General features: G+C 53.8%; 1 protein-coding gene and 1 long non-coding RNA gene across 2 annotated transcripts; both read left to right on the top strand.

Moving 5' to 3' along the window:
• Positions 1–8,922: 8,922 nt before the first annotated feature.
• Positions 8,923–48,554, top strand: VAPB (VAMP associated protein B and C). The gene is made up of 6 exons (XM_058679475.1): positions 8,923–9,080; positions 28,802–28,954; positions 40,846–40,949; positions 44,281–44,361; positions 45,435–45,620; positions 47,948–48,554. The coding sequence occupies exons 1-6, from the start codon at positions 9,023–9,025 to the stop codon at positions 48,104–48,106; spliced, it is 741 nt and encodes a 246-aa protein (XP_058535458.1). The 5' UTR covers positions 8,923–9,022; the 3' UTR covers positions 48,107–48,554.
• Positions 42,335–42,955, top strand: LOC131482965 (uncharacterized). Its single transcript, XR_009247444.1, has 3 exons — positions 42,335–42,473; positions 42,659–42,710; positions 42,786–42,955. It is a non-coding gene; the product is annotated as an uncharacterized LOC131482965 (long non-coding RNA).
• Positions 48,555–69,659: the final 21,105 nt, after the last annotated feature.

The following is a 69,659-nucleotide window of genomic DNA, read 5'->3' as shown; positions in this document are numbered from 1 at the left end:
AAGAATGTGTTTGTGTGGCATGGAGCCTCTAGGTCTGGGCGACGGCAGGAACGGACTCTGCTGATGGAGCGGCAGTGGCCCCAGCACAGCTGGCCTTTCTGCACACAGACCCACGGACATCTGGCCCTTGCCTGCACCCTTCTGTACAGAAAACTGTGCTGGCGAGATCTCTCCCAGCCTTCCCTTCAGGAGGCTTCCCAAGCCTGGAAGTCCGCTCCACTGACCCTGGACTGGCTTGCATGGCCTCTGTTGGGGCTCAGGACCAATTGTAATTATCTTGGTGTTTTTCTTCAGACCCCTGACTAGACAGGGAGGGCCTTGCTGCCCGAGCCCCAACGCACCCACTGCAGAGTGCAAGGAAATGAGAACAATAAAGAACTCACTGTACAAATTTACATTCGCACGTTCAAGGAGTTGAGTGAGCATTTTATGAGAGGCTGGTGAGGTGACATAGTGAGGTGGCAGCAGGTTAAGCCTCCTCTGAAGTGAACATCCCCACACCTCATACCAGAATGCGGGTTCCAGTCCAGACTGCTCTATTTCCCACGCAGCTTTTGACTAAGGTCTCTGCAAACAAACTGGAAGATGACCCAAATGCTGTTTTTTTTTTTTTTTTTTTTAAGATTTATTTATTTTGGGGTCCGACACGGTAGCCTAGTGGCTAAAGTCCTCGCCTTGCACGCTCCAGGATCCCATATGGGCATCAGGTTGTGTCCCGGCTGCTCCACTTCCCTTCCAGCTCCATGCTTGTGGACTGGGAAAGCAGTCAAGGATGGCCTAAGGCTTTGGAACCCTGTATTCATGTTGGAGACTTAGAGAAATAAATCTAAAAATGTATTGATGTTTATTGGAAAGGCAGATTTACAGAAAGGAGAGACAGAGAGGAAGATCTTCCACCCACTGGCTCACTCCCCAAGTGGTCACAACAGTTGGAACTGAGCTGATCCGAAGCCAGGAGCCAGGAGCTTTCTCTCACTCAACACAACCCAGCATTGGCAGTTCTGGCCCCTCATACTCGGCTCTGGCAGCATTAGCACGGCAGTCACAGTTTGCCCTACAGAGAACTCTAATACAGAAAAGTGAAAATTCTATTAAGAAGAAGAAAATTAAGATGTATTAATTTGTCTGAAAGGCAGAGTTATAGAGACTGAGAAAGAGAAGCAGAGAGAGGTTTCACCTACTGGTTCATTTCCCAGATGGCTGTGACAGCGAAGGCCAGGCCAGGGGGCAGCCAGGATCCAGGAGCTTCTTCTGGGTCTCCCATGTGGGCACAGGGGCCCAAGCTCGTGAGCCATTCTCTGCTGCTTTCCCAGGAGCATTAGCAAGGAACTGGCCTGGGAGTGGAGCAGCTGGGACTCAAACTGGCGCCCCTTTGGGATGCCGGTGTGGCAGCCAGTGGTTTAGCCCATGGCAGCACGATGCCAGCCCCGAAAAAAAAGTTGAAGACTTTGAATTTTAGAATAGTTGCGGAGTTAGGGCAAAGCCACAAAGATAACAACGCATGCAGTGCAATTCCCCCTCGTGGTAGCTTGTTGCATGTGTGTGACACATTTGTCACCACTACTGAGCCGTGATCAGCACGATGCGCGTGTTACTGCTGCGTGCAGATGGCCCTCCCGTCCCTGGTCTCTCCGGGGATAGTCAGCTGTCTGTCTCCTGAGGACGTGAGCAGTTAGAAGAGCCCTGGGCAGGCGCTGCAGGGTGTCCTGCCGCGGAAGCTTTGCTGGTGCTTTCACCCACGAGCTTTGGGGGTGAATGCCACAAGCTCAGTGAGTGAGGATGCTGAGCCGCCACCTGGCTGGCAGATGGCTTCCTAGAGACCCCCCCACCCTAAAGTTACTGTTCTCCCACCTTCCACACTGTACTCCTTAAACATTTTTGTAAACGTTTTCATTATCATAAGAAGAACACATTTCAAGTAGTTCATAGATAAAAGTTCTAGAAGAATACGGTACTTACCTCCCTCCCTTCCTTCCTTTCTTCCATATTTCTATTTTTTTGTAGTAACATTTTAAATTATTTTATAACCACAGGCTTAACACGCCATTAAATAAAGAATTCAATAAGTGACAAGGAGAAAGTCCACCGAGCGACAAGGTATGGTGCTGCCCGAGCAGCGCAGCACAGCCCCACGGTGTCAATTCCATGCACACGTATTATGCATTTTTTTGTACTCTGTGTGTTACCCACCGCACGTCTCACACAGAGAAAACATGTGATGTCGTCTTTTTAGGTCTGGCTTATCTCACTCAGCATGATGGTCTCCAGTTGCATCCAATTTGCTGCAAAAGCAGAAGATTCCATCATGTATGTGTGGGCCATGTCTTCTTCAACCAGCCATTAGCTGCTGGACAGCTGGGTCACTCTGGATGAAAGACGTCATGCACAGACCTCCCGGAAGGAGTTGGGGATGCCATCCCAGCAGCTTTAGCGAAGCGCCACTAACAGGAGTGCTGTCCTCTGGGCCTGTGCAGTTGGTCGTGATGCGTAGTTGAGGGGTCCCGGGGCCTCGATTCCCTGGCAGCATCATGTGGCCGCTGCTCAGATTCTCCCAGTCTAGATCACCTGGAGCCCTCCTGGCTGGTCCTGTGCCTCTGTGGCACCTGCTATGGCTGTTTTCTTTGGAGATGTTTCTGACCCCAGAGATCGTTCCAGAGCCAGGCTGCATGTCTTTCCTTCCTCCTGGGTGGCACGTATGTGGACTGGTTGTGATCTGAAAGCTCTACTCAGGAGACTGGGCAAGTGGAGGATCTAGATATCCTGAGTGGCTCTCATGAGCAATGCAGCCTGCGGGCTGGACTCTGGGTGCTGAGCACTGCCGTGGGCCAGCACACAGAGCGCTGGTGAGGAGACGCCGCACAAGCTGGCTGCTGAGGTGGATTTTGTCCTGGGCAGCCATGGAAGCCTGCACTGAGCATCTCCGGTTGCTTGGCCTTCTGAGTTTCTCAGAACCCGAGACAAAAGTCAGCCCTCGCCAGAAAGTCTTACAGGATCTGCATGTGCATGGTGCCCTAGGAGTAGTGTAAGGTGCTCAGCTGAGGGCCCTCCAGGGCATTGCAGGCCAGGTGCTTGCTGAAGAGTTCAAGTTTATGTTAGGTTGGTGCTTTGAGAACTGACAGTTATAACCTGGCAGGTGCCCAGCCTCTGCCCCGCCTGACAGACATCAGCATTAACCCTAGGGATCACCATCTTCCAGCCAGACATTGCCGGCTGTGCACTCCACAGAGCTGTGATGCCAGCCCCACCCCCACCCTGTGCCAGTTCCATGTTATCGCCAGAGCTTTACCACATCCATGGCAGCGTGGAGAAGTCTCCACCCCATCCTCTGGGCTTCTCAGGCTTTCTAACTGTCCAAAAGCATAGAGAGTGGGGAACTAGTGACCCTGAATGACGACAGAGGCTCACTGAAAAACCCACATGGGTTCCATGAGGCTTCTGCCTGCCCTGCATGTGACACTGGCTTTCCAACCCTGAGCCACTGAGCAGAAAGTTTTGCTACTAGAAGCCTGCACCTGGAGAAAGCATGTGGCCAAAGCAGGCAAGTCACTGGCTCGTGGCCATGGCACCCCAGATGTTGTGGCGAACTGATCCCTTGCCTCTGAAGGCCAGGCCTGTGAGTGGGCAAACCTGGTGGTGACTGCAGCCGTGCCCAGAGAGTCAGCTTCCACTGCGTCATCTCCGGATTCTCAGGATATTGCTGGTGGTTTTGATTTTTTTTAAACTTGGTTTTATTAGAAAGACATGTGTGAGAGAGAAGCAGAAAGAGAGAGCCACTGGTTCAGTCCCAGCTGCCTGCCACAGCTGGGCCAGGCCAAAGTCAGGGTACCCAAGAACTCAGCTGACCACCTTCTGCTTCTCAGGAATTGTATCAGCAGGAAGCGAGTTTCAGAAGTGAAGGCATGACTTGACCTCAGACATCCCAGTAGAGTATGTGAGTACCCCAAGTGGGTTCTTACCCATTGTGCCAAATGCCCACCCCTTCAGCATGCATTGATTAATGAGAGTGTGTCCCTGATGGCCTTGCACCATATTGGATGGTCTTAACAATGCACTTTAGGGTTGGCAGTAGTCATACAGCAGGGCACTGGAATAATGGTGTAGCTTGGAGTGGAGGTTTTGAGCCATGTGATATCAGTTGACCTGGAGACTCAAATCAATCATATGAGCAGGTCAACCAACCAATCAATGCCTGCATGAGGGGGACCCTAGGAATACCTCTGCACACTGAGGCTTGCATATGCCTCTCTTGTGGGCAATGCCAGATGCATATGGTCACACATCAGCACTGAGGCGTGACCCTTCCGACCACACGAGGAGAAGGCAGCAGAAGCTTCATATTCACAACCCTCTGCCCTCTGCTCTTCTGTCAGGAGCCGTGCACTATAGCCACACTGAAGCCATTTTGAATATAGACCTATGGGACAGTGGAAACCCCCAGTTGGCTAGATGCTTGGAAAAGAAGTTATGAAACTAATCACACGCTTAGCTTCAATTGTTCCTAGCAACTGTTTCAGAATGTGATTGATGCTGTACTTACCAACATCTTGTTACTGATTACCTACGCTATTGTCGATATGTTGGTTACTATTGTTGATATGGTGGCTGCTCAAGAACAATCGGTCTTGAGACCATGGCTTGCGTCCCAGCTTCTCTTTCCCTGAGCCTTAGTTACTGAAGAATATAAAAACCCTCAGTTGAAATCAATAAACTGACAGCTTGATCAGACCTACTGTCTTGCTGTCCATTCTTTGTGTCTCTTGTCCCTTCATTCTCTCCTAGGTGGCTGCGACCCCGTTGACTGTTCTGCTGGACGGGACACTCTTCTTCCCTTACCTCATTTTTATTTTTTTTTGAGAGACAGAAAGAGTCCCCATGTGCTGGTTCACATCCCAGTCCACACACTTGGGCCAGGACTGGAGTCAGTAGCCAGGGATTCAGTCCAGGTCTCCCAGACACAGGATACGAACCCAGTGACTCGCCATCACTGATGCCTCCAAGAGTCTGCATCGGTGGGCAGCCGGAGTCAGGGGCCAGAGCCAGGAATCAAACAGAGGCACACCGATAGGGATCCGGTGTCTTCACTTCTAAGCCACTCCCCTCACCTGCCTCTAACCTGTGTTATTTCCTTGTAATGCTCATTGTTCAGTGGTGTTCACCAAGCTCCACGTCCTTCCCGTGCCTTCTCAAATCTGGGGCTTACAGTTGGAATCATGGTGCAGGAATGCTTTGAACTTTGCAGCTGGTCCTAAACTCGCTGAGAACCACCCAGCTGAGCCCAGCCAACACTCACAAGTTACAGACTTCATAAATAATACTATCAAGGCTGTTGATGTTTGAAGTCAGTAAGTTCTGGAGTGTTTAGCCATATGGTCAAGGGCAGTAGAAACGCCAAGCCTTCCGTAATTCTCATCAAGTCAGGTTGTAAATCACACGAAGCAACAGGCAATGAAGCAGCATATGGGTAATTTCTCTGTCACTCCACCTTTCAAATTAATAAATGAATCAAATCTTCAGAAAAAAAGAACCAGTAGCTTCTTGCAGGTAGGTTCTCCTTCTTGCAACACCTGAGCGTCTTCCCCCTCGGCTATTGCACTTCTCCGTTCCCGTGGAACTGTTTCCTTGTACTAGCTTATCCTTGTGTAGTCACTGCTGTGATTTCTGCCTTCCTGAGTGGACCCTAATTGGTCAAGGGCATGGGGCAGAAGAGTGGGCCCAGGAAACAGAGATAGGAGCCTGGGCCTGAGCTGGCCACATCCTCATATTTGATGGCAATGCCAGGGGAGTCTGGACCACAGCAGGTCGGAGATGCCTGCTGGCTCCCGCATGCTTGGGTCTGCCAATGTCACGTGTCTGGTTTTAACTCAGTAATAGCCCTCAACCCCCTCAGCTCAGCTTCAGGGACAGTGGCAAGGAAACCTGCAAGAAGTACAGATCAGGGTCTCGGCCTCACCCTGACCCACCAAAGCAAACTTTCCTGACGGTACTGGTTAGAAGGACCCCCCCACCCCACCATTACCGCAGGTTGCACGATCACTTGCATTTCAAGTGCCCTCTAGGGCAAGGGGTGCACGGCTGCTTCTCACCTCACTGCAGCTCGGACGGTAAGCGGGGGACACATTCTGCCCTTTTAAACTTACCGTCAATGAAGGCCTAAGAAGCAGGGAGACACTGTGTAGGGTTTTTTTTTAACATCTTGATGAGAAATCCCACTCAAGACTTAACTGGGTGGGCTGCAGGATTGTAATTAAATGGCAGTGGGTTTTCTTGGCTACCTTGCATGGCTGAGAACCTGGAGCACAGCAGGAAAGTGACTGGAGGACAGAGGGCGGGTAGATATCTCATCCTCGTTTCTTCTGTTTTACAACCCACCTTGAAGAAAACATTTTACTTGTGATTCACAGAATAGATAAGTGTAGAAGCATGTTAACAAATACAACTGAAGCAAAACTTTTTTCTGCTTTTTTTTTTTTTAAAAAAAAGATTTATTTTTACCTTAGAGAGCGAGCGAGCATCCATCCACTGGTTCATTCCCCAAATAGCTACAACAGCCAGAGCTGAGCCAGTCTGAACTTGGGAGCCAAGAGCTTCTTCCAGGTCTCCCCTCCCAAGGATTCGAGCCATTCTCTACTGCTTTCCCAGGCCCTTAGCAGGGAGTTGAATTGGAAATGGCATAGCCAGGACTTGAACCAGTGCCTACATGGGACGCTGACCCTAAAGTTAGAGGATTAGGCCACTAAACCACTGTACTGGCCCCTAAAACCAAACTTTTATGAAATATAATGTACTCTGACTTTTCTATTTTTTTCTCTCAAGGCTGGTAACAAGTTACTAAATTGGTTTCATGAACCACTGTTGGAAAACCACCTACATGGTTTGAAAAATACAAGTTAAATAAGCTACAAATTAAAACTCCATACAGAATAAGAAAACAGGGTTGCAGCAATGTTTAAAACCATTGTGTTCACATATGTTACAAAATGGGCAAACCCTTAAGGACGTTATGTAACACAAATCAATCCCACAAGGAGAACTGCAGTGTGAGTCCACGTCGGTGAGTTACTTAAGGAGTCGAACTCACAGAGCCCAAGAACGGAATGGCTGGAGGAGGAGCAGGTCGCACGGCAGTGAATGCACGTGGTACCACAGAGCTGCACACCTGGAAACCTCAGGTGCACAGCTTTATGTTACCACGATTTAAAAAAGGGAAGTTAAATTTTAAAAAGACATTGAGAATTCTTCAGGACGATGAAAAGCAACCATGAACAGATTCAGAAAGTCCAAAGAACTCAAGGCAGGCTGAATAAAAAGGTATGCAACCTTGAGAAGGCCAGGACGGAAGGGAAAGAGGTCGCCTTGCAGTAAGATCATCAGCTGACTCTGCAGTCTGACAATAGGAGCTGTAAAGCAGTGGGTGGCCTCCCGACCCAGAACTGCAAACCCAGCGAGCAAACCAGTGTCTTCCAGAAGCCACGGAACTACAGCACAAAGGATGTCCTGTGGGTGCAGGAGTGGGGTCCCAGCTGGAAATGGAGATGGAGGAAGGACGGAGCCCAGAGCCCAGAACCAGGACAGCTAAGTCTAGAAACAACCAAGCAGTATGGGCAATTGAGGACAACGAAATGGTGTCTCACAGGATAATACGGAAAAGATTGGAAACAAAAACAATATGCTGGAAATAAATTCAGATACATCATTCAACACAAAAAGTGTAAACCAACTGAAAGTTCCAATAAAAGACAAAGACCATTTGTTTAAAAAACACCTTTTTATTAGGAAACATTAAGTACACACAACAGTGGGAACAGAGTATGAAAAACATCCATTCAACTGGCAAGCAGAGTCAACGGTTGCTGATCACCACCTGGCTTATCTCAGTCTATAATTATGAGAGCGTCATAAGGTGGGTGGCAAGCTATGGGCCAGGTGTGAGGTCCAGTGTCCACTGCTGGGGCAGGCACACAGGTGTGAGGTCTGCTGGCCACGGTTGGGTCAGGCACGCAGGGTCGGTGTCCACTGCTGGGGCAGCAGGCGTGAGGGGCCATGTCCACTGCTGGGGCAGCAGGCGTGAGGGTCGGTGTCCACCGCTGGGGCAGCAGGCGTGAGGGTCGGTGTCCACTGCTGGGGCAGCAGGCGTGAAGGTCGGTGTCCACCGCTGGGGCAGCAGCCGCGAGGGTCCGTGTCCACTGCTGGGGCAGCAGGTGCTTTAGGGCCCCCAGCAGAGGTTCATCACACAGCTCGCGTGGTTCTCCCTCTGAGGGTTCTCTTTGTGGGTTCCAGGTAGAGGCTGAGGACTGGCTCGTCTTCTGAGAGGACTAAATTTCTCTGTAGGTAACGAGGTAGAGTTTACAAGGACCAGTTTCGGTCCTGCCGCCATTCCTGAACGCACCCCACGGAGTAACTGGCAGTTTCTTAGGCTCCCAGTGACTGTGGAGGACTCGCCACCAGTGGGCTCTTCAGAATACTCAGTACCTCTCATCAGTCAGAGCCTGGCACTGCCAACGTGGACGCTGAGATGCCTCCTCACCCTTACGACCCCAGCGAGCACCCAGGTCCCTTCAGGGAGCCCAAGCCCCGCCCCCGCCGCGCGGAAGCCCCGCCCCACACCAGGCCCCGCGCGCCTGCGCACTGGATCCCGAGGGCCTCGGCGCGCGCAGCCTGTTTCCCCGCCCCCGGAGCCGGCGCAGGGCGCAGCTTCCCGCGGCCGGAGCCAGCCAGCCAGCCTGCCGGCTGCGTGCGTGCGTGCGTGCGTCGCGGCGTGCGTGCGTGCGTGCGTGCCGGGAGCTCGCCGGGCACCGCGGCCTCGCCCTCGCCCTCCGCCCCGGCGCCAGCCCCGCGCAGGCCGCTCCCCGCCCCCCGCCCGGCCCTGCGCCCCCGCCCCCGGCCCGGCCCGGCCCGCCTGCCCGCCTGCCCGCCTCGCCCGCCTCGCCCGCCTGTGCCCTCCGCGGGGGGGCGCGGCCTGGGCGCTGCGGCGCCGGTGACCTGTCCTCCGGGGGCTGCTGGCCAAGGGTGCCCGCCGACGAACATGGCGAAGGTAGAGCAGGTCTTGAGCCTCGAGCCGCAGCACGAGCTCAAATTCCGAGGTAAGCCCCGGAGGCCACCGTCTGGCGGGCCCCGTGGCCCGAGTGGGGGACGGCAGGTGGAGGCGACCCTGGCTGCGCCCCAGGACTGTCCGGAGCCGCCTGGACAGCAAGCGGCCCCCGTACGGGCGTCCAGCGCCCACCCCTACCAGCCTCGCCTTCGAGGCGCTCCTCGTTGGGGCCCATTGCCGCAGGCCGAGGCTGGGGTCTTCTCGGTGGCTTGGAAGCCCCAGCAGCCTGATGTCCATGCCACGGTGGACACCTCTCGGCCTTCTTCCACACCTGGCACCGTTGGAAGGGAAGCGCCCTGCGGACAGCGACTTGTTCGCCGGTGGTTTAGCGCCCAGCATGTCCTGGGCGTCTCATCCGCACCTGCGGACCCAGCACTGTCCAGGGGCAGACAGTGTGAAATGACCCCCAAGTAGAAGCCTTGCCAAGGCTTGCTGGTTACAGTGGGGGGAAAAGGCCGTCAGAAAGCCCCGGTGGACCGCTGTGGCCTTTGTTGGTGGCAGTGTGGCGGCCCTTGGCCTGGGGTGCCTCGCTGTGGTGTGTCTGCTTGGATGGTGGAGCCGTGCCGGGCTCTGCAGGACGGTTCGGCAGAAGGTGAGAGGCAGTGAGCTGCAGCTCCCGGTCAGCCAGAAATAGGCGGGAGCAAAGTGACCAGTGTGGCCGGATGTGGAGTTGACAGAGCTTTCTGGATGGTGTGTGTGTGAGAGAGAGAGAGAGAGAGAGAGAGAGAGAGAGAGAGAGAGTGCACGAGCGCCCAACACTGGATCGAAAGCTCTGTGAAAGGTGGTTTTGTGTAAGTTTATATATACATGGAGTATGCTGAGCATGCTCAAGGTAGGCCAGGGAGGGGAAGTGGGTCCCATGTGTTTGACTGGATAAGATCTTCCCCTTACCACGGAGCTTTCTGGAAGTGTGGAGATGTGAGTGACTGGGCCTGTTACGGAGGAGGCCAGATAACTGAAGCGACCGTGCTGAGTGCTGGTTTTCACTGGACTTGTCCCAGTCTCTCCAGGATCTCTAGCGTGGCTACTCCTGTGAGCTGGCATATCCACCTGACTGGCCCACAGACATTGCCCGAGGCCTGGCTCAGGTGTGAGGTGACAGTGGGACTTCCCCGTTCTCTCTTATCTTCCTCTTGAGGAGGTGGGCAGACAGGGAAGCCAGCCGGGACAGTGGGGTGGCGTAAGGCGATCCACAAGCACCGGTGCCCTGGGCAGGCTTGCTCCTGAAAGAGTGTCATTTGAGCCGAGTTATAAATGTCGGATGGAAGCAGGCTAAAAGAGGACATGGGTGGGGAGCGTTCCGCCTAGAGGATTTTGTGCTTAGAGGCACCAGGGCTGAGGGGCCCCGCTTCTGGGGTGCACGGCCACTCTGAAGGCAGTGGCAGGAGGACATCTGTTGGGGTGACAGGGCGAGTGGGAGACAGGGCTGGCGGCGAGACAGCAGCCAGGTCTTCTGAGGATTCTGCGGGATGCTGCCAGGGCCCCGGGTGGCGTAACTCCCTTAGCCCCAACCCCTGCTGTTCGGTCCTCTGTGTGATGGCATGGGGAAGGGCCCCGATGGAGAAAGTTCAAGTTTTGTCCCAGTTTTCCTTTAAAGATGCAGAACTTGGAGCCGGCCATTCCACTGCCCAACGTCCAGTGTTACTCTGTGGTTATAGGGATGGCGCTCGGTCTGTTCTGCCTCCCGTGTTTTTTCGAAAGAGTGATATTTCGAAGGAGTGCTTTGTACGTGTGCGCTTCTCAACAGCAATTAGCAGTTGTGGGCACAGTGCGGGGTACCAGTACCTAGTACTATATGGAGATGTGTAGTTGTTCAGTACTATGCAGAGTACTGTGTGGATCGCCGGACGCACAGTGCTGTACAGAATACAGTACCACTGTTCTACCCGAAAGGCGTGGCAGAGAGAGGTGAGCACAGTGGCCGAAGGCTGGCTCACAGGATGCTGACCAAAGTTCCTGGATCCTTTTGCCAGGAAAGTGTCCAAGAGAGGGGCGGGGTCAGCACGTGGAGCCTGTTGGCTGACTTGGAGGAGCGTGGCTTGTATGAGCCACGCAGGAGGCATTTGGTTTGTTCCAAGCTGAATGTGAACACTGGAAGACCAGACTGAAGCCTTGAGGCCCTGGCACTGCGCAGAGGAGAGCTGCCCTGTAACTACTCAGGGTCATAGTTTGTGATTTCTTGGGTTTCACTCAGATGAATCCAACTTTAATGTTTTTTTACTTGAAAGGCATAGTGACAGAGGCAAGCAGAGACTGGTTCACCTCCCAAGCATCAGGGTTGGGCCAGGCCTGAGCTAGGAGCCCCGAGCTCCGTCTGGGTCTTCCGTGTGGATGGCAGAGGCCCAAGCACCCGAGACTTCAGTGCCGCCTCTAAGGCTGCATGAGCAGGGGACTGGATCAGAAGTGGGGCAGGACTGAAGTCTGTACTCCTGTGGGACGTCTGTCACAGCGCCAGCCCGGACCCAACTTCTAAGCTAACGTTGAATAAGAAGGCAGTAATTAAGATGTGCATTCATCTTTTTTTTTTTTAATTATTATTTACTTTTATTGGAAAGGCAAAGCTACAGAGGTGAGAGAAGGAGATCTTCTATCTGCTGGTTCACTCCTCAAATTACCACAATGGTTAGAGCTATGCTGATCCGAAGCCAGGAGCCTCCTCTGGGTCTCCCATGTGGATGCAGGGGCCCAAGCACCTGGGCCACCCTGCGCTGTTTTCTGGGGCTGTCAGCAGGAAGTTGGATTAGAAGTGGAGCAGCCTGCACTTGACCCGAAACCCCTGTGGGAAAGCTGCTGCCGGTGCTACTGTGCCATGGCACCAGCCCACACTCGACTTAAAGTGAGGTGCAGAATTATCTACTAGACATTGGGAATCTGTGTGCTTCAATTTACTGATATCCGGAAAGCAGAAGGGAGCGCAAGGTGCCGTGACTGTGTTGGCTTTGCTGGAAGGTAACGGTCTTATTGTTGACTCACGCTGGGGACTCCCTGAAGAAAGTGCTCGGTCTGTGCTTGCTTTTCATGACAGTCTGCGTGGCCAGCACCAGCGGATGCCCTTACACACAGCAAGGGGTTCCAGAAACCCGTGGCACGCATGTGTCCTGTGCTTTCCATCTGTCCTCAGGCCTCCTGTGTCCCTTGTCGCCCTCCAGGCACTGACCGTCTCTCCTTTTCTCTGTCACTCAGGTCCCATCTGCAGCAGACAGTACTCTAGAGGGTCTTTGGTCGTTGCCCAAGGCTCTTAGCCCTTGCCCACACGCTGGCATGCCCCCGCAGTCACTCAGTCGTCTAGGAGTGGTCTGCCCACCATCTAACTGGTGCGAGGTTGAAACTATTGTGGACCCAGTGCCCAGACTTGGCCCTGAGGCCGAACCATTGGCCTCCTGTGGGGGTGGGGAAGTGCTGCTGTTGGGCCTCCTGGCGCGGGGTAGTTGAGAACTAGTTTCAGAGAAAGCAAGAATTTGGTCACTGCTGGCGGGGGGGGGGGGGGGGGGGGGGTGGGGGGGGCACTCCTGCAGTGGGAAAACAGGCTTAGCATCCCTCCTTCAGCCTCTCAAGTTGACGTTTAATTTCAAATTGTTTGGGAAGGTTAAAAAAAAATTGAATGCCTGCGCATACCCTCCCTCCGATGCAGTAATTATCTTTCAGATGCTAAGTACACCATTAATTCCTTAGCTTCTGTGTAGCCTGATTCCCTTAACATTTCCTGATCACAGAGAGCAGGCTGTTTTACAGCACAGCCAAATGTCAGCCGGTGCGCTGCAGGCCTTTATGGTGCGGCTTCAAACCCGTCCTGAATAGATGACGCTTGGTGTTGAATTATTAACCAGCCTGCTCATCCAGGCAAGCTTCCGTCTTGGTTGCTGGTGTCGCGTAGTTCTGAAATGGCATTCCTGGAAGAGAGGTGAACGGGAAGGTAACTTCCTCTCCCCTACGTCAGGTCCTGCCTTGCCTTCCATGGGCTGCTTGGGCCCTGGTGGCTCGCATGGCCCCTCATGGCTACCTGGGGTCGTTTTTGTGGACACATGGCCTTATTAAAATAATGAGTCTGAATTGGTGCTTATTGAAGAGCTGAACTCTGAAACATTATCCCTGCCTTTTATTTATTAGAATTATGCAACATCTTTCCATCATACGCTGGAGGCAAAATCCTGGGCCTTTTGACCTTGCCGTATTAGCAGTAAGTAGTTGGAAATTAGGGAGGGGTCAGGGAAGTAAATTATGTTGGTTACCATCCATATGCTACCCCTGGCTTGATTTCTTGAACCTGAAGCTTGAATCTTTACAGTAAGAATTACCTCTCCAGATTGCTCTGTACGGTCCGCATTTATGGAGAAATTGGCCCTGCTGCGGGTGACCCTGAGCCTGGCTTCCGGTAGGATGACAAGAGAGATGGACAGGGTGCCTGGCTCCATTAGTCATCACAGGGTTGCCACTGAATGCCTTTAATGAAACAAAATACAGTAAAAGCCTTCCGCACCTGGGTTGCGTTCTGGTTTCCAGGCTGGCTTGCTCATTTCCTTTCACTTCCTGTCCCTTCCTGGAAGCGTCCATGTGGCAGAGCCAGAGCTGCCTTGGCCCCTGCAGGGGCAGGGGCTCGCCGGTGGATCTGCTGCTGGCTTTCTGAGAACAAGCTGTTAGCAGGGCTCTGTTCTCAAGGCAGACACAGTTACCACACTGGATAGTCATTTGTAAAGTTAGCGAAAATATCTCTAGAAATTTGTTTTGTTTGTCTTGTTATATGTGTTTGTAGGATGTATTTGTTTGAAAGGCAGTTACAGAAGAGAGAAAGGTAGAGACAGAGAGAGGCACTCTGGCTGCTTCTGCCAGGGCTGGTACCGGCCACAGCCTGGAGTCCAGAACCCCATCTGGGCTTCCAAGGGCGTGTTAGCTGGATGCTGGACTGGAAGTGGAGCTCCAGGGACCCTGGCCGGAGTTCTCATGTGATGCTGGGCGCCCTGGGTGCCAGTTAACCCACACGGCCGCAACACCCGCACCAGAGATTTGCTTTTTCTAATATTAGTGTTTGCTTTTTTGAAGATTTTTTTTTATTGGAAAGCCAGGTTTTCAGAGAGAAAGAGAGAAGGCTCTTCTGTCTACTGGTTTACTCCCTAAGTGGCCGCAGTGGGCAGAACTGAACTGATCTGAAGCCAGGAACTTCCTCTGGGTCTTCCACGCGGGTGCAGGGTCCCAAGGCTTTGGGCCATCTTTGATTGCTTTCCCAGGCCACAGGCAGGAGCTTGGGAAGCGGGGCCGCCAGGACGTGGAACTGGCACCCATATGGGATCCTGGCACCTATAGGTGAGGACTTTAGCCACCAGGGTACCATGCTGGGTCCTGTTGTGGTGTTCTAACAGAAGCTGTTGAAATCTTACATGGTGCCGTAGGGCACCCTAGGTTCCCCTTTAGGTGGAGTAGTCGGGGCAGTGGGGTGGGGTGCTAGCCTCAGGGAACAGCTGATGCTGATTGCACAAAACTGTGAAGCTGTGCAAATCCTCTCCTGCAACTTTCTTTCATCCTTTAGATTCCAAGTCCTGCAGAGGGGGTTTCTTTCTTTCTTTCTTTTTTTTTTTTTTAAAGATTTACTTATTTTTATTGGAAAGTCAGATATATAGAGAGAAGAGGAGAGACAGAGAGGAAGATCTTCCGTCCACTGGCTCACTCCCCAAGTGGCCGCAATGGCTGGAGCTGTGCCAGTCCGAAGCCAGGAGCCAGGAGCTTCTTCCAGGTCTCGCATACGGGTGCAGTGTCCCAAAGCCTTGGGCCGTCCTTGACTGATCTCCCAGGCCACAAGCAGGGAGCTGGATGGGAAGCGGGGCTGCCAGGATTAGAACCGGTGCCCATATGGGATCCCAGTGCATTCAAGGCAAGGACTTTAGCTGCTAGGCCACTGTGCTCAGCCCCAGAGGGGGTTTCATTTAAAGTGAGAGAGTGTGGGAAGTTCTCTGAGTAAGCTGCCCAAGGAGAGCAAGGGAGAGGGCAAGAGGAGGCCCACAGGTAGGCTAGACGGGACCCAGGCTTCCTGCGGGCCAGCCCTGGCCTGGCTGGGCCACTGGGCAGGACATCCTGGCCACTAGGTGTTGGGGGCAGGAGGGAAAGGGCAGCTGCTGTTCAGGACGTGTCCCCCCACACTCTCCGTCAGCTGGCTTGGTTCTGCTTGGGGCTTTGCTCTTAAAGGGGTAATGGCTTTGAGGCGTGAAAGGGACTGTGGAAGATGACCAGAGTGCCTGGACCCTACCACCCACCTGGGAGACCCCGAGGAGTCTCCTGGCTCTGACCAGGCCCAGTATTGGCCGTTGCAGCCATCTGGGAATGAGCCAGTGGATGGGAGATCTCTCTCTTTCAAAATGAATACATCTTTCTTTCAAAAAAAAAAGATGCTGTGCTGATGCTGTCATGTGAGCCTTCCTCTGTCGCCTTACTCCCTACCCTGCGCCTGCTGAGTGATGTGCTTCGGGGCTGATTGGGCGCTATTTTATATTTAGCTTTTTAGTTGCATCATTCAACATTTATAGCTGAGTAGGAAGAGCGAAGGCATGAATGGGACCTGCCTGGGAGGTTGTTATCATTGTGTCCACTGTGGACAAGCGAGACGCTGACCTAGGACTTGGTCCCCCAGTTTTAGGCCCCCAGAGCTAAGAGGTGCTCTCAGGCCAGCTTTGCTTTCCTCTCTGTAATAGGAGGAACTTGAATGGAACACCTCTCTGTGTTCCTTCTGGGCCTTAGCTTGAGAACCTGACCTGTGAAGTTTAATTTGGCCTAAGCCAGCAAGGCCTGTGAGGGTGGAGGCTGGAGCTGGAGTCCCCACAGCACTCCCTGCCGTCTGTATGGTAGAGCAGGTTGGGGCCCCGGGGGGCTCCCCAACACTGGAGTCACAGGCCCTGCCGTGCCTGCTGAGATGCTCCCAACTTGTCCCAACTCCTCTTGAGTGTTTCTGGAGCTGCTTGGAGCCAGTTTTTCTTGTGTTGCCTCAGCCTGCGCCGTTGTGTACTGTGTGCGTGCTGGGTCTCGTCCTCAGCGTGGTTCATCTCCGGGGCTGGGACACACACTCCAAGCTCCCGGATGGACCGGTGGACCGAGTCCTTCCTTGTGCTTGTTTTCCGCTGGTGCTGGAATACTGGGTGTGGGCACCTCGCTCAGTGTTCATCGGGCCCTTCAGAATAGAGGCATTCATGGGAGGAAAAAAGCGATGTATGGTCCTGGTGGAGGCGTATCTGAAGTCTCTTTCTGCTGGTGTGGCACACAGCCTCGTCTCTGGCCTCTCTGGGAGCCTGTGCGTCTCTGCTGTGCTGATGGGTTGAGGGGAGCCATGGCTCGCTCTGAAGGGAACCTCCCACCCAGGACTTTTGCTGGGGAGCCCTGTCTGTCCCTGCAGCCCTGCTTGGAAGACCAGTCAGTGATCAGTCTTAGTGTCACTATTTTTGAGTGAGAGCTTTTGTTGTCTTTCCCTTTGAACCAAGGTGGATTCTTTTTCCTTCTAAGCCCAGCTCTAAGCGCTGATGAAGCCTGTGGTAATCGAAGCACACTGTCTGCTTATAGCTAGAAACTGTCCGAAAAATTTGTTGGTTTTTATTTGAAAGGCAGAGTTACAACCGAGAGGGGAAGGAGAGAGAGAGAGAGAGGTCTTCCATCAGTTGATTCGCTCTCTAAATGACCCCAGGGCTGGGCCAGTCCAAAGCTAGGAGCCCAGAACTCCACCTTGAGCTTGCACCTGGATACAGGGGCCTGAGTGCTTGGGCTGTGTCCCGCTGCTTGACCACGGGTGTTAGCAGGGTCTTGGACTGGCACTCATTTGGGACGCCCAAGCTGCAGGCCCTGGCTTCATGTGCTAAGCTCAGCACTGGCCTCTTGATCACTGTCTTACATGTTCTCTTTTCTTTCAGTCCTCAGTTCACACAGCTCCTCTGAAACCACCCTAATCTTGCCAGGTTTCTCTCTGTAGCATTTGTTTTTGAATTTTCTGATTAATTCCCCCTCTCTGCCTTGGAAATAAATAAATCAGAGAGAGATCTTCCATCCATTCACCCACCCAACAGCTGAGGCTAGACCAGGTTGAAGCCAGGAGCCAGGAACTCCACTCAGGGCTGCCACATGGGTGCCAGGAGACCAACGACCTGAACCATCATATGCAGCCTTGGCGGGACAGGAGCAGGAAGCCGGGTCAGAGGATGGGGTGGTGAGGGTTTGACCAGGCCCTGCAGCCTGGGATGTGGGCATAACCCACTGTGTCACCGCTCTTACAAGATGCTGCCTTCTCCAGTCGTGGCCCCCGGCAGTCTGCAGCAAACCATTTCCCATCTGTTCTCATTAGTAATCCTGCAGCAGGGTCCAGCGCTGTATCGTGGGTTCAGCCAAATGCTTGCCATTCTAGCATATTAGATGAGTGCTGGTTCAAATCCAGGCTGCTCCACTTCTCGTTCAGTTCCCTGCTGATGCAGAAGATGGCCCGTGTGCTTGGGCCCCTGAGACCCTGTGCACGGTACAGACGGAGTTCTCCTGGCCTGCCTGGCCTGCCTGGTCCTGCCCCAATCATTGCAGATACTTGGGGAGTAAAGTAACAGGTGCAAGAGTTCTCTTCCTGTTTCTCCTTCTCTCTCATTCTGCCTTCCAAATCAATATATATATATAAATCAATGTGTGTATGTATATATATATATATATACACACACACACACACACATAAAGACAAAACCCCTGCTGTTCTGGCTGACTCAAGACTCCCCTCTGCCTGTGGATGTCTGTGGACTGCCAGGTCCTCTGCCTGTCTGGTTGTCATAGAAACACCTTAGCCTCAACGTTCTGCAGATGGCATTCACCACTGCCCTCTTGTCCCCCTGCTGTGGCTTTATGGTTCTGGTTGCACCGGCTGGGGAAGCCAGCCGTGTTCAGCTCTTGACTGCTTCGTGCCTTTGCTACACCTGTAACATCCAGTCAGGCCCCTTCTGATTTCTTGCTTGAATTTTTTGAAATTTTGTTTATTGTTTGAAGGGCAGAGACAGACATCTCTCACCCACTAGTTCACTCTCCCAACACCTGTACCACCTGGGGCTGGGCCAGGCTAGCGTCGGAATCCTGGGACTCGTCTGGATCGCCCAGCTGTTTGAGCCATCAGCTCCTGCCCCCCCCCCCTGAGTGTGTGCTAGCAGGAAGCTGGAAGGAGGCTTGGAGCTGGGACTCCAGCCAAGCCTTCTGATGCGAGAGGTGTCCTGCACAGCGCCTGAACCACTGGGCCACGTGCCCACCCCAGGTCAGTCCATTTAAGCCAGCAGGGTCAGAGCAGGTTTCTGCCCTAATGGCCAAGTCTCCGGTTAAGACCCATGCCTGCATCCCGCAGCAGGGTAGCTGGGGTCACTGTCAGGCACTGCCTTGTGGCTGGGCTCTTGGCAGACATTGTGAGTGGAAGTTCTCCGTTTTTACCTCTCCACTAGAAGCATTTTTGAAAAGTCCTGTTCCCAGACCTTCATGTAAAGGAATAGGCGAGTCCGTAGACACTCTGTGTACCTCTGTCCATGTTCTGTTCTGAGTGTAGGTGTGTCCCCTCAGGGTGGGGGGAGCTCTGTACCTCCACTGGCTCTGGTTTTTCCTGCCTGTTTAATCCTTTCAGTTATACTATGTACGGTTTCAAAGATGTTTTTCTAAGTCAGAATGTGATCATGTGATTTCTCTAAAAAGCACTTCCTGGCTCCCCAGATCTTACAGGTTGTGTCCACTGTTTTTAGGCCCATGTCAGAGCCCCACAGAAGCAGGCTGCCTGGTACTCTGCCACCTCCACCTGCCTTGCCTGCACCCCCCAGGGCCAAGGGTACTTCCGCGCAAGCTCAGTCCTGGCTCCCCAGCACGCCCCCACCTCTCTTTGCACCTGGTGCTCCACATGAACCCGCATGACTTGGTCGTCAGGTGCAGCTGCATGTTTGATGTCTTCAAAGAGGTGTTAGGCCAGAGATCCTGGCTTTGTGCGCTCCAGGTGGGCCCCAGGAGGTGGTGCAGGTGCTCCAGGTGGGCCTTGTCAGAGCAACCTGGAACTTGGACCCTCATGTTTATCTCTTGTTAACTGAACACCCGCTAGGTGCTCAGCCTTGTTCTAGGGGCTGAGAGGACAAGCCGAGAAATCCTACCTCTGTGGCCGTGGACAAGGGGAACATGAGCTGAATCCAGAAGACAGCACGTGATATGTGCCAGGCAGTGGTGGGGCTAGGTGGGAAAGAAATGCAGGTGGGGAGAGGGTGATTGGGAAAGATTGCCTCACTCCGAGAAGGCGACCTGTGTAAACCAAGAGTGTGAACCATGCAGTTACTTGGAGAGAGAACATTCCAGACTTCAGAAAGGGCAAGTGCAAGGCTCTTGGATGGCAGGGCGTGTGCAAGGCTCTGGTGCTACCTGGTGTAACTGACACTGGGGAGAAGATGAGCCAAGGAAGTGGCAGGTGAGGAGGAGGACTTTGGATTTAATTGTGAGATGAGAAGCTTGGAGAAGCTTGTGGCCCTTGTGGGGAGTGGGCTACAGAAGTTGGTGAGTGGAGGTGTGCATGGAAGCCATACTCGGAGTCTAGGCTGTGGATTCAAGCAACTGCATTAGGCCAGGGAGAGTGGAGAGAGTGCTCACATCCTGAATCCATGAAGGTGGAGCGGACAGACCTTGCTGCTGCTTGGTTGTGGAGGAAGAGGGAGACGGGCTGTGGCAGTTGGGTGAATGGGTGAAGTGTCCAGTGGAGGTGAGGGACTCAGACTGCCTTGGCAGGTGAGGGCCTGGGGTGCAGGAGGCCAGCCGCCTTTCAGGTCAGTCTGTGGATGGAGGAGCTATAGGAAGGAATACTTTTCTTCCAATTGGAGCAATTAGGCAAGCCTTTCCAAAAGAGAAGGCCCTTGAACAAACTTTGAAGGATGAGCATAATTTCCAAAGGCAGAGGAAGGAGAAACTGAAGTTGCTTCTCACCTAACTCTCGGCCTCTTCCCTGGCCTCTTGTCCAGTTTAAGAAGCTGCTGACCTGGCTGATAATCTCTTCTCACTGATACAGCCACTCTGAATGAAAAGCAAACCAGACCAGATTGCCTACTAACTGATCAACCACACTGTTTTCTCGCTGGACACAGGTACAGAATGCATTGCACGTTCTGTGCCCTGTGTGTCAGGTGGCAAGTGGCAGCTGTTGATCTGGGGTGAGAATTGTGCTTGTCATGTATATTCGCGGCTGCGAATGGGGTGCTTGTGGGGGGTACCCATTGCTGCAGGTGCTGACACCCCGGGCCTGCCTTGAACTGTGTTAGCTACTTGATTCAGAAGGAGCTGCAGCCTGACCACTGCAGACCTTACTGGGCATTGCCACTCCTCACTCATCCTGTTCTCTGTGGAAAAAGAAGGCGTGTTTTGTTACTGCCTTATGTGAGTGAACTTTTATGTAGAGAAGTGATACAGCCTATATTTTTGTTGGTGACCATAGTCATGGCAATGGTAATCTTTTAAGGAGGGAAAAATTGCTAGGTTTTGTTAGCCACGGGATAGAGATTGCACATTACAAGTCTCGATTTATTAAATCATCTTCAGTTCTTTTCAGAACTGATTAAAGTTCTGTGAAGAGTCTTCCACCGTGTACTGTAACCGGTCTTAGTGCTGGTTAGAATTGGAATGTATGAAGCTCTGGTCTTGTACAATACTTTCAGCCATTTTAAAAAAAGGATTTGTTTTATTATTTGAAAAGTAGAGTGACACAGAGGGGAGACTTGGTTTATTGCTTTGCTCCCCAACAGCCAGGACTAGGCGGAGCTGGAGCCAAAAATCCCATCCAGAGCTCTCGCGTGAGTGCCAGGAACCCAGGCACTGGCGCTGCCCAGGTGTGAGCCGGAAGCTGGGCCTCAAGTGGGAACACCAGAACTGGAGTCTGAGAGGGAAGCACGTGTCCCAAGTGGAGGCTTCAGTTACTGTGCTACAGCACCTGCTCCTATTTTTTCTATTTAGAATAAAAGGACTATTAAAAGTAGTCCAGGTGTTTATGTTTACAAGGTTGGAGGCCTCTACCCTGCAGAGTGGTGGAACAGCTCTTGTCAGAGTTGTAGCTGTAGATCTTTGTCTTGAATGCATGAGAACACTATTAATGTCAGTGTGTTATAAGGGAGAACTTTGTTTTTTGTAAACTGCACAAGAACTGCCATCAGTGTTGGCTTATTGCCTTTCAGTAACCAATCTGGGTTGCGAATTACTGTATATCCAAGGGATTCTGGGCAAGGGGAGGTCTCTTCCAAAGGAACGTTATGTTGGTTTCGGACACCAATAAATACAGATAGCATCATGAGTAAACAGCAACTAAGGGTCTCGGTGGTTGGACTCATTTGAAATCTGCCTTGAGTCAGTCAAGTGGCATTCCCTCATACCTGAAAGGCCTGTCTGTCCTTCACCCTATGTTGTCATTGTTCCCTGGGAGGATATGGTGTGAAGCCTTGCTCCCTGGAGGGTGCGGCGTGAACCCTTGCTCCCTGGAGGGTGTAGTGTGAACCTCTCCATTCTGTGCTGTTTCCCACTGCAGTGTCATGGGGTGTCATGCCACCTGTGTTGGCACTCTCACTTGTTAAAGTGCACATCCGGCTTATTCTTTTCAGCTGTTCTGCACACTCGTGCAGAATTGAGCGCATTTATTCTGAGTAGGAGATCTCTGAAGCTGTGGGTGCTGGTCTCTCGGTGCCCCCCATCTTACCTGCTGCATTCTTGCGCCACAGCAAGCTGCCTTGGGATCCAGTTGCCCCCTCCCGTGGAGGTGTTGGCAGACTGAGTTTTAGTTTTCTTTGCCCTGAAGAGCTGGGGAAGGAGGGAATGAAGGCAGCAGCCCTGCTGACGTGGTGGGTGTGAGCATTCTCAGCAGCTGGAGGCCTCGGCTGGGAGAAAGGAGGATGCTTAATTAACTCAGGACACTTGGTTCTGTGGCTCTTCAGGAAAGCTGGATGACTGCGGTTATCTGTGTGCTGACTTGAAAAAAAAGCTATGCAGCTAGTCGTTTTGTTGAAATACTGGAATGCAGTGTTTGCTGTTGAAAACACATTGAGGGCCTGGCCGTGTGGCCTAGTGGCTCAAGTCCTTGCCTTGAACGCACCAGGATCCCATATGGGCACCGGTTCTAATCCCAGCAGCCCCACTTCCCATCCAGCTCCCTGCTTGTGGCCTGGGAAAGCAGTCAAGGACGTCCCAAAACCTTGGGACTCTGCACCCATGTGGGAGACCTGGAAGAAGTTCCTGGATCCTGGCTTCAGATCGGCATAGCATCGGCCGTTGCACATACTTGGGGAGTGAATCATCGGACGGAAGATCTTCCTCTCTGTCTCTGTTTCTCTCTGTATAACTGACTTAGCAATAAAAATAAATAAATCTTTTTCAAAGTTTTGTTTCTGTTTCTGAAGCATTTGTTTAATATGTGGAGCTATCAATTTAATCAAGAAAATAACTTTTTAAAAACGCTTCTCCAGCATCCTTACTCTTGAAATCATGATTATTTAAGAGCTCACCCTCTTTGAATATCCATCACAATGATGTTTCTCTTTCATTTATTTCTGGATGGGGCAAATTTTTCATTTTTATTTTATGGAGATTTTATTTACCTATTTGAAAGGCAGAGTTAACAGAGAGATGGAGAGAGAAGGAGAGCTCTTCCATCCACTGGTTCTTCCCGCAGAGGGCAGCAACAGTTGGGGTTGGGCTGGGCCGAAGGTCCAACAGTTTCCTCCAGGTCTCCCACATGGGCACAGGGGTCCGAGCACCTAGGCTGTCCTTTCCCACGCTTTCGCAGGCACATTGGCAGCGAGCTGGATCTGAAGTGGAGCAGCCAGGACTTGAACGCTGTAGAGTGTGCCTTAACGTTGATGTCACAGCAACAGCCCTGGGGACACTTTTAAAAAATGTGTCATTGAAAAACAATCTCAACTGAACTTGAACTGTGGCAATGCAGCAAGGTGGAGGAATCCACCATGGGGGAGGGTTTGGGGAGGGTTGGAGGGAATCCCAGTACCTATAAAACTGTGTCACATAATGCAATGTAATTAATAAAAAAACTGTGTCATTAAATAGTTACGATGAAAACCTTGTTCAGAAGCCAGTGGACATTTTCATTGCCTTATTTCTGTATGCGAACAGTACAAATGTGGGATGGCCTCAGATCAAGCTTTGGTAGGCAGGCATCTGTCTGCCTTAGACACGGCGGGGTCACACATGCAGTGTAGCCTCTTGAGCATGTCTGGCTGCTCCGGGCTGCGCGAATGTGGTGGTAAGCTGGGCATGATCTCTTCCCTGCCATCCCAGAATGTGGGGAAGCAGCAAGGAGAGGAGTACGCAGGAGATGGGAGGGTCATTATGCTGGACAGCAAGTGACCGGTTCTGATGTCTGGGTGCGTGCGCCCCAGGGGCCCTGTGGAGAAAGCACACGCCTTGTGCGAGGTCTTGGACAACAGGCACCGTAGGCTCACCGTCTAGCACACTGGCATCTCCTCCAGCCTGCACCTCTTGCAGGCTCTGATGGTCAGTAGTGAGCAAGTGGGCCAGAAATGTTTGTGTTTATCTCTAGGAGCTGGAGGTGTACATGAATAAGGGAGGAGCTGGTGTGGGGCCCACTGCACAGCAGAGGGGCTAGGGAGGGCAGAAGGCAGTGGGATGCCTTCTGTAACAGGCCCATGCCCCCCAATTTGAATATACTTTCCCCATACACGGAGTTGGTTCTATTAAACCCTGATGGTCTTTTTGTCTTAACAAAATCCATCAGAAGTTGGAGACGCCTGGAGACCGATTATTACCCTCCCAAACGGTAATCTTATTTTTTGGAGGGTTGTGAAAAGAGATATTGTGTGTTTGCAGGCATATAAAATAATACAGCTCTGTTTATGCACAGTGAAAGAAATCTTTGTAGAGTGAGCAATGGTGAGCTTAAATTGAACAGGCTGGGTCCTGATAGATCATACATCAAGCTGGTAGCATACATAGTTTGCATTTCAAAGGTACTGAAGCTATACCAGGAGAGAAGTTACGGAGGAAAGGTGTTTGTAATGGCAGGATGGCATGAACTCCAGAAAGGAGGACAGGTCGTCTTCCTGTAGAATAGAGCCTCTTGTTTCTCTGTCTCCGTCTCTCTAGCTCTCTCTGCCTCTCTCTCATCCCGCCCCTTTCAAAAAAGAAAAAATCAGTAAAATTGAATGACAGACATGGGAGAGGTGCTACCAAAAATGAGTTAATATAAATGATCAAACATTTTTTTAGAAAATTCTTTTTGGAGCAGGTTTAAGTTTATAGTAAAGGTGAGCAAGGAGGTCCCCTCTGCCCCATCTGTGCCTGTCCGCAGCCTCCATGCTGTGTCCACTGGCCACGGGGGTCCCCTGGCCGCAGTGACGGCGGCACCTGGGACGCGTGCTGTTCCTGGATGAAGCAGAGCCCCCCTCCCAGGCACACAGACCCCAGCCAGGCCCCTGCTGGTTCCCCTCCGCTCCCGCGGCCTCTGCTCTTCTCGCTGTCTCCTAGTTTACCTTTCCCAGAAAGCCGTGTGGTTGGTACCACACAATCTACCACTTTTCTTTTTCTTTTTTAAGATGTATTTGTTTTTATGGCAGATTTACAGAGAAAAAGAGAGACAGAAGAGAAGGTCTTCTATCTGCTAGTTTAGTCCCAGGTTACTACAACGGCCAGAGCTGAGCTGATCCAAAGCTGGGAACCAGGAGCTTCTTCCCGGTCTCCCACGTGGTCGCAGGGTCCCAAGGCTTTGGGTCGTCCTCGACTGCTTTCCCAGGCCACGACCAGGGAGCTGGATCGGAAGTGGAGAAGCTGGGATACAAACCGATGATTCTAGCACTACAGGACAGAGGACTGCTTGTTTGGTTGTGGCAGGCCCACACTCTGCAGCCTTTCTCCTTGCCTGCATGTGCTCAGCAGTGCGCGTTGAAGGATCCTCCTGGGCTTTTGGGGGCTTTCCTGGATGTTCTGCAATTTATCACCACATGCTGGTTCCCGGTTGTTGTGTGCCTCTGTGGTTGTGCATGCGTGTTCAGCCCATCCAAGCAGAGGCTGAGGAGCATGAGCGCTGCCTCGGATGGCTGTTCTGGTCTGTAAGACGCTCCTCCCACTCTCTTCCTAAGGGGCTGTACGTGTGCATTGCCACCATTGGTGAGTGAGTGTTCTGGCTGTTCCACACCCGAAGCCAGGAGCCAGGAGCTTCTTCCGGGTCTCCCATGTGGATGAGGGTCCCAAGGCTTTGGGTCGTCCTCAACTGCTTCCCCAGGCCACAAGCAGGGAGCTGGATGGGAAGTGGAGCTGCCAGGACTCTAACCAGCGCCCGTATGGGAGGCCAGCATTGCAGGATGAGGCTCAGTGTGCTAGGCCTCTGCACCAGCCCCTACTGCACACCCCATAGGCTTACTTTCTAGTTTTATGTAGCCATAACCTGCAATAAGGAATGGAATATTAGAGAGAAAAATGATTTAAAGGATGTGTTGCAAATCTAGAGGCACAAATCATTTTTCTCATCTCTCCAAAGAAAAAAGGTCTGACTTTTGAGGTAGCTTTCATTTGTAAAACTGGCTCTGTACTTCATAAGCAGTGTTTAAATTCATTGGTGATACATGTGCATGTTGGTATAGTAAAATCCCATTTTTTGCATAATGCTTTCATGGAAATGGCAGTTTTATGAAATGAGAGACTAGTAAAAATCTGAATGATGCTCACAAGGCTTTGCATCATTTTTATTGAGGTTTTTGTGTATTCTAATTCATTAATACAGAGGGGAAGGAGGGCACTAACATGGTTTATCTCCTGTAATTACTCAACCGAATAGAATTTATTTTCGATAAAATTCTCTAAGCAAATTGCCCTGAGTAGGGAGAAGAGGCTGGCCTGTTCTCACCCAATTAGAGTCTCCCCGCGGGACTGTGCTATTTGGCCACCTTGCTAGCATGGCTCCCCTCTGGAGTTATACAAGTGGCTGGCCCAGAAGACCCCAAGTGTAAAGTCCTGGGGTGTGTGTGGGCTGTTTATCTGACCCTGCTCACTGCAAAACTGTGTGTCTCTGATCATTAAGACGGCCTCTGGTGTCTCTCACACGGAGAAGCCGGTGGAGATGGCCGTGCCCTCGAAGGCCCCGGGGGAGTTTTCCACAACCAGCTTGGTGTTCACGGGGAAATTGGATTCAATTCCATGATAAGACCCCATCGACTTCAGAAGTCGGCATGTGAGGAAGACTGGGAACTGGACGTGTGTTGTTAGCTGCGTCCCCACGGCAGGCAGCCTCGGGGTGCTGGTGCTCAGGGCCTGTGGGAGTGCCCGGCGTCAGGGGCGTCAGGGTTCTGCTGTCTGGTGGAAGTGGGAAACTTCAGGCTCCAACCTACAAACCCTCGAGGCCCATGCGTGGTGTCACTGCCCACCTTGTGCTTGAAGGTCACGGTCTCTAGGGGTTCCACATCTTTGGGCCCTCTCTTCTCTGTCTCAGCACTGTGGGGCTCCTGAAGCTGGGGCTGGGCTTTTTGAGGGGCTGGGGGACCAGAAGGGGTCGTCCTTTGTTGGAGCTGATGTGACAGAGGGCTGGGAGTATGCGTGCTTTCTCTGCTGCTACCTTTGACTCCAGTGGCCGGCTTTCCTGATGACCTGACCTTGCCCTTGTTATAGCGATCCTTCCTTCAGTGACTTGGCTTCTTCGTTAGGAGTCAGACTGCCTGTGCTGGAGAAGGGCAGAGGCACAGAGAGCCGCTCTTGCCACACCGTGCGTCTGCAGCCCACGTCCTGCTTCTTGCTCGGGGCCAAGACACTGCAGCAAGGATGGCACCCTGGCAGTCTGGTTCTCCAGCATGGCTGCACATCCTCCTGGCCTCTTAGATGAGTGTTCAGCTGAGATCAGAAACCAAGGATGTCTCCCAGCTGTACCCACAGAAGCCTTCCAGCTTCCTGCCCCCCCCCAGAAGCAGGTGGAGGAACTCTAGGCATTTCGTTCTTGGGTTTTCAGTCAGGGAATGAGAACCCTTTTAGCATCACTCACTGCTAGATGGTGGCCAGGAGTGCTGTCTGCTGTTCAGTGAATCCAGGTGTGCCTTCCTGAGGTGTCCAGACAAGTGGTACCCACAGGCAGGTGGATGACCCAGGCCCCGAGAGGGACCTGGTGGGAACCGCCCAAGCTGTCACAGCTCTGCCACGCAGAGCCCAAAACCGGTGGTGGTGGTGGCCAGAGGATGTGGGGCGGACCGGGGGCGCTGCAGCCAGAGGCTGGCCCTCTCCTCTGGGCTGAGCGCATGTCGCTGGGAGCAGAGGGGCCAAGCGGGTGGTCATTTCTGGCAGGGGCATGGTGTATGCTTGCTGCATTTCTCTGCAGCTGGGTTCAGCTGGGTACGGTTTTCTGTGTTTACCTGGTGTAAGCTTGGACATGTGAACATTGTTTTATGCTCAGATTGTCCCCTTAATATGCACATCAGTCACCTTGGAACAAATTTGTCTTTCATAAATAAGCCTTATGGCGTAACTGGCTGTAGTTTATTTGATTTTGAAATTGAGTCCCTTTTCCTTTCTTCCTTTTCTTCATTATTGATTTCTTAATTTGCGTTTAAATTAAACCCGTATCAAATTGATTCTCACACCCTGAGTCCCTCTAGGAAGCTGCCAGGGGTTTTAATTTTGCTCCGGCTAATCCACAGGTAGCTTCCTTTTGGTGACTGACCCGGATGAGGCGGGTAAGGCCCAGTCCTTGGCCTCAGAACACAACTTTGGTTACCTTTGTAGAGGCTTAGTGGGACAGATAAGCTGAGGGGCTGTTTCTTCTTGAGCCAGGAGGACACCCCTTCCCCATACCCATCTTCTGTTTCCTTGTGAGGGGGGTGAAGAGCTCCCCTGGAGGAAGCACTGCGGGGCGGGTTTGCATGTGGAAATATGCGGATTTGAAAGGGGTAGAAAAGGGTCTGCAGGGCCTTGTGGTTCAACCGCCTCGCTCGGGGTTGGGTGGTTGCAAAAGGCAGTGTGCAGTGCAGGGTCTGGTTTCTGTCCTCCTACTCCCAACCCCGCCCCAGTGTGTGTGTCTGTGCTGTTTGTGTATGCATAGATGACGTGGCGAGCTCTCCGTATTATTAGTATCAACTACCTCAGGGGACAAGGGAAAAGCTTATTAACTTGCTCTTTATGCATCTTTTATTGTTTAGTTTGTTTTAAGAAGCATGTTTTACTTTTTAAATTAAAAAATCTAATGAAGTCGGAAATGAATAAATAATAGTAATGAAAAATATCCTGAGGGTACCGAGCTTGGTTTTTGTCTTCCAATGGCCTGGGCTGCTTGAAGGGAGTGCAGCTCAGCTGGCGGCTGCCCAGCGGGGCCTGGGGCTTCTCTCGCAGCCCCCAGCTGGCCTGGGAGCAGCAGCCCCTTGGCCTTCGCTGGCCCTGATGCTCTTGGCACACCTGGCCCTGGGCGATCGTTCTGGGTGCAGCCCGTGCTGATCTTCACTCCGCCATGGCAGGTATCAGCGCTGAGCTGGCGGGTTGGGACTACCAGTGGATGGCATGAAGGCTTGGGCCAGGTGCTTCTGCGCCTCAGTCTCTCCTGTGCCCCATTGCAGGTGCTCTGGTGAGGCGCCATGTGGGGGCCCCAGGAAGCAGTGACTGCTAGAACCCATACCTTGGTGCCCCCAGCCCTCCACGTTGGTGAGCTCATGCTGGCGCTTGAGCCTTGCCTCACCACATGCTGCACCTTCCCCCCTCAGACATGCAGTCAGCCCACGTTTCACTCTGCAGGGCCCTTCACCGATGTCGTCACCACCAACCTGAAGCTGGGCAACCCGACAGATCGGAACGTGTGCTTCAAAGTGAAGACCACGGCCCCTCGCAGGTACTGCGTGCGGCCCAACAGCGGGGTCATTGATGCAGGGGCCTCCATCAACGTGTCTGGTAAGTGCTGGGGCTCAGAAGGCCCTGGGCCAGCCTGGAGCAAAGGCAGGGGGTGGGGTCCTCTTGGAGTTGCATGGGCCCAGTAACCCCAGCTCTCCCGCTGTGATGTCCCTCTACCCTGGTTCAGTGCTCACAGCTGCCGCGCCCCAACAGTTAGAGGAAAATCAGAGTGACTTGGGCTTTAACTTCAGAATGAGTTTGGTTTTTACTCCCTGGAAATTAAATCTGTCCTATGGCAATAAATAAAAAAAGACTAAACAAACTTAATTTTACTTTGTGGGAGAAAGCAAAATGGAGTTATTTTATTTAAGCTAAGTGATTTCTGACATTAAGCCTGTGTCATTCCCAGTGATTGGTAACTCACTTTGCTGATTGCATACAGCTCAGGCTGCTAAGAGCTGAGGGGCTGGCATGCAGTGTAGGGTGCCTGCTGTGGGGGTGGCGGACCTCCACCACTGCTCTCTGCAAGTGTGTGTGAGAAGATGCAGGCATAGTGCACAATGAACACTGGCTTCTGCGTGAAGGCAGGTGGAAGTAGTGGCTTGGAGTTTAAATGAAATAACCTGGTATCTCCTCAGGACTGCTGGAGTCCAGGAGGAACCGTGGGCAGGGCGTGTTTACCTGGAAATCACCCTGACTCAGTGTCCGTGAGACTTCTGGGGCCTTGGTTTTCCATGAGCTCCTGCTGGCTTTGCCATGGTAGGTGTTGACTGTGAGACGTTTGGTCATCCGTTTGACACTTCCAAGATGACTCGCCTCTGTGGAGATGAGATGCCTGGTGTCTCCAGTCTGCTTCTCCCTGTGTCCGCTGGCCTCTCCGCAAGGTGCCTCTCCGAGCCCACAGGTCCTCACTGGAACTCTGAAACGCGGGCTTTATTTTTTTAAGTTCTAGACTTTCTTCTTTAAAGATTTTTGTATTTACTTGAAAGGCAGAGTTAAAGAGAGAGCGACAGATGTTCCACCTTCAGGTTCATTCCCTGCATGACCAGAGATCCACAGTCAGAGTCAGGGCACTCCTCTGCACCTCCCATGTGGCTGCAGGAGCCCAGGCACCTTGGCTGCCATCTCCTGCTTTCTCAGGTGCCTTAGCCGCAGCCGAAGGCAGGGCTTGAACTGGCATCTGTGTGGGGTGTTGGTGTTGCAAGTAGCAGCTTCACTCACCTACACCAAAGCACCAGCCACTGAAATAGAGTTATTATGCAGGAGAAGTGGGGTAGCAGCCAGCAGTGGCTTTGAAGCTTCTGTGCTGGCCCCACACACATAAACAAGCTGGTGTTGTGTGGTGAGCATGGGGCAGGAAGCTAGTGAGTGCCTAGTCTGCCCGGTGGTAAAGCCATGCTCTCCAGATGTGGCATGCTGAGGAAATGCAGGGCCCTGGTTGCTGGTCACCTGCTTAGGGGAGATCAAGTGTGTGGTCTTGACCTTCACTCTTCAGGTCAGCATGCAGGGTGTGGAAGGGGGCTGTGCTGCTTAGGGTCACCTGGTCTTGATCCAGGGCTTGGTTCAGGCAGAGTTAGTGAGAAGCTGACCCCACAGGGACAGCGAGCAGCTGTGTGTGTGGAGGACTCTGCCTGGGCAGGAAGAGGTTCCTTTGCTTTCACTTGGCATTTATCTCGGTACTTAAGGGAATCTGGCCACACATACCCCTATCCCCCCCGCCTCCCGCCCCAACAGTCTTGCTGCTGGGCCAGGGAGAGGGTGCCGTGTCAGGGCTGTGTGTAGGCAGTGCGCTGTCCACTGACCCTTTAGCATGCAGCTGCACAATGACATTGTGGTGAGTGTGTGGAGCTGCCAGAGTCCTTTGGGAGAGGGAGGTTGCCAATGGTTAGGCCGCCTTCCCTGCCTCCCCAGGTGCCTGCATGGCCTCTGTGCTGGAGTCGGGAAGCGTCATCAGCCCGCTGGGTCCCCAGAAAGATGGCTTCTGCCTCACCCAGAGGCAGAGGGGACATCACCTTGTCCCTCCACTAGTTTTGACAGAAACTGGGAGTTTTTGTAGAGGAGAGATGATACAGTGTTTGGATTGACTTCTAGGAATTATTTATTTTTGTTGGAAAGTCAGATCTACAGAGAAGAGGAGAGACAGAGAGGAAGATCTTCCATCCACGGGCTCACTCCCCAAGTGGCCACAACAGCTGGAGCTGAGCTGATCTGAAGCCAGGAGGCAGGAGCTCTTCCAGGTGCAGGGTCCCAAGGCTTTGGGCTGTCCTCGACTGCTCTCCCGGGGCACAGGCAGGGAGCTGGATAAGAAGTAGAGCAACCAGGATTAGAACCAGTGCCCATATGGGATCCCAGCGCGTGCAAGGTGAGGATTTAGTTACTGAGCCATTGCACCAGGTCCTGAATTGCCTTCTAGAACCAAGTTAATTCCAAGACTTTCCTAACTTTGAGAGAAGTATCATGATTTTTTTTTTTCTTCTGTGATATGGATTTATTATTTTGTGAAAAGCTACTGGTAAATCTTTAAGCAGTTGTTAAGAAGGTGGCCATCACATTAATGTAAAATCCTGCCAGCATCATTCTAGCTGCCCACAGAATGTCACAGATGCCAGAGGAGGACACCCCTGCAAAGGCTGGTGTTAGGAGAGGCTGGAGGAGGAGCAAAGAGGAGGGTAGGTGAGGATGGTGAGGATGTGTCTGCCTGGAAGGCACAGGGTCGCCTCCTCGGGGCCAAGGCACTCGCCCTCCCCTTTCAGATGGCCTGACACTCCAGAGCATTCACATTTGCTGCAACATGTGGGCCGTCTCCTTTTGCCCGACTTAAAACCTGTTAGAACACTCACAGGTGGAGTAGCAGCTTGGCAAAGGCATGTGTCTGGAGACAGTGGTGAATGTGGGGGCCGTTATTCTGTGTCCTCGAGATAGCTGCCTGCTGGCTGGGCAGCGCCCAGGAGCTGCTGGGGCACTTGGTGGTTGTGCCTGTTAGCCGGGGGCCTTGGCTGTGGCCCCTGCCTCTGGCCGATGGAGCTCCGCAGAAGAGACACTCTCCCGGAGGCTGCGGACCAGCAGACTGCATTTCCCCCTTGAGAGTCAGATGCAAGGAAAGGCAAACTTTGAATGAATGAATTGTTTGTGGCAGCCGGGGGTCCCCCGTTTGTTCTAGCTTTGCAGGATTAAATCTGTTTTCTGGACTGTATGGTGGGGAGGTATTTTTAAGGTAGATAATTTCTGAAAATGTCTTTGTGGTAAGCCATTAGTGGTTGTGAAACTTTTTTTAATACTGCAGTTTAATAATGAGGGAGTTTTCCATTAATATTCCAAACCATGTTTGCCAGTGGATACGGCAGGTGAAGTGGTAAAATTATGGGCCCATCAAAAATACTTAACGCTTCCTGTAATATGATATTAAGTTTAATATTTTTATAACCTTCACTGAATTCTAATTTCACTAAAGTAGCAAACACGCTTCCATTTGCAGTTCAATTATGCACGTTGGTTGCCTGTGTACCAAGCAAATTAGAAATGCAAAATGTGTCTGTGTTAGGGGTGCTGGAAGGAGTCATTAAAGATACTGTGTTTAGGTGCCAGAGTGCCTGTGTGTGCCCTGGAGCTGAAAATGGATCAAAGACAAACACACACCAAGTCCCCAGATCTGAATCTGTATTTTAAATTAGAATGTGAAGAATGAAGGAGTGGTGTTCATGCCTGTCAGAGCCCTTTCAGCACTGTTTCTGATTCCATTTATAAAAGCATAAAGTTCTTGCAATAAAATCCTGAGGGCAGACAAGGAATAGCAGTAGCTCTTCTTGGATGCAGGCACTGGTCAGCCACTGTACCGGGCAGGATTGCCGTTGATAAGCTTCCTTTAAGACTGCCGCATCAGGGTGTGTCACTGGAGGGGCAGCCCTGGACCTGCCAGCCTTGGGCGGAGTGCCCTGCCCAGCACCTGCAGCCAGAGGAGCCGGGTACTTGTCGGGCAGAGGCCGCTGGCCAGGCAGCACCGAGGGTCTGGGCCTCAACAGCAGCAGCTTTCTCCTTTCCTTCTCTGGTTCTTTGCTTTCAAAGTCCTGCTAAATGAGGGGGTTTTTTTGGTTTTGTTTTTGGTAAGATTTATTAGTATCTAAAAGGCAGATTTACAGAGAGAAGGAGAAACAGAGAGAAAGATCTTCCATCTACTGATTCACAACCCAAGAAGTCACAACAGTCGTAGCTGAGCTGATCTGAAACCAGGAGCCAGGAGCTTCTCCTGGGTCTTCCATTTGGATGCAGGGACTCAAAGACTTGAACCATGCTTTGCTTCAGGCTGTAAGCAGGGAGCTAGATTGGAAATAGTGCAGCTGAAACTCAAACTGATGCCCCTATGAGATGCCAGCGCTGCAGGTGGGGCTTAATGTACCTCACCATGGCACCAGCCCCAGTAAACAGACCTTTCCATGAACCAGGTTATTACTCAGTTGAAAAACTGAGTTGACCCACTTTCATATCAAAGTATGAATTTTTCCTAGATGAGATTCTGAGTAAAAAAGTTACTGACAATTTCAGCCTACTTGTGCTTTTAGAAATGTTTTTGAAAATTTATTTCTGGGCCCGGTGCGGTGGCCTAACAGCTAAAGTCCTCGCCTTAAGCCACCGGGATCCCATATGGGTACTGGTTCTAATCCCGGCAGCCTCGCTTCCCGTCCAGCATCTTGCTTGTGGCCTGGGAGAGCAGTCGAGGACGGCCCAAAGCCTTCGGAACCTGCACCTGCATGGGAGACCTGGAAGAAGTTCCTGGCTCCTGGCTTTGGATTGGCACAGCTGTTGTGGCCGTTGCAGTCACTTAGGGAATGAATCATCGGACAGAAGATCTTCCTCTCTGTATATCTGACTTTGCAGTAAGAAATAAATGAATCTTTTTAAAAAAAAATTATTTCTGTTTCTCTTGTCTGAGAAGCAGAAATAGAGAGCCCTCCCTTCTCTTGTCTCCAGGGAAGGCATCGAGGGTCCCACAGGAGAAGGCGAGCATGCTCACGTGCGCCCGTAGAAGCCTCGGCCCTGTTGCTGCAGGCTGGTGTCCCTCGGGGCCTCGCTGTCCTTGGGTGACCCGGAGCAGTGGCGGCTGCCAGTATGCGTCTTTGATTAGTTTGTAAGACACTGTCTGAGGCCCAGCAAGTGCAGGCTGTAGGTGAGGGGTGAGTGAACATGGTGGGTTGCTCCCGAAGACCCCCAGAGGGTGCAGGCTTCGGAGCGCTTTGAGGGCTGGAAGAAGGCGTGACTCCTGCACGTGAGCGCTGCCGCCACACAGCACTGCTCAGTTGATGTGGAAGGACAGGCTGGCCGGCAGGAGGGTGTCCACGGCACAGCTGGCCGGCAGGAGGGTGTCCACGGCACAGCTGGCCGGCAGGAGGGTGTCCACGGCACAGCTGGCCGGCAGGAGGGTGTCCACGGCACAGCTGGCCGGCAGGAGGGTGTCCACGGCACAGCTGCAGCGCCTGCAGGTTCCCAGCCCCTCCCAGGCTGATTGCTTCTCGTGCTCTGGGGACAACAGGCCCTGTATGAATTTGCCAGTCAAGTCCTGGACGGTGTGGCACACCTGGATGTGTGGGACGGAGTCCAGAAGATGCTCTGGGAGACTAAGCTGGGGGCAGAGCCTGGCGGGACGGGCCTGGGCTCAGGGCTCAGTGTGCAGACTGCTGTTGGACCGTGGGTGCTCTGAGCAGGAGGGACTGAGTTGCGGATCCCTAACTTGCAAATAGTTTATTTATAAGTTAAGGCAGGGCCACGGCAGGGAGGGAGTGGAGACAGGCACGCACACACTCAGGCAGGTCTTCTGTGTTTTGATTCATTCCCCAAGTGGCCTGAACAGCCAGGGCTGTGCCCAACAAAGCCAGGAACCTGGAATTCTCCGTGTCTTCAGCTCCCGAGTGGGTGGCAGGGTCTCAAGGATGTGGGCCACTCCCCGCTGCCTTCCCAGGCTCGTTAGCAGGGGACTGGACAGCAAGTGGAACAGCCAAGACTGAGCCAGCAATCTGATGTGGGATGCCGGCACCACAGGTGGAAGATGAATGGACTGCGCCATCATACCAGCCCCAGAAATTTTTTTAAGTAGATTTGGATCAGTGGAGTTCATATGATGTAAAGAGGTTAGTGGGAAAGATTGAAGTTCGGGGTCTCCAGGATCTATATGTAGGATAATTTGAATGGAAGGCAAAGGGGAGACTGGAAGAAATCCAGCAGTGAGTCTGAGTAAGCCTGAGCTGGCCATACCCATGACAACTGTGGAGAGAGACACTGAGGCTGGACTCAAGGCTGGATAGGAGTGAAGCTGTGCCGAGCACCTGCTGCTAGTTGGCTGTCAGCCTGGGGCACTGGTGTGTGCGCTCTGGCCCGCTGCTACTGTGTGGGGTCAGGGAGGTGTGTCATGAGCTGTGTGGAAAGACAGGCTGACCTGACCGAGGACTGTGCCAGAAGTCTAGGAAGACCCTGCGCTCCCGCGGTCCCTGTTTGCAGTCTGTAAGTGCCAGAAGTAGCCGCAGCCCAATGCAGTAACAGTGGGCTGTGGTTGGCCCCTGGGTTGTCTCTGGCGACCGGCACCGGCTTCTTGCTAATGTGGTATCAGCAGATACATTTTAAAAAGGAGGATAGATGGTTCATTGAAGAGGGGTTTATCATCTGTCTCTGGTATTCAAGTGAAATAAATTAAGTTAATGGGGAGCTCTTTTATAGCCTGTCATGGAAAAAAGTACATAATTTCTGTCAAAATTTGCATGTATGGAGTTGAAAGAAGACAGGAGTAACAACATTTATTCTGTCATGTTCTCATTAAGTTCCACTGACACAGTGCAGCAAATTGAATCTGACATGAGGTGGTAGAAGCTGAGAAACACCAACTTTTTGACAACAAGTTAGGGGCCATGCCAAGTGCAAGGTAGACCCTGCCCTGGTGGGTAAGTGCCAACAGCTGCTCCTTGGACCCCTCTGCAGGTGGAAGGAGTGGGTGCTGAGCGCTCCCAGGAGCGGGTCTCTGCCCGTGTGCTTCTTGCACTCTTCCCGGCCCTGGCAGGCCCTGGCAGGTGACGGCTGTGCTGTTCCCAGGTCCCCCTGGGGTGGAGGGGGCAGGCGGGATGCCCCCTGGGGTGATGGGGGCAGGCTGGATGCCCCCTGGGGCGATGGGGGGCAGGCTGGATGCCCCCTGGGGTGATGGGGGCAGGCGGGATGCCCCCTGGGGTGATGGGGGCAGGCTGGATGTCCCCTGGGGTGATGGGGGGCAGGCGGGATGCCCCTTGGGATGATGGGGGGCAGGTGGGATGCCTGCGGCCTGTGAGGCCTGAGGTCTGGTGCTGGTCTTCAGGAAGAGCTGCAGGGCAGGGACATCTCAGATGCTCTGCCGCCAAGGGGAACTGGAGGCTTGCATGGGCTGGGCTCCTTTCTCCCTTCTCTCAAGGGTGCCAGGCAGGGCAGGGCAAGCGGTGCATTCCCTTGAGCCCCCAGAGTGGGTCATGTGGTACTGAGGCAGCTTGTAGCGGAGCTGTGGGCACCCCCACCTTGCAGCCCAGCAATCCTTGGTAATCCTAAACATGGAGGACCTGGAGAGCTTTGTGTGTGTGTGTGTGTGTGTGTGTGATATAACAGAAATTGTACATCTGTTAATTCATGAAGAGGAACAATAGTAAGTCAGTTATATATGTGTGTATATATATATATATATTTTTTTTTTTTTTTGTGTGCAATTTTTTTATTATTATTAATTTCATTGCATAATGTGACACATTTGTTTTTATGCACTGGAATTCCCCCCACCCCTCCCCAAACCCTCCCCCCACCCCCACGGTGGATTACTCCACCTTGTTGCATTTCCATAGTTCAAATTCAGTTGACATTCTTATATTTTTAAGGCTTACTTGTTTTTACTGGAAAGTCAGAGCTACACAGAGAAAGGGAAAGACAGGGAGATCTTCCATCTGTGATTTGGGGAGTGACTCCCCCAGTAGCTGCAGCAGTCAGAGTTGGGCCAGTCAGCCTGGGAGCCAGCGTCTCCTATGCGCGGTAGGGACTGTGAGCAGGGAGCCAGATCAAAAGGATGTGTTCATACAGGATGCTAACACCAACAGGGAGCAGATTAGCATGTTATACCACCACATTGGCCCCAATAAATCAGTTACATTTTAACAGGGTGCTATTTTTAATACAAAAATAACTTTGCAAAATATTAGTGAGAGGCATTTTTCATTGGTGTTCATTTTTGTGAAAGACGGGCTGGATTCTTGTCTGCTTTGGTGTTTAGGCCGCTGTGATGTGTTGTGGTGAGAGCGTGTGACGGACAGCCACGCAGAGCTGTGACTGCAGGCAGTGTGTTGTTCTAAAGCCTGCCCAGGCAGCGCTGGATGCACTCCCATGCTGTCACAGCAGACCCTCCCCTGAGTTCTGCAAGAGTGCAGTCGCCAGGCACCTGCCACAGTGCTCCTGGCGCTGGAGCTTTGTGTCATTGCTGTCTGTCCGTCTTGTGTTTCCAATGATTTTTGTAGTACAAGATTGGGTAGAAAATACTTGCTGAGTTCCACGGATCTTCCCTGTGTTGATAAATTTCCTTATGTAGTCTCAGATATGTGTCATTTGTTAATATCTCCACGGGTGGTCAGAGCAGTCTTAAGGGTTTGGGGACCTGCACGTTTTCCACCGTTACTGTTTTTATTTGAAGGCACGGACTTCTCATTGGCAACAGCTCTGAGTTTTCCTCGGAGGGGCCTCAGCTCGAATTTTTGAGAACACACTGCTGGGTTCTCAGGTCCTGGTCCCCAGGCTCTGTCTACTGAAGGGGCAGAGAGTGCCCTGTGGAGCGCGCCTGACCGAGCGGGGGGCCTGGAGTGGAGTCAGAGGAGAGCTTTTTATTGCTTCACTGAGGTGACAGAGCTAGAGAGAGAGAAGGATGGGCAGGCAGAGACAAAGAGGGAGAAGCAGAAAGAGAAGGGTCTTCCATCCATTTGCTGGTTCATTCTCCTATGGCCACAGTGGCCAGGGCAAGGCCGATAGTCCTTCGCAAGAACCCAGGGGCCTGAGGCGTCATCCGTTGTCCACAGCCTCCCAAGTGCACTAGCAGAAAGCTGGATTGGAAGTAGAGCAGCCAAGACTCCCAGCCAACACATAGTATGGGTTGCCAGCAAGCAGTGACTTACTTACCCCATTGTGCCACACCACCAGCCCGAAAAGAATTCTTTTTTTTTTTTTAAGATTTATTTGAGGGCCCGGTATGGTAGCCTAGTGGCTAAAGTCCTTACCTTGCATGCGCTGGGATGCTATATGGGCACTGGTTCTAATCCCAGCAGTCCCACTTCCCATCCAGCTCCCTGTTTGTGGCCTGGGAAAGCAGTTGAGGATGGCCTTGAGGCCCTGCACCCGCAAGGGAGACCCAGAGGAAGCTCCTGGCTCCTAGCTTCAGATCAGTGCAGCTGTGGCTGTTGCGGCCACTTGGGGAGTGAATCAGCAGATGGAAGATCTCTGTCTGTCCTCTTCATATATCTGACTTTCCAATTAAAAAAAAAGTTTTAAAAAAGATTTATTTGAAAGAGCTATAGAGAGGAAAAGACAGAGAAAAATTTGCCAGGTGCCAGTCACTTCCTAGGAGGTTATAGTGAAGCCAGGAGCTTCGTTAGGGTATCCGCGGTAGGGGCAGGGGCCCACGTACATGGGCCATCTTCTGTGGCTTCCCCAGAACATACTGGAAAGGAGTTGGATCACGAAGAAGTAGAGCAGCAGGGACTTAAGCTGATACCCACATGGGAAGCCAGCGTCACAGGTGGCGGCTCTTCCTGCCCCGCCACATGTCAGCCCCACGAATCTTAAGTGAAACTAGTATTTTAAAAATTGAGAGTGTGTGGCAGAGTGCAGCTCAGTCGTGGTGAGTACCAGGTGATCCTCCAGCCTCCATCCATGCCAGGCTCTCTTCTGGTGCACTGTCCATGCAGGGGGCAAGGCCTGGAGCAGTCCCAAGGCACCCCCCTCAGGGGACCTGCGTGGGTCTGAGAAATGACAGAATGTTATGTGCAATCAGCCAAGCAAGACTCGAGATTTTCAGAAGTAAGTTCACTTGAACTTGGAGCGTACTTTGAGGGCTATCCATCCGCAGCCCAAGAGAGCACTTGCACTTGCACAGGAGGATTTGCTGCGTCCTGGGTCTGTCCTCCTCATTGCAGTCTTGTAGGAGACACGCTGTGGACCTCCCTAAGGTTAGGTGCCAAGCCCAGGCCAGTGACAGTCTATCCACAGGAGAGCACTTGTCAGTTCAATGATGTCACAGGAAGAACTGGCTGCCTTCTGGGTTGACAGCCTCTCGTAAGTGCTTGGCATCATGGTACATGAGGTTAAACTGCTACCAGCGATGTCAGTATCACACGGGAGTGCCAGTTTGAGTCCTGGCCGCTTCACTTCCGGTCCAGCTCCCTGCTCATGGTCCTGGGACCAGCAGGAGGACCAGCACCCCAGGAGGAGACCCAGGTTGGTGGAGTTCCAGGCTCCTGGCTTTGGCTCCCAGCGCCAGCATTTGCTGCCATTTAGAGAATAAGCAGATGCAAGATCTCTCCCTGCGTCTGTGCGTGTTTCTGTCTCTCCTTCTCCATAATGAGAGGAAAGCCACTAGGAAGGCCCGTTCATTCAGGAATACACCGAGTCTTTATCCCTGCAGGAATAAGATTCCAAGAAGATGGCTCTTGTGTTCTTGAGTGACCTTTGTCCTCCCTGCCGGGGTACTGTTTGGATCTGGAGTTTTCAGACCAAACATCCTTATTTGAGTAATCCATCGCTAGACATTGTGTTGTGTACAAACCGCAGTTAATAGAAGATTCACTCTCTACCATGTATTGTGGCAGCCATGTGTGGTTAGTTTTCAGTGGACTTATTTTATCCCCATGGTGGACAGGGTCCCCGCGTCTCCAAGATGGACAAGGTTCCCAGGGCCATGTTGTAGGACCAGAGTGCAGGAACTGAGTCCACCTGGCGTGGGAGCATCCAGTGGAGCACAGGAGGTGCTGGGGTCAGAGGTGGCTCACCGTGACCTTGAGCAGGCCGCCACCCTATGGAGCCAGCTTTCCCTGCTGCCTCCCCTTTGTTTGCTGCCCAAGGTGCATGAGTGACGGCCTTTGAAGGCAAGAGGATGCTGACGGGCACAGGAAAGAGTGAGGGCCCTGCCACCGGGCCACCAGACTGCTGGGCTTGGGTGTGCCCTTGTGCAAGAGGTTCATTTCTGTGTGCCTTAGAGTGGTGGGTATCAGGGTCATGCTGCCTGCTCCCCACCTCCCTCTGCAGGCGTCAGTGGGATCTCAGGAGACCCGAAGTCCTATGGAGTCAGTACCACAGGGGATTTTCCTGCACATGCCAGCCTCAGACTTGCAGCACAGGGCTTCTTGAAGCGGGTAGGACCTCATCTTCCCTTGGGAATGAAACTGAAGGAGGCCTGTGATGCATGGCCCATGGGACCCCTGGTGTGGGTTACCGGCTTCTTAGGGAGCAAATGGGCTGTGAGCTGGGCTGTTGGGCCTCTGCTCTCACAAGTCTTGGGACAAGAAGTCTCTTGTGTTCTGTTGGCACAACTCTACTTAAAGCATTCCTTGATGAAGCAGGTGGGGTGTGGGGTGCGAGGCAGCCAAGACGCCCCCTTCCATGGCCAAGGTTGTTCTCTTTCTGTTCTGTTATTTGGGGTGTGTTTCTTGAACAGACCCAGGGTTGTGGTCTCCTCCTTGCCTCGCTGTCCTTTAAGGCCTTCCCTGGGCGGTACCTTAGTGTTGGCACTCCGAGCCCCAGGCTGTGACCTCGCAGTGGAGAAGATGCTGGGTATCTCGGGGCTTCCACACCGAGGCTTCTGGAAGCTTTCCTGAGGCTCTGAGGCAGGATGCCCAGGAGCAGCTTCCTGACCACAGAGCAAGCATGACGAATGGTATGGATAACAAGCTCTGACCCTCCTAATGGAATATTTTCTTTCTCAGTGATGTTACAGCCTTTCGATTATGATCCCAATGAGAAAAGTAAGCACAAGTTTATGGTTCAGTCTATGTTTGCGCCAACTGACACTTCTGACATGGAAGCAGTAGTAAGTACTGAACGCTTCTTACTTTTTTCCAGTAATAACCGTAACAAAACCCAATTAGGAACAGAATTGTGGGTGCATGCATATCAAAGTGTGCGGAACTGTTTAAGGGGAGCAGTATTTGCAAGACTTGGCCCTCCCCTGCAGCTAACAGCATTTTCCTCTGTGTCAGTATGGAATACTCTTCTCCCAGACTCCTGAGCTGAGCGCCTCAGCAGTCGCTTGCCATCGTGGGTTGTGCCTTGTGTGGGTGGGATGCCATGGTGGCCTGGTGGGCCCCTCTTGCCTCAGGCTGTCCTGGCTTCTCCTGCTGGGCCTTCGTCCCTGCCCGCCCACACCCCCGCCCCTGCTCCTCACTCCCCAGTCCCCAACCCTACTTCCCACTCCCTTGGTTAAGTACATTTCACTTTTGTCTTCATTTTTGGTAAAATTAAGATGACCTCCTTTTTTTTTTTTTTTTTTTTTTTTTACAAAATGAGTAGATGATATTGTATTTTTGATGCTTCTGGAAAAAGGTAATAGTGGAAGTTGTCCCTCAAGTCAGCTTTGACAAAGCTGCCTGGTTCCACACTGTGACGGAGGATCAAGGCTGCAGACAGGCTGTGTAGCATGGGACGGCGCCCCGGGGGCTGCTGGGAGGGACACTCTTGTCGTCTGCTGTGCTTTGCTCTGAGCTACAGCCAATGGCTTGTCGCATGCAGAGCCATCTCCCTGGCCCTGGGTCACCACCCAGCGTCCCGAGTCCTGAAGAGCATGTTAGGCCGTCTTTGTTGGTGTTTGACTCTTGGGCAGAAATCAAAGGGCAAGTCGGGGGTTTGTGGTGCCAGGCCATCCGCCCTGCTAACTGTGTGATGAAGGTGGCAGAGGAGAGCCGTTTCTGAGACACACTGAGTACGCATGTCTGGCTGCGAAGCTGACATGGCCTTCTTCCTTTGTGGCCAGGCGCAGGTGTCATGCACTCAGGAGGTAAACTGAGGCTGAGATGACAGTGCATGTGGTCATGATGGCGGAGTGCTGCCTGCGGCCGGTGGCCTGGGTGGACGTCTGTTTTGTCCGAGTGAGCTGCAGGCCGAGAGCTCGTGCTGTGTGCTCCACGTGCTAGTGGGATTTTTGTAACAGTTCCAGACAGTTATTTTTTGCACAAAGTGTACATTGTACAAAATTCTAGAACTATGCAAATGAGCATGAACTAAAAGTGATTCATAATTTCCTATTTGACCATGGTGAAAGAGAATTGTCTAGTCCTTTGTCTTTATTGTCAAATGTTTTTATTGTGCGGTGGCCGCTGTCTCCTGGAGTGGCGTTTGCTGCCACTGAGCTGCCTTTGCTGCTTTGCCTTCACAGACTGTCTCTTCTTCTCCTTTGCAAAATGGCAGAGAGGAACACATGCACACTCACAGGCACACAAAGATGTCTTCCATCCACTGGTTCATGGCCCACGTGCCCTCAATAGCCAGGGCTGGTCCAGGCTGAAAGCAGGAGCCAGGAGCTCTGTCTGTGTCCCGCGTGTGGGTGACCGTGGCCTAGGTCTGTGTCCCCCGTGTGGGTGACCGTGCCTTCCTAGGTCTGTGTTCCTAATGCGGGTGACCGTGTCTTCCTAGGTCTGTGTGCCCCATGTGGGTGACCGTGCCTTGCTAGGTCTGTGTCCCTAATGTGGGTGACTGTGCCTTCCTAGGTCTGTGTCCCCCATGTGGGTGACCATGCCTTCCTAGGTCTGTGTCCCCCGTGTGGGTGACCATGCCTTCCTAGGTCTGTGTCCCCCGTGTGGGTGACCGTGCCTTCCTAGGTGTGTGTCCCCCATGTGGGTGACCGTGCCTTCCTAGATACGTTGGCAGGAAGCTGTGTCAGAAGAAGAGGAGCTAGCACTCGGGCTAGCCTTCTGGTGTGGGCTTTGAGGGTCCTAAGCCGTCTTCACCGTACCGCAGCCTGGCACCAGTCAGGAGGTATCTGTGGTGTGGAGCCCGTTGACTGTAGCAGGCGGGCATCGTGGCATTTTAGACCGACCTGCCTCTGTGCGAGAGCAGCCCCTCTTGTAGCCCGGAACAGTTTTCCTCTGAAGAGCGTTGGTGAGCATTAGTACCTGCTCGGTCAGTGCACAGTCAGCACTGTCCACTTAGGGCCAAGTGGCCTTTGCTTGCTCGCTTCCAGGAGAGTTCCCTGTCTGGCCCTGTCTGTTTCTCCCAGCCTTGAAGCTGGTGAGCGCTCAGCCCAGTTGACACTGCTGCCTAGGATGCCCGAGTTTCAGACCCTCTAGTGGTGTCCTTACCATGAAAGTTAGACTCAGTCGTTTTGGGCAACAGTGTCCTCGGGATTCCCCGTAGCCCCTGGAGAGGCCTCCCCTGCCAGCTGTCCCCTCTCTGATGGTGTGGTCTGGTCACTGGCCTGGACAGGCTGTGACTGCCAGCTCGCCAGTGTCCGAGTGTGTTTGCCCCTGTGACTAATTGGTGATCAATATGGAGCCCATGTGGCTGTCGTGCTGGCCAGCAGTCTGTCACCTGGTGACTTAGCATCCAGCGCTGACCCTCCCCTGTTAGTGCTTGGACACATGCACAGAGGAACAAGCTGATGGTGTGTGATGCCCTTAGCCCACACCCTCCCGGAGCCCAGGGCCCTGCAGCATCTGCTGAGTGGCAGCATGCGTCTGGGGAATGGGTCTGTTGGCACCTGCCCGCCACTCCTGGGCCTGACAGGCAGCTCGTCCCTGGTTGGGAGTCTTGGCACTTGTGTTGCTCTTGCTGCCTCCTGCATGACTTCAAGGAGGACGTGCACTTGGGGTTAGGGGGATTCTGCCCCCCTTTTCTGTATCACAGTCTTGCACTTGTACTGGTCTGCAGCTCTCGGAACACCCCAGAAGCCCCATCTTCCTCCTGCAAGGGGCAGTGAGCCAGGACACATCCCACCCCTCAGGCACAGCCACGGTGGTGGAGACCGCTCCTGGGTGTTTGGCCCAGGGCTCCCGAGCCGCCTGCAGCCACCTGCGCTGTGCTCTTGGTGAGGGCTGTGCGCCTGAACTACAGTGGCTTTTCTTGGGGAGCACCAGTGTTAACTGCGGCTGCCCAGACACCATGCCGTGGTTACCCCTGCCCAGTGTGCTGCCTCCCAGGGCCAGCAGCGGGGGCACAGTCAGGTGGCAGACCGCCAGGGTGATGGAACACATCGATGTTGGGCGAGTCCTGTCATGTGAAAGACGCTGAAATCTCAGTGGATGCAAGTTCTTTATTTGACATACATTAGGGCTTTCTCATTAAGAGTATTTTCCTGAAATTGTCAGAGAAAAAAATTACTCTTCCAGCAGCTTTATAATATCCTGATTATTAAATTTAAATTGTTTTAGTGGAAGGAGGCAAAACCGGAAGACCTTATGGATTCAAAACTTAGATGTGTGTTTGAATTGCCGGCAGAAAATGATAAACCAGTAAGTATGTTTATAGTTGACGGTAATTGAATATTGCAAGCTGATACTGATTTGCATACCATCTCCCGCAAAACCAAGATCCAGGTTGGCAAATTATTTTCCTCCTCTAATGTGTGAAGAAAACAAATGAGCTGCAGGCGGCCTTTCCGGACGCAGCCTGGGGAGCTGTGCACTGCAACATCCTGCTGAGATGGTTTTTCCCCTGAAGAGTGCAACCTGTTGTCTGGCTGTCGCCATGTTGCAAGGCCCTGAGTGCTCCTTTGGCTTGGCAGAGAGGTGGCTGTCAGGCAGTGGCTGAGACCCCAATGGGGTGGTTTCCCTTTGGCCATGGTGCTTGGCTCCTAGGCTGTGTAGTTCGGAAGACTCCAGGCCTGTCCCTCAGGGCCCCCTCTCCGAGCCCTGGCTCCTCTCCATTGGTGTGGGTTCCCGACCTCTGTCCCAGCTTCCTTGGGGTGTCCTGAACACCTCTCTGCCCTCTGCTTGCTGAATCCCAGTGGCTCCCCACCCCGGGACAGCCAGGGATGACTGGAGATCCTGCTGTCTGTGTGCAGACCGGGCACGCCTCCCCGTACTCCCCCAACAGACCCCTCCTGAGCAAGCTCAGTGGGCTCAACAGGGGGCGCCCCACCCAGAAGGGCAGTCAGGGCTGGTGTGTGTCTGCTGCAGACTTGAGTGCCAGACTCCAGGCTGTGTCCCCTTCTCGGCAGTCTCCAAGTTTGGGGCTGTTGACTAAGCGCGCCTCTGTATGGCCTCCTCCAGTGCCGCCCCCACAGCCCCAGTCTGCTGTTCGGGGGGATTCAACGCCACTGCAGCCACGGCCTTTTCTCTCTCCGTGAACTGTCGGTCTCAGCCGGATTCTGAGATTTGGCCCTGTCCATGATTTCTAGGGCCCCGTTGCTGTCGATTATTAAGTCACTAGATACAGTGATCCATTTTGGAAATAAATGTGACAGTTTACAGTGTGGCTGAAGCATTGCTACGGGTATTGTTTGCTGAGAACTACTTTACTTTGCATAAAAATGTCCTTTATTATCTGGTTGGTGACACTTGGGCTTTCATTTATTTCTGAACAGCATGATGTAGAAATAAATAAAATTATACCCGCTACTGCGTCAAAGACAGAGACTCCGACAGTGTCTAAGTCGCTGCCTTCTGCTCTGGACGACACGGAAGTGAAGAAGGTGATGGAAGAGTGTAAGAGGCTGCAGGGCCAAGTGCAGAGGCTGCAGGAAGAGAACAAGCAGCTCAGAGTCACCAAGGTAACGGGCGTGGCCTGTCCCTGCCTCCCCAGGGGCTGGGGGCGTGGCTGGGGCGTGGCTGGGGCGCGGCTGTGGGGTTTGCCCACCTGACTCGCAGGGAGGCGTTGCCAAACTTCTGTCATGTTCTCTAAAGGATCTCCATCCCTCCCCGACCCTCGCCATTAAGGACCGCTGTCCTTGAACAGAAATTTCTTAACTGTTTCAAACTCCATTGGAGTGAATTGAAAATAGAATTTGAGACTAATCCTGAGTCACAGGTGGACATCTGGCCTGGACTCTGCTGCTGTTGGAAATTTGAGAAGGGGAGAGAGGGAGCAGAGAGAGAGTGAGCGAGCCCCGGTCCACTGGTTCACTGCCCAGATGCCCAAGACAGAAGGTGCATGGTGGGAACTTGATGCTTGGACCCCTGTGGCCTCCAGGGACCTGGAATCAGGAGCTGGAGCTGGGCTTGAACCTGGTGCTTGGGGGCATGCTCTCTCACACTGGCGGTCCCTGCCACCAGCCCCAGTGCCTACACCTGTGACCTCTTGCCCCTTGGGTGTGATTTCAAGTTTTCCCAAGCAGCAGTGGCTCGTCGAAACAGCAACCTGGCGACGTGGTTGGCCGCGGGGTGTTCCCGCAGTAGCCAGGAGCTGACGGTGTGGAAGGAGACCCGGCTTGCTCCTGTTGCGGCAGGGACAAGGCCTGTGGTGCTCGGAAGTGGCGCTCGGGCAGTGTACGCCTGGCCTGCTCACATTCAGCACTCCTCGGGCTTTGATTTGAAATGCCTCGAAGACGCTTCCAGCTTCAGAGGCTTGAGTCCGCCTTGACACAGGATTAGAGAGAATATTCGGAACATCTGATTGTGGGCACTTGGGTGCCAGCTTAACTCTTTAGGCCTGCCTGTTCTCCTAATCTTGATTGTGCCACCCAAGCATGTAATAGGTTTTCAGTCTTTGGCGACCATAGCACCAGGCACCAGGATAGATTGCCTCTTCCCTCTTGGTTATTCCGACAGTGAAGTGGACGGAAGAGGCCTGGCAGAGTGTGGGAATTGGCATTCAGGCCGTCCTGATTGGCCCCTCTGGTGACTTCTTTCTGTGTGGAGTAAATTAGGAAGTCGGCACTTCACTTTTTGGCTGAGTAGCTTCTTCCTGAGTCTGTTTCTCTCGGGAAGCAGCTCTGTATCATTTCAAGTGATAAATAGGTAGAAATAGCTCCTACATAAGCCCAGCACAGCAAACGATGCATTTTGCTGCGCCTATTTTTTTAAGTTAATCAAATGCCGCCAGTCATTTATCACTGTGCAGTGATGCCAGCCAAGCACCACAAGCCGAGTGTCTGTAAAATATTACCGGACCGTTCTGGACGCCAGAAGAGCCTTGGTCCTGCCAGACCCTGACTGCTTCTTCTGCGCTGGCTGCTTCCTTCGTTCGGGCCAGCGGAATTACTGAGGCTGCACTGTGTGCCCCGGGGGGCTTCGTGCGCATAGCCCCTGCCCTTGAACAGTAACCACTCAGTGTGATAGATGGTTCCTCAGCAGGAACAGCAAGCTGCAAAGAAGGCTGATTCTGTGGGCACATCTGCCTGCGGACTTGGGCCATGGGACAGCAAGTGGGGGCGTGACTGCAGAGCCTGGAGGATGTGGCGGACACACTGGACCCTCAGCATGGCCCGCTGCTTCTCCAGCAACACCGGGCAGTGGATGGGAGTGGACAGCCAGTGCACAGAGACTAGCTGGGGCCCCATGTCCTTGTGCTTAGAGGAAAGGATGTGCCGCTCTTAGAAGTCCACACGCTAGGAGGGAAGTGTCTGGCTTTGGCAGAGGTCCACATATAAAGTAGGATGATGAAGGGTTACGTTTTGGAAGCTCAGTCTTCTGTGCCCCACAGACCCCGGGACCTGGCCCCCAGCTCTGCCCACGGGTTTCTGTGCCCCACAGACCCTGAGACCTGGCCCCCAGCTCTGCCCACAGCTCTGTATCATGTTCTTCCGGGGCTTCTGCTGCTCACAGCTGTACTTTCAGAAATCGGTGGTCAGGGGAGCCAGGGCCAGAGATGGGTGATGTGGCCAGCCAGGTGGGCAGATGGCACCAGGACATTCAAGGCCCAGCGGAGCCCTGTCCATGGTGCCCTGCCCGCTCTGTGTCCAAACGCAGTGTCTGGCAGTACTGTGTAGGACAGATGGAGGGAGGAGGGGCCTGGGTGGTGTTTTTCTCAGCGCCCCCACCCAGGTCCTTGCCATGAGCCTCAGTGGGTTCATTTGCGCAGTGAGGTGTCCCGTGACTCGGCTGCGCTGTGCACGTAGCGTGGCTCACAGCCCTGGCCAACGCGTGTTTGTTCCCACAGGAAGAAGACGGGCTCCGCCTGAGGAAGACGGTGCCAAGCCACAGCCCAATTTCAGCCTTGGCCGCAGCCGGGAAGGAGGAAGGCCTGAGCACCCGGCTCCTGGCACTGGTGGTCTTGTTCTTCATCGTCGGTGTGATTATAGGGAAGATTGCCTTGTAGGGGCAGCATGCCAAGGGGGGCAGATTGGATTAACGGATCCACCATATAATGGGATTGAAATTTATCATAACCCTGTGTAAAAAGAAATTAACGTATGATGACGTCTCACAGGTCTTGCCTTTAAATTATCCCTCCCCCACATACGCATACACACACGCACACGTGAGCACACACACAAGTAGAACACACTAAACTGTCTTTTAGAAAGTTGCAAACATGTAGTAGATGATTGGGAGTCAGATGATCTTCATTTACAGTGAGGGAAACCGTGACAAATGCCACACTGTAATGTCCTTGCACCTGCTGCTAGGCCTTGCTCTGTGTCGCTGGATTACCGCCCTGACGACTCTGTTTCTTGCCCGCTGGTGCCTGCCGCCCTCTCCTCCCCCGCCCAGGGGCTGGAGTCCCGCAGCCGGAGTGCGGCCCTCTGCGCCTGGGAGAGCTCCCCGCTGCCTGCCTGGGGTGTCCATCACATCGCCCGTCTGTTGGAACTCTCCATCCCTGGGACTGAGACAAGGTCTCTGCGGTGGCAGCATGGGACGTCCCGGAGCCAACGGGGCCTGTGCTGAGCAACCCCACACTCAGAAAGACAGCCATGCTTCGTTCTCTCCAAGGGACCAAGCTGAATTACTGTGGGTTCACGCAGTGAAACAGAACTGTTACCCAGAGATGTTTAATGCAGATTTAACTTATTTAGTGTATTTCATCTCATGCTTTCATTTTGTCACGAGAGCACAGTTAGTGCCATGGCCTGGAGGCTACCCGTGCTCCAGGCACCGGGTTGTGAAGCCAGTTGGGCCACGGCAGGCAGTGGGCACTATTGTCACAAGGTGCCCGGCGCTTATCACAACAGCTGCAGGTGGGCTCTCCATGTCCCCAAGAGGCCTGGTTGGAGCAGTGACAGCTCTGCGTCGCCCCTTGCACATGGTCCTGTGCTGTCAGGGCTGGGTTAGGTTGGGCAGGGCCAGCAGAGGGGGAGGCGAGTCGGGAGAGCACGATTGTGTTTGGTGACGCCATGGGAGACCCATCCAGTTCTGTTCAACTCTAGCATCTTGGAAAAAAAAATAAATAAAACCGCAACATGAAGAGTGCTTTGTCACTTTGTCACATAGCTCTGCGGGGAGAACGATGGCCCGCTCGTCATCAAGGTTGTTTACAAATGAGTCCTGCCGCTGAGGGATGTGCGTCAGACCACCTCGCGCACCCAGCGGCTCCAGGACGTCGGCGGCTGCGCGGTTGAAGGAGACGCGGCCTTCAGCGTCCAGGGCAGCTCCAGTGGCTATGCACACCTCGGGTCCTCAGAGGTCATGACAAACGCTGAGCAGGGGCCTCATGGATTTAAAAAATAATGTCACACCAAAGCACATGTCTCTGTTGATCCCATTTCTCCAGGAGCTCCTGGTGTTCCCTTGTACGTGTGTGCATGTGTGTACTCCTGGTCGGCCTCCACTGAGGCCGTGGAGATGAAGCTGCTGGCGGTCTCTGGTGCCTGTCTCCTGGCCCTTCGGATCAGGGGCCGTGCGGGGCTGCTGCCAGCCGTGGGCTGGGACCCCAGCACAGGCGTGGGTTGAGAGGCCCAGTTCATCTACAGCCAGACAGCAGCCAGTCACACGGCTGTGCTGGCAGCTTGGGCTCGGGGCCTGTGGCGGGGCTGTCATTGGGCAGCTTGCTATCTTTGTGTCTTGGTAAAAACAGGTTTCCATAAGCCACAGGTGCTGGCATCCAGCGTGGGGCAGACCAATTGCCGGGAGCACCCATGGCTCCGATTGTACCAGCACACGGGGAGGCTGTTCTGGTCAGGCAAGCAAGCAAAAGGAGCTGTGAGTGTAGGTGCGGCAGCAAATCCGTCTGTAGCCTGCAGTCCCACCCGGAAGGACCCCTGATGGCAGTGAGTAGGCAGCCGCAGGCCCTGGCACTGGAGCACAGCCTGCCGTGTGTTTGCTAAAACAGCTGTAGGGCTGCAGCTGCAGAGCTGCAAAGGTGGTCGGACCTGAGGCTTTGCAGGTGATTGCATGTTGGCTACACAGCTAGCAGGAGGTGCTCCGCTTCTGGGAGGACGGAGACCTCCAGAATTCTCAGCTGACAGTGTTGAAGCCCACAGCTGTCCCCTCCTAAGTCAGCCTCTGCATTCGGGACCTGGAGAACACACAGGTTGGTTGGTCTGTTTTAAATTTATTGAAATTTAAGCGTCAGATGAGAGGGAGACACAGCTGGAGTGAGAGAGCTATCCCCCGTCTGCTGACTTATCCAAGCGACTGCGCCATTTTGAGGCCACAAACTCCATCTGGGTCCCCTGTGAGTGCCGGGCCAAGACAGCTGGGCCATCTTGTGCTGCCTTTGCAGGAGCAGCAACAGGGAGTGGGATTAGAAGCAGAGCCAAGGCCTGGAACTGGTGCTTGTGTGGGATGCCGGCACCACAGGCAGCAGCCTGCTTTGCTACACCACCTGGTGTGTCCAAGTGGGACTCTGTGACAGAGTGGAGGCAGGAAGGGGCGCTGCTGGGTGGCGGTGGGAGAGCAAGCCATGCTCTGATGTGCCGGAGGGACCTGTCGGAGGGGTGTACCTGCTCCCGTTTGCAGGAGTCGCAGCCTGCAGGGCACACACTCACATGCTGGTGGTTGTGGGATGAAAGAAAGAAAAACGAGCATGGGGCAAGGAAGAGATGATCACGGCCTTGTCCAGGTTGTCCGCTCTGCCCCAGGAGGTCGGAGGCAGACTATCAGGAACAAGCAGGAAAGCGGGGCCGAGGCCCTGGCAGCTCATGGCCGCTGCCCCCGGCAGCTCTGCCTGCTCTGGGCTCCTCGGCTGCCGCGCCAGCCCGGTGCCTGCCAGTGCATAAGATAAGAACAGTCAAAAATCCTGTCCATTCTTACTGATGGATTTTTTTTAAGGATTTATCTATTTTTATTGGAAGGTCAGATTTGCAGAGAGAAGGAGAGACAAAAAGATCTTATGTCTGCTGGTTCACACTCGAGATGGCCACGATGGTCAGAACTGAGCTGACTCAAAGCCAGGAACCAGGAGCTTCTTTGGGTCTCCCAAGCGGGTGCAGGGTCCCAAGGCCTTGGATTATGCTCTACTGCTTTCCCAGGCCACAAGCAGGGAGTTGGAAGGAAGTGTAGCAACCAGGACACAAATCGGCACCCACATTGGATCTGGGCAAATGCAAAGCAAGGATTTAACCACTAGGCTACTGCACTGGGCCCATTTAGATTGAGTTTTTAAATGGATAATTTAAGCTCCCTTGGAACAAAGCAAAATACCTCCTCAAGACAGCAGGTTGCATTATTTGCAGGTGTAAGGATCCCGCTGCAACTTTCCTCTCCTCCTTGTTTGCATGTCTTCCCTGTCTGGTCTGCTAAACCGCTGGCACCAGCAGTAATAAATGCTGATAAAATCAAATGGATTTCTACCAGTGGACAGTTTATGCCTAGAGAAATGGCTTATACCTACATAACACAGAAGGGGGAAAATGAAGAACCTGCAGTGATCCGTGAAAACCGAAATGCTTTCAAACAAATCCCAGAAACGACATCACTATGGAAAGACATCAGTGGCTGGCTTGTGGGCTGTGTCGAGTCCGTCAGGACTGGATGTGGCGAGAGCTCAGCACGAAGTAGCCTTTAAATTAACCTGGAAACAAGCTGTGTGTATGCGGGCATGCATGCGTGCCCACCCGTGTGTGTATGCGGGCATGCATGCGTGCCCACCGTGTGTGTATGCGGGCATGCATGCGTGCCCACCCGTGTGTGTATGCGGGCATGCATGCGTGGCCACCCGTGTGTGTATGCGGGCATGCATGCGTGCCCACCCGTGTGTGTATGTGAGCATGTATGTGTGCCCACCTGTGAGTATGTGTGAGCATGCATGTGTGCCCACCCATGTGTGTATGTGAGCATGTATGTGTGCCCACCTGTGAGTATGTGTGAGCATGCATGTGTGCCCACCCGTGTGTATGCGGGCATGCATGCATGCCCATCTGTGTGTGTATGCGGGCATGCATGCGTGGCCACCCGTGTGTGTATGCGGGCATGCATGCGTACCCACCTGTGAGTGTGTGTGCACACTGTGTAGGAGCAGTTCGATGGTTCTCACTGGTGCCTGAGCTTTTGCATGCAGGGATCTCTGTAAGACTTCAAATATGCAGCCAAGTATCTTGCCCTCTGTTGTGCTCAGCTCCTGGAACCATCCCACCCTGGGGATATTTCTGCCTGGTCTGTGAGATCTTGGTTGAAAAGGAGGAGAGCTGGGGGTTTTCTGTCCTCCACAACACTTGAGTAACATTCCCCCTGCAGAGCCTTGGGCGTAACTCTGGAGGGCAGCTGGCTTCCTGCTCCCCGGCCTCTCCTACTGACCTGCTGGGATTAGTGGAAGGTGTCTGGTCCCAGGGGCCTGCCTCAGCTAAGCTGGGGGCCATCATTGCCGAGGGTATGTGCTTCCAAAGATGAGCAGAAACAGCTGTTTCCTGAGTGCCTGGGAGAGGGTAGATGGCTGGCAGAGTTGGCACTCTCCAGGAGTGGGATGGCAGAGGTGAGCTCTCCGGGGTCTTCACCCCATCCCCCTGTAAGGACGCTACCCTCGGGCTCTGTCCATTCTGACTGGATTGTTTCCCCTTTGTCATACTGAGCTGCTGCCCCACCTTGTTCCCAGCTCATCCCAGCTGTGGTTCTCTGGGCTCAGTCCCTGGGGCGCTGAGGACCCTGCGCTGCTGTAAGGCCAACTCCATTGGGACAGATGGACACTGCCATCCGGGCCCTGAGAATGCACTGGGCGCTCAACTGCTTGGCCCCCTGGGTGGGCTCCCCGTGCTTGGCTGCTTAGCCCACGATAATAGCACACACTTCCTGCACAGCAGACACAGTGCCCATGGTGAAGAAGTGCGTGCTGTCCATTCCCTCCTTGCCCGCACGTCTGCCCAGCACGTGCATTGGGGCTCGGGGCAGGAAGCTGTCTCAGCTCGGGGATGCTGGAGGACTTTGGTGGGCAGCTTTGCATAGCTTGTAAATTTAAATGTGAACACAAGCAGTTCATTAAAATGGGCCTCACAGAAGCGGCCTGCTGAGGCTTGGGAGATGACAGCATGGCTGGTGTTGCAGGCCTCTCACTGAATTAGTGCCGGGTTGCTGTGGGAAGTGGCCCTGCAACCCTGACTGGGGCATCAGCCGAGAACCCAGCTGGGGCTGCATCTGCAGGGAGATGAATGTGCTCCCGCCCAGCCTCGAGCCCGTCAGCCGCACACAGAACCAGGCTGCCTTTGGCCACCTGTGTGCAGCTGTGGCCGCCGCACTCAGAGAGGACTCTTTAACTCATTTTCATTTCAGAGGCATTTTGAAAAATTTGAAAGACATGCACACACATAAACAGGGATAATAGTGTAGGTGGATGAATGGATGAATTTGATTATTTCAGGTTTTTCTCCTTAATGGAATTAATTCATTAGGAAATGTGTACATCAAATCCACAGGAAAAGGAAGGAAAAGCCAGCAACAAAGTATAGTGGTTATCTAACTTGCCGTAAATATTTGCCATTATGATACCTTGGAATGTTGCCACCATATGGACTGCTGCCGAGAGTGGCTTTTGCTGATGTTTATTTTAAGCCAGCAGGCATCGTCCCATAACAGGGCCTTGTGCTGACCGCCTCATCCCGCCACGGGGCCCACGACCACGCGGAGTCCTCCGGCCAATGCACGCGGGTACCTAAGCTTGCTTGTTGCCCCCGGCTCTCCGTTTTGAGGTTCTGCTGAGCCCCGCAGCCCGCCAGGGGGCTGTGCCGCGAGAGCCGCCTTGTGTTCCTCTTGAAGATCTGAAGGGACCCCCAGTGTCGTCCCAGTTGCTTTCTGTCTGCCTTGCAGGAAGCACACACTACGAGACACCAAACGCGCAGCTCGTCTAGGGCTTGGGGTGGCAGGGAGGCCGGGCATCTGGTGGCTGGGAAGCTGATAAATGGGCATGCGTGTTTCAAGGGTTGGCTCACCGGTTTTCCCTGTTTCCATAAACAGGCCCGGTTCCCCGAACCGGCCTTCTGTGCTCCCGCGTCTCTTGTTTTTAAACTAAATTCCACTTTTATGTGAATTCATGAAGCATGTGGGTTTGTTCCCCTCACTCAATGTTGTGTATGGACTTGAAGGTCAAACCATACTGCGTGTGTGGTGCCCTGTGTGCCAGAATTGCTTTTTTCTTAACTTCCTATCTCCCTCGTCTACGTGGGAGTAGCTATCTGCTCGGACCACACCGCTCCTTGAGCTCCCACGCCGAGGGGACGCAACAGGGCGCGGGCTCCTCCTCTGCTGGCATGTGGAACTTGGCTTAAGAACGCGGAGTGATCCGTGTGAATGTCCCCGTCCCCTCGCCTGTCCCCTGCGTTTGACGATTTCCCGCCACACCTGTGGCCGCCCTGCTTTACAGCTTCCCTGAGTGGGCAGCGGGTGCACCGGGCGTGCGGTAGGGGTTCATTCTGACCCCGGTGGACGTCAGCGTGGTGGGCGTTGAAGATTTTAAGAGGTCTCTTAGATAATGCCTTAGTTCTCATCATCTTTTAATTGTGTTTCCTGTTTTGACCTGGAATTCACCGAAGAAATTGGTGCAGGAAAAGTTTCTTTGTCGTCGTGCATGCTAGTTATCTGATGCACAGTAAATTCCTGGTTTTATGGCTGATTTTACGCTTCCTGGAGGGAAGGAGGCATGTCTGCTGTGCCTGGTGAGTTGTCACGCACTCCCTGCCTGCCTCTTGACCCTGCCAAGGCGTGAACTCCTGCACCAGCTGCCTCCATGTTCTGCCCGGTAAAGTCCGCCTGTGTTTAAAAGGATGCATCAGTGTAAAGTTATCTTGAATGGACTATTTAAGAGCATTTAGATATGCTTTGGAGGATGCCCTGGGGCACACCGCTTTTCAGCACTTCTTGGGAAAGAGAGATGTGTGGAAATGAAACATCCCAACTGTTTGGAACCCAAAGGGAGTCCGAAGAGGAGGCTTAGGCCAGTGTCCTCATTTTACTGATGAGGAAGCTTGTCCCGAGGGCGTGGGCACAGGTCACCTCTCTGCTGGGGTGTTCCTGTTTCTAGGGGTGGGGGTGGCACTTGCCATTGTTTTCCAAAGGAACCCGTCTGTCCCCATTCCCGGCAACCCTCCATGGGCAGTCACGTCTGGATCAGAAAGGTGTGGGTGGGGATCCTATTTTTAAGTCATGATTGACAGTGCTCCATCTTACAATGGTACCTTGTTAAAAAACCCATGTAAACAATTCTGATTTCTTTTCCTGGAAGAAATCAGACAAATGGTAACCTTTCTTCCCAGAGATGAATCATGCATGGTGAACAGTGTAGTCGGTTTTTCTCCAACCCAAGCCCGTGGGTGCCCCTAGACACCTGGAATGTTCCATTTTTGTGGGCTGCTGATCTTTGCACACAAGTGTGTTTTCCCATCCACGCTGGCAGCAGGCACTGCCTGCCCCATCGCACTGTGGGTCTCTCAGCGTGGCTGATGGCCTGTTCAGGATGGCTGTCTGACTGCCCTTGGCCTGGCAACCACATTTTAGCATTTCTGGTCTTGATGTGGCAAGTGAAGCCACAGCCAGAAGCCCTGTGGAAGAGCAGGCACCTTGCAGGCTCAGTTCCTAGGTGGAAACACAGAGAACGAAGGGTTGCTTGGTGGGTTTCACGTTGTTTTCCAGAGAGAAGATCCTGGTTCTGAGCCCCAGCCAGCCACCTTGCCTCTGTCCTGATCAGCACGTTGCTCACCTGAACAGCAGGCAGAGTATCATCATGTGTGGGGCCAAACAGCCGCTCACATGTGTCAAGGCCATGTGAAAACTCAGGGAGCCCCCAAGTGACCTGAGGCAGAGGACTGACCACAGTGCAACAGGACCCAAGGCTCAAGGGTGTCCAGCTGAGCATGGAGATTGGAGTCACAATGTTGTGCTAAGGAGAAGATGGCTTGCAGTCAGGGTTATACAACATGGACTGAACTGGGAGAAATAACCTTGGCAGAAGGCTGCTGCTGTGGTCCTTGAGCCAACACCCTCTTTGCTGGGCTCGTCCAGCTTAGCTGATGTTACTGTTGCATTCCAGGGCAGCGGGGATGCGTTTTCTTGTTGGCCATGAAGCTCACAGACCCAAGCAAAGAAGGGACACATCTCAGCATCCCAGCCTGGAAGGTGGTGATGATGTCAAGCATTCAAATGTAGAATCAGGGAATGAGACGTCCATCACAGGATTAGCTTGGGACATCTGCTTCCTGCGCTGGAGTGCCTGGATTCAAGTCCATTTTTGGCTCCAGTCGCCTGTTAATGGGCAGCCCAGGAGGCAGTAGGTGGTGGTTCTCTGGTTCCTGTCGCCAGCCTGTGTGGCGTTCCAGATTCCTGGCCCCTGGCTATTGTGTTTGAAAAGTGTTGCCTGGGACTTGTCTGTCTGTCTTCCAGAAGAGGAACCAGCCGGAGGTGTGGCATGGAACTGTCATGGAGCAGTGGGGCTTGGGTTGGCCACCGTCCCGGGGGAGGGTACTGGAGGCAGATCTGCTGCTGAGAGCTTGCTTGGTCTGTCAGAAGGCAGCCCCCGAGAGTGCAAAACTGGGCAAATTCAAACCTGGTGGGGACTTTCTGGAAAATAGCCTCCATGTGAAGCAAACAGCAAAGAGGTAGACGGGGTGGAAGGAGGCCTTGGAAGCCCAGTGGAGAGCCAGGCTCTGTGCTAATCGCTTCGTCCCCAGGCCAGGCTCTGTTCTAACCACTTTGTCCCCACCTCCACAGGGACTTCAGATCAGAGGGAACCTGTGCCCTGTGTAGGAAGGAAGGGACCCAGGCAGTCACGATTTGGGAGGACATCCCCTTCCTGCCCACTGCTTCCTCCTGTTTCCCAAACACCCTCACCCTAGTGGGAGTCAGGGTCTGGCCAGCTGTGCTGGCTCCCTAGGCAGTGGACGCCCTGGAGACAATGCATGCCTCCTGCCAAGTCCTGCTCTGGCCAAGGGGGAGAGTGATGGGCTTTGCGACAGTGGTGTCTGTTTATGGGATGATCTCACTTACCAGGCCCAATCGGGCTGCCCTTGCCCTGGGTCCCCGGCACCCGTACTGGCGGCTGTTGGCACCTGTAGGTCGCTGCTTGGTACAGTGCTTTCACATGCGGTTCGTGTTTCACTTCTGGGAGTTTCTGGTTGCTTTTCTCTGAGAAAGACAAGGATTCCACCACAGTAGCACCCACCCCTTCCCAGCCACGGGCTGGTTCCCTTGTCACCGTGGCAAGGCCCTCTGGCACCTCTTGGCATGCCCAGAGCCATAAGGATGCTGCTGACAACTGGGCTTTCCCTGGAGTCTTCACCTGGTGGCTTGTCTCCAGACCCTGCCAGCAGTGGAGACCTCCTCCACACTCACATGCTGCGGGCAGTCTATGCCTGCAGAACCATTTCTGGAGCTGCTCCCTGACCTGACCACTGGCCATGTCTACTGCCAGCTTTCATCCCAATTAGCCGGGCCCCTCACCACCATCCTCACAGCCACACTTCCCTTTGCTGCCTTCTGGGTTGGATTCTCCCTATTCCTGTTTCTCTGGCCTCCTGCCTACTAGCTCGTGGGGGATCAGGTGACCTGCTACGTCCCCTAGCAGGTCTCCAAGGAAGGAGGTGGTGGGGTACCACTTGCTACGAGCTCTTGGGGGATCGGGGTGAGGCTATGTCCCCTAGCAGGTCTCCAAGGAAGGAGGTGGTGAGGTTCCTGTAAGCACCCTAGCCTGGATGTGCTAGAATGAGTGAGCACTAAAATAACAGCTCAAGGGAATCCTTGGACCTCAGGCTTCCCTGAAAGCTTAACTGGACAAGGACTCACAGTTGTCTCCCTGAGTATCTGCAGGTGCCTTGGCATGGGCTTCTCTGCAAGGAAATCTAGTGGTCTGCCTGGCAGTTTGTACCGGGCCACGTCTGTCGGGGAGACATGAGGACCAAGAGGCCAGGCAGTGTGGCAGTTTAACCTGTAGGGCTTGCTCTGCTGTGGCATGATCCCATGGCCTGGGTCGTCCTCAGGCTGCAGGTCCCTGGGTGAAACCTCTCAGTTCCCATGGAGGGTAGAAAGAATCTGGGCGTGGTGCTCCAGGGCTTGCCGATTCCTCTTTGGGGTCTCTGTTCTCCTTTTCCACTTACCTGTGAGCGTCTGTGGCTTTGGTGATATGCTGTTAGCTTCTTGGGGCTTCAAAAAGAGGCAGAGGAAAACTGTCCACTATCACCGGGGTGGTCCCAGAGGGTGGGAGAGCTCAACTGCCCAGCACCAGGGCCACCCTGACCCCACTGCACTCACTAACTGCATGTATGGCTCCCCTGGGGCAAGCAGGCACAGTGGGTTTCAGCATCATAATTTTAACCCACATCTTACCCAGTTCCACCCACCCCACTGAGGACTCAAAAAAAATGTAGGAGTGAGAGTAGCTTTGTGAATAAGCCCTGGAGAATGCACAGGGTGAGGGTGACCCGGGAGGCTTGTCTGCACAGAGCTGGCTGTTTTCCACTGTTCCCCACAAGGTGCATTCACAGCTTCCTCCTGCAGCCGTCTTTCTCCCTAGATGGGACTGGCTCTGAGGGGCAGCAGGCAGACAGGGGCTCCAAAACTGACCCCCACACCCTGCACAGCATGAGCTCCCAGGCCCCTTACCCCCACCCCGACACCAACACACACAGTGGGCTCCCCTGTAGGGGCAGCAGTTGGCTTCCAGCCCCCAGGCCCTGGCTGTGCCCCCCCCTCCAGGAAGTCTTCAAAATGCCCAATGGGTATTGAGAGCAGGTGGGTATTACCTTGGTGCTCAAAGTCAGCCTCCAGTGAGGACTGCCCACTAGAGGGGCCTCTGGAGTGAGGGGCACAAACAGGAAAGGGTGCCCTGATCAGGAGGACCAGAGGCCCCCAGCCAACAAGAAAGTGACCTCCCTTGGCACTGCCATTGGGTGGGCGTGCAGGCTGGGCCAGGGCAAAAGCCCCAGGAGGGATGGAGCGTGGCAAACAGTAGCAGGGAGCTACTGGGGCACAGCAGCGATGAGGGTCTGCTCCCAGGGCTGTCTCCATGATGGTAGCAAGCCACTTACTCCCACGCTCATGTCCACTTGCCTTGGGGGCTTAATGTGGCTTCTGGCTATGCCCAGGGTGATCCCTGTGACTGCAGACATGCCCCCAACCCACCCTGCCACTGGACCCACACACTCACACACCTTGCATGTGTGTCAGGAGCTCTAGCCCCATGCACCTGAGTCATGGCTCCTGGCAGAGGACGGCAGGCCAGGTCCACATCACCATCACCAAGCTGCGGTCCCCGAGTCCCATGCTGGCCCGAGCACCGCCGGGAAATTCAACACAGTCTCTTTTAAAAAGGCAAAGAAATAGCTTCTTTGGATAACCAGCATCTGTTAGTTAATGGGCCTCTGAGAGCTGTACACAATTTAAACTTTTTATTAAAAAAAAAAAAAGAAAGAAAGAAAGAAAGAAAGAAAGAAAAAAGAAAGAAAGGAAGAATAGCTCATTTGCTCTCCCGGGGGTTGTGCCATGAAATAATCAGCTGCACGGCCTCCCCTCTTGGCAAACGTGACCAAACATGCAGTGGAGGACATTAGTTCCGTTGTGTTGTGTCTTGCACCAGGGCTGGGGACTGGCCTGCCTCTCGGCAGACACACACTCCCTCTCTCCCTCCCCCGCTTTCCTTCTGTCCCTCCTGCCTAGATCACGAACTGGAGGGTCAGGAGCCATTGCGGGCCTGGGGCCTGGCTGTCCGGCCACCTGGGCCGTGGCCCCTGAGATGACTCCTGAGGACAGCAGCACCATTTCTGCCACCTTGTCCCTTCTCCGCAGCCAAGCCCAACCAGGGGCTGGGGACCAGCAAGCTTGTCTCCAAGCCTGCAAAACCTGCCCCTCAAAAAAAAAAAAAAAAAAAACCTGCCCCTCAGTCCTGATGCTGCACCAGTGGGTTCCCCACCCCGCCCCAGGAGCCCAGATCCTACACGCACCTCCTGGGTCATCAGGTGCAAGAAGGCCACGTGGCCCTACCCGGCCATGCTGAGGGACGTTCACCAGACATAGCGGATACCTGTTCACAGGCGTGCAGCTCGTGGCAGAGGCGGGTGGGGGATAGCCTGCCTGGCTGTGCTGGAAGAGGCAGGGAGCGTGGGCCCCTCCTCCTGGTGGAGCTGAGCAGCAGCGTTGGGGATGGGGGAGAGGGAGGGTGGTGGGGGGCTTTCGAGGAGGGATCCTTTGTTCTGAGACCTGAACACTGAGAAAGAATCAAGTATCCAAAGGTCAAGAGGTAGGAGCTGGGGGCGGGTGGTGGTGGTGGAGGTGGTCAAAGACCTTGGGGCAAGGACTGCATAGCCTGACCTGCACCTGCTGCCCTGGCCGTGGGCAGATGGGCTGACCTCAGTGGGTGGCGGCAAGCCCACCGGAAGCCAGCAGAACCACGCTGAAGCTTCCGTCCGTTGCTCTGTGCGCTTGTCACACACTCTCTGGAAGACACTCCCTACTCTCTTTTTCCCCAATAAAATCATAATCCCCTTGGTTGACTTTAATAATCAGCAGAGAACCACTTTTCAGGGTGTTTAATTTTATTAAAAGATTTGGATTTGATGTTAAACTTTGGCGAGGTGGCTCCAGGCCTGGATAAGGAGGCTCACGCAGCTGCAGACACACCCACGACACCACTGTCCTGCCGGCCTGGCACCCTGAGACTGCAGCCTGGACTGGGTAAGTGTGCCAGAATCATGAGGAGCTGCCCGAGCTCTACATGAGTATTAACTTGGTGGGGGGTGTTTTGAAGGAAGAATGGGCAATCGGCAAGGGCTATGTCAGCTGGTGGAGCCCCGCGCGGCCTGGGGCGGCCTCGTGAGCCGGGGATTGTGACACCAGCACAAACAGGGCTGAGTCATCTCCGCACAGCCCGAGACCCCTGACTCCAGGGAGCCTCTCAACCCCCAGGGCGCTCAGCAGGTCCCTGGAGGACAGCCATGTGGGTCTGTTCTGCCAAGTGGGAGCTTCGCGGGGCTCCTGGGAGCCTAGGAACCCTGCTCCCATCCTGCACTGCTCCTGCAGGGCCCATCCTGGGGCACATAGCTCCGGGGGATGGGACCCCGCCCAGGGCCAATCCAGAGCACAGGGGTCAGTATTCATTATACCTTGGCCTCCCCCTGGACTCCAAGGGCAGTCCCTTCCCTTGCTGCCCAGGTGGCGTGGGCAGCTCACGGCCTGACTGGGAGCACCACAGGCAGACATAGGCAGATGCCATGCTAGGGACCAGAGATGGGGCGTAGGAGGCAGGAGGCCACAAAGGAGCATGTCTAATTACCTCATAGCCACACCAGGAACTGCCACACTGCATCAGCCTGCCACGCCGTGCGGGTCTGCCACACCGCATCAGCCTGCCACGCCGTGCGGGTCTGCCACACCGCATCAGCCTGCCACGCCGTGCGGGCCTGCCACACTGCATCAGCCTGCCACGCCAAGCGGGCCTGCCGTGCTACGGGGGCCTGCCACATCGCATGGGCCTGCCACATTGCACAAGCTGGCCACACCACATAGGCTTGCCACGCTACACGGGCCTGCCCCACTGCGTAGGCCTGCCATGCTGTATAGTCCACAGCAAGCATGTGCTGAAGAATGAGGGAGGAAGGCATGGACACGTGGGGCTGCAGAGGGCGTGTCCTTGCTTGTGCCCAGCTTGCTTGGTCCTGAAACCCCCACACTGAAATGTACCTTGTTCGCTCTCAGCTGTCCCCGCCCGTTGCTCTCTGAGGTGCTTCCTGAGTGCCAGGCGCTATGCCAGGTGTTGATCCCTGTGTGTGTAGTGCGTGTGTGGCCTCCTCAGGTTGAGGATGCTGCCAGGCTGGGAGCAGGGGGCGGGAGCTGAGCCCCAGGTCAGCAGAGAGCCTCCCGGCAGCCTGCCTCCACCCCGTAGGGTGGTCTCAGTCTTTAGGAACTCGGAGTGGGAGGTGCGCATCCTTTCCTGTCTCCCTTGGGCAGTGCCCAGGATCAGATGCCATCGGAGCAGTCTTGTTAGGGGCTGGTGCTGCGGTGTAGCGGACTCAGCACCTGTGACACCAGCACATCCCCAAGGACACCGACAGGTTTGCAAGACCCAGCTGCTCCGCTTCCCATCCAGCTCCCTGCTGAAGCTCCTGAGAAAAGCAGCCGCTGACCCAAGTGCTTGGACCCCTGGCTCCCACCTGGGACACCTGGAAGAGGCTCGGAGACCCTGGCCTTGACTGCTGTGGCCATCTGGGGAGTGATCCGTGGATGGAAGATCTCTCTACGTAACTCTGTCTTTCCCATAAGTAAACGGTCTTCGGTGCCTCACTGCTTAGAGTCTGTGCCCAGAAAAGGGCGGAGGGTTGGTTGGAAGATGTTCATCCCAGCGTTGTTTACTCCGGGCAAGCCACAGGTGCAGCCAGGCCTCCGCAGCCCCAGGCCTGAAGGGGCTTCCTCTGTCTTTGGCTTCCTTCACAGTTGTCCCTGCCACCTGAATTCTTGTGAGCTGGGTTTACAGCAAAGCATGTCAACAGGAAGCAGATGCCAACCCAAATTGTGTGGGAGTAGTCAGCCGGCATTTTGGACTGAAAAAGCTCGCTAGAGGCCAAAAAGGAAGCAGACTCGGTCTCTTTTCTCCCTCCAGGGGAGCTGCTGCCCAGAATTCATCCTAAACACCACTTGGCCGGAGGATCTAGCCAGTAGCCCCTGGCCCACACTTTGACCCCTCCTGGAGGAAATGTGGGTTTGTGGCTCTGAGTGCACAGGGGAGAGCTGGTTGGGAGATCAGTTCCAGTGGACGGGGGAAAAAGACAGAAAAAGAGAAGCCCAGAAGAGGCCTGCAGCTCGTGCTGGGTGGGAGAGAGCTGGGTCAGCAAGAAAATGACACACGATTGAGAAGATGTTTTTTTCTTCATTGGATTGCCACATTTTAGAAGCTCTTGTTAGTTATTTCTATAATGAGCCTACACTCCCCTGGATTTCCATAGTATAGGGCAACTCCATTGTTCTTGGTTCAGGGGCTTTTGACCCAAAGCTCTGGTAGGCACTTTGAAACGGCTGCAAACATGTTGGTGCTGGAAGGGGCAGGCTCGGTCACGGGCTCGTGGGGTGGGCGCAGTGCCAGCAGATGGGCGCCTGCTCTCGGGCGTTTTAACCCACATTCCAGCTGTGGCTTCAATGTGTGTTGATGGCGCTACATCAAAATAATCCTACTGGTGCCCTGTCATGCCCCCAACACACACACACACACACACAAATTAAGGCCATAGTCACAGTCCTCAGTAAAGAGGACACTGGGGCACTGGGGCACTGGGGCACTGGGGGCCTGTTGCTTAGTCTTCTAACCCCTGCTTTGCCAGGTATGTGGGTGGGGCAGGGAAGAGAAAAGACCCGGCCTTCTCAGGGCCTTGAAGGTGGTGCAGGTGAGCCGGCCAGCCATGTGGGCAGGAGATGTGCTTTCCAGCACCCTGCGGCAGACCCTGGGCCCCCACCGCCGCTCTCAACCAGCTGGGTCGGGCCAGCGGCACTTCACAGCGGGCGGCTTTCCCAGGTGCACCAGCAGGGAGCTGGGCAGGAAGCAGAGCTGCTGTTCCGAAAAGGGATGCAGAAGTGGCGCGGCTTCTGCAGCGGCACCACCGCGCCCAGGACTTGGTACTTGGACCCAGGACTTGGTACCACGCCCGCTCGCCATCACTGCTTGGAAATGAGGGTGAACAAAGACTTCAGATCCTTCATGTTTCCAAATCACAGACGAACTTCTGGAGCCCCAGGTGACTGCTTCCCTGCGTTGCCTTCCATTTCTGTCGGATGACGCTCACCTTGGGCTTTGGCCTCTGTGGTCCCAGGCCAGGGACCCGGGCCAGCAGTTACAGAGAATGTGGCGACCCTGCTTTGTCTCCCCGCATCGCTTTCTGCCATTGCCTTTTATTTAGGGCACGTGGCTTGGTTCTCCATTTCTAGGGTGACGGTATGGTTCCTTTCAAAATAATGATATCACACTGAAAATGTGTACAGCTGCGAATTATATCTCAATAAAGCTGTAAAGAATACATGAATTATATTTGAGTCAATAAAATCAAGTTGGTTTAAAAGAGAATTGCACGTGAAGCCCGGTAGGGCCATGGTTAGTTAACGTGGGGGAGGGGTGGACCCATTCCCTTCACCAAGGGTCTCAGTCTGCTCTCTCGGGAGGCTGTTGGGCACAGAACTTGGGGCCACTGTGTCTGGGCAACTTCCACGGCAGAGCCCAGCTCCTCACATGGGAGCTGCGGACACGGGTCAGAGCTGAGCTTGACCGAGACCCTGCAGCTGCTGTGGGCCCCAAGCTCAGGCTCCTGGCCCTTCCATCCATCTTCCAGCCACGTAAAGCTCCCCAGATGTGGGAGGTGACCAGTAGCTGTAAAGCTGCTTGTGACCACTGAGTGTGGGACATGACGACCTGCACACTTATTCGTGGACTTGAGTGCACAAACGAGCAGTGAGTGGGACACCGGGTGCAGCCCCAGGGTTTGGGGTTCACACAGCTATCAGGGCTGCTCTCACTTGGTGGCTCTGAGGGTGCAGAGTGAATCCAGTGCCAGCCACATTGTTCCACGTGAACCTGATGTGCTTGGCTGTGAGAGGCTTGGAGCCTAGGGGCCAGGGGCGGGGGAGGGCATCTGAGCTGGTCCATGGCCCAGAGTCACCTCCCAGACCACAGGGCCGGCTTGGACGCTTCTAGGAGCCAGTGCCACATGCCTCTTGGCACTTCCACCACCCAGTGCACTGTGAGATGCCAGGCTCGCTGGGTTCATGCACACGGCCCGGAAGTCCAGAAGTGCAGATCCGCAGAGCCGGTGGAAGCGACGTAGAGTCGGAGTGGCGGGGGTCGGCGCTGTGCACTGGGAAAACCAAGCGTGTTTCCCAGGGGAGCAGTGAAAGGGCTGGACGTGACATTGGCCTTGTTTCCTGAACGAAAGGCTTCATATTGAAAACAACAAAGGTGGGGGGACTTTGTTTTATTTTTTTTTAAACCATACCCTCCCTGAAGGCAATGAGCAGAGATGCCCCCCCAGTATATTTTGCCAAGAATTCTCCAAGAATGTGTTTCTACTAAGTGTGCCTTAGTTTGTTTTCCTTCTATGTTTAAGAAAGATTTATTTATTTTGATTTGAAAAGGGGGGTTTACAGAGAGAGAAGGGGAGACAGAGAGAAAGAGAGGGATCTTTCAGCCCTGGCTCACTCCCCAAATGGCTGCAAGTCTGAAGCCAGGAGCCAGGAGCTGCTTCTGGGTCTCCCACACGGGTGCAGGGACTCAAGCGCATGACTCATTCTAGGCTGCTTCCCAAGCCATTAACAGGGAGCTGGATTGTACGCAGAACCAGCGCAGGCAGAGGTGTAGGCTGCTGGGCCTTGAGGAACTGCAGTGTGTTCGAACAGAAGCACAAAATCAAAGAGTACTCCGCACAGCCGCGCAAAGCGGCTCCCGGTTCTCTGGCAGCTCCGAGTGGGGCCTTGCGGCCCAGGGGAGCCCGGGACGCCACCAGCTAGCTGGACACCACTCCCGGTATTGTCTCAATTGCAGCTTTCAGAATGGACTTTGATTTTCTTTACTGTTCATTTTTCTTCCCCTCTCCCCCTCCCCCCCCGAAAGGCTTAACAGAAGCAAAGGCACATGGCAGTGTGGTGGGGTCACATGCCTGCTGGTGAGACGGAGCCGGGCAGACAGGTGGTGGCGTGGCTGGGTTTATGTAACTCCGTGGGGACCCGATAGCTGAGTTAAACACAAGGGCCACATTCATTTTTCTCATCCATGGATTTTATTCCTGTCATTCGTTATTTACTGTTTACCCACTAATTAAAAATTATGCTGCTAATGCACCCATGAGGACTGGCACTTTTGAAATTAGATTGCATCGTTCAAGTTACCTGCGGAATTAAATCTGGAATTCCCAGTGGCTCAGCCCAGGCGATCGACACTTGCCCTCCCCAGCCCACTGTGTTGCCAGGAGTCAGGAGCCCCCGGAACCCCTGGGGTCAGACTTGCTGATCCCCTCCTGCGGGTGACCCCAGGGCTAGGCCTGCTCTGTGGCACGATCCCCAGGACCCACGGACACCCCCTGCACTTGCCCTGAGACTCAGGGCACTGTGGGCACCCCCTGTGCAGACGCTGGGATGCACAGGGCCACAGGGGCTTGTGGTCAGGCCTCCTCTGAGACATCCCTTCGCCAGCTGAGAATACGCCTTCGGTTAAGAGACACTTAACATCAAATTTGCCATGTTACCTATGTTCAAGTGCTCGATCCGGGGGCATTTAGCAAGTGCAGCGCACTGGGCACCCCAGTGTGTAATTCTGACACTTGGGGTCACTGCTCACACCCTTCCTCTCAGACCCTCTGCAGCTGTCTGCAGGGTCCTCTCAGGCCATTTCCTTGAGGTGGACCTTAGCTGCCCTACTTTTCACCGCAGGACCACAGGGCCAATGGGGTTATGCCCATTTCTCAGATGAGCATGGGAGGCCTGAGCAGGTTTGTCTTGCAGGCTACCATTCTGCATTACTTTCAAGAGTGACATGAAAGGCAGGTCTGGCTCAGAGAGGAAGGAGGCGTAAGGGGCGGGGCTTTGGCCCTTGAGCCAGCTCACCTGGCACCTTCCTCCGCGGGCAGAGAAGCAGCAGCATCCTCCCCACCCCTAATTGGCTTGTTCCGAGGCTCCCGCGGCCCTGCTGGCGCAGGGGAGGTGGCGAGATTTGAGGTGTGAGCGCTGGCTGTCCGTGTCCCAGCGCTGATGCATTGATTTCAGAGGGTGCTAAAAAGCAGGCGCTGCTGCCCTGGGCTTCCGCAACCTCTTTTTACAGATGACGAGGTTTTACAAGAGCTTGATCTGAAGTTCACTTTTAAAAAACATTTATTGATTTGAAAGGTAGAGTGACACAGAGAGGGAGGTTCGGACAGAATGTTCCGTCGGCTAGTTTGCCCCCCAGTGACCCTCATGGCTGGGTCTGGCCCGAGCCACAGCCAGAAGCCTGGAACTCCATCTGGGTGGCAGGGACTCAAGTACAGGGCTGTTCCCTGCTGCTCTCCCTGGTGTGGTAGCAGGGAGCCGGATCGGGAGCTGGAGCAGCATGGAGAAGCTGGGGTTGGGACTGGCTTTCTCACACAGGACAGGGATCACCACGACAGTGGCTTGACTCCTAAGCTTGAATTTTGAATGTTGACTCATCTCTTTTGTGAGCGGAATTTAGTAAGAAACTAAGTGACTCCTGTGTGTGTGTGCGCGTGGGGAAAGGGGGTCTGGAGCAGGTTGGTGGCCCGTGCAGGAGAGAGGCGCAAAGCCGCTCCAGGCCACCTTCAAAAGGCACAGGGGAGTGGGGGTCCCTCTGAGGCTTGATGAGGTACCCCAGAAAGCACAGTCTGAAAGCCAGGTGACCTCAGGGCCTTGCTCCCTGCCGCCTCCAGACCCCTGTGTCCCCGGGCTCATGGCCATCTCGCTGCCACCACTGCCCTTGTCTTGCTGTCACTGTGCCTCCCTGAGTCCCTCCCTCTCTGTAAAAGCACCCATCACTGTATGAAAGCCCGCCCCATCAGACAGGCACCCTTGTCACTGAACAACGTCCAGGACGGACCCTAGGCCCAGAAAGGCCACACGAGTGAACTTGGGATGGACGCTCAGGAGCCAAGGCCGTCTGAAGCTGCACCGCTCCTCCCCGGCTCCCAGCCTGCACACCTCCAGTTCCTTCACCAAGCAGCTGTTGGATCTCTGCTGCCACGGACTCTGGGTGTTTAAGAATGTCTGTGCCCGTGGAGAGAAGGCTCGCTGTGGAAGGTCCTCTAAGCTTCTGGACAAACGTTTGCACAGCGGCAACACCTTTTAGTCTCCTCCCACTTTCTTTCCTGAGGCCTCCTCAGCTTCCGCCTGTGCCCACCACGTAGCCACGGAGCCTGCGAGCCTCCCTGCGGCTGTTCTGGGGGGTGAGCTGGCAAGCCATGGCTGGCCCCTGGTGTTCACCACGACCCTTCCTCTGGCCCTGGGCTGTGTCTTCTTCATCGGGGTCTTGGCAGAATCAGCATTTCCTGACCATGTCCGGCAATTACTTCTCTGCCCAGGCAGTTCTGGAAAGCCCTCCAGCTCCTCATTTAGCATGGTAGGGAGACGGTTGTCCAACAGAACTGAGCCACGTGCACTCTTGCCCTGTCTCCATTCATGGCCCTGTGTGGTCCCAAATATGACTCAGGACCTTGTCTCATAGGACTGGCACGTCTCTTTCCATTGGAGACCGTGAGCCTGGCACCTGAGGAAGAGCCAGCACCTCAGAGGGGGTGCCATCATTCAGGGCTTACCTACTGTAAACTTCTCTCTGGGGTCACTAATGAGCTTGTGAGATTACACATGGCTTTTGGAATGCCTTGCTTGTCATCCATGCCCCTCTAACTTGACAGCCTTCCAGGGACCATCGAGGCCATTTCTGTGACTGCGATGTTTCCCGCTTGGCCATTCTCTGGTTCCATCACTCACTGGCCTGTGCCATAGAGAAGGGCTGTCCCGTCTGCTGCATTCATCTGTTGAGTCAGCTGTCCCCTCCCCCGGCACCAGTTCCTGATGTTGATTTTGTGGGTGACAGTTGGCTACGATGGTTGCTCCTGTGTGCAGCGTGTCCCTGCTCTGTAAGTCAGGAGCTTCCGTTTGTGTCCCGTGAGTTTTCCGTATGTTCTCCTTTCCCAGCCCAGGGAACTTCCCAGGCTCATTTTGTATTTTCTCAGCCCCAGACCTGGAGTCAGCTGGTTCTTCAAGGAGCTTTAATTGTTTTATTGGAAAAAACAGTGCTTGGAAACCAAGACCTTGACACAGGTGGACGCACTGCTTCTGGAGTGCCACTCCTGGGGTGCCACTCCTGGGGTACCACTCCAGGCGCTTCAGTTTTCCTATCCAGCCCCCTCATCGTTTTCTCTCCCCTCCCTCTTTTTGCCTTCCCACGAGCATGCCAGCACCGCTGCTCATGGTCCTTAGCTCTTGTGCATGGCTGACTTTCCAACATGCTGCCCACGTCCTGGTTGATACCCAACACATACTTTCTATGTAAAGTCATAGAAACTTCTTAGAAAAACACCTTCACATACGAAGTGTTCAGGCCATGGAAGCTATAATTCTGCTTCCTCCTGAATGAACTCGTGACCCGCATTCTGGAACACTGTGCATGTGACACTTCCCCTGTGCCCCAGGACCTAGTGGTGAGGGTCAGGCTTGAGGTGGCAGGGCAGAAAGAAAAGATTGGCTGGGGTTGCTAAGAATCTAACTGGGACAGCCGGGCAGGCAGACAGGAGGGAGGCTCAAGGATGAGTGCCCTATCGTGTCCGGGGCTTAGGCGGGCCGGGTCGGCTCTGAGACCCAAAGGCAGATGCTCTGCTTACCCTGGAAACCTGTCCCTAAGAAACCAGCTCCTCCTTGGTTCCACAGCGTGTCCCTGCAGGACTCGAACCAGAACTATAAGCCACAGCTTGACTATAAGGTGCCCAAGGCCTCCTGGCAGCCCCACATCACAGCTGACCCTGGAGAAATTCAGTTGAACAAAGTATTTATGCAGCCCCAATAGGCTGCTT

This window comes from Ochotona princeps, chromosome 22 (assembly GCF_030435755.1).
Source record: "Ochotona princeps isolate mOchPri1 chromosome 22, mOchPri1.hap1, whole genome shotgun sequence".
Taxonomy (NCBI): Eukaryota; Metazoa; Chordata; class Mammalia; order Lagomorpha; family Ochotonidae; genus Ochotona; species Ochotona princeps.
The sequence above is the reverse complement of the archived record's forward strand: the minus strand, read 5'-3'. Positions and strand labels throughout refer to the sequence as shown.

What these genes read in the sequence shown, in the direction of transcription:
- VAPB (XM_058679475.1), top strand. Translation starts at nt 9,023, where the DNA reads ATGGCGAAGGTAGAGCAGGTCTTGAGCCTCGAGCCGCAGCACGAGCTC. An exon ending in GGCCTCCATCAACGTGTCTG is followed by an intron (nt 28,955 to 40,845) that starts GTAAGTGCTGGG and finishes TTTCTTTCTCAG; the next exon opens with TGATGTTACAGCCTTTCGAT. An exon ending in CGGCAGAAAATGATAAACCA is followed by an intron (nt 44,362 to 45,434) that starts GTAAGTATGTTT and finishes ATTTCTGAACAG; the next exon opens with CATGATGTAGAAATAAATAA.